General features: G+C 44.3%; 1 protein-coding gene across 4 annotated transcripts; it reads left to right on the top strand.

The window, feature by feature from the left end:
• Window positions 1-4,243: 4,243 nt before the first annotated feature.
• On the top strand, window positions 4,244-55,145 carry LOC103711967 (probable amino acid permease 7). 4 transcript variants are annotated; one of them, XM_039116884.1, is made up of 8 exons: window positions 49,412-49,606; window positions 50,112-50,348; window positions 51,728-51,821; window positions 52,384-52,598; window positions 53,418-53,551; window positions 53,688-53,915; window positions 54,079-54,492; window positions 54,610-55,145. In XM_039116884.1, the coding sequence occupies exons 1-7, from the start codon at window positions 49,507-49,509 to the stop codon at window positions 54,478-54,480; spliced, it is 1,410 nt and encodes a 469-aa protein (XP_038972812.1). In that variant the 5' UTR covers window positions 49,412-49,506; the 3' UTR covers window positions 54,481-54,492; window positions 54,610-55,145. The 4 variants fall into 4 exon arrangements, with proteins under 4 accessions (XP_038972813.1, XP_008796523.2, XP_038972812.1 ...); XM_039116885.1 differs by lacking the exon at window positions 49,412-49,606 and adding an exon at window positions 4,244-4,411 and having other exon boundaries at window positions 54,079-55,145; XM_008798301.4 differs by lacking the exons at window positions 49,412-49,606; window positions 50,112-50,348; window positions 51,728-51,821; ... (3 more) ...; window positions 54,079-54,492; window positions 54,610-55,145 and adding exons at window positions 4,264-4,411; window positions 4,928-5,164; window positions 7,060-7,153; ... (2 more) ...; window positions 8,963-9,190; window positions 9,354-10,455.
• The last annotated feature ends 8,269 nt before the right edge of the window (window positions 55,146-63,414 follow it).

The raw sequence follows: 63,414 nt of genomic DNA on the forward strand, positions 1-63,414 counted from the left end.
AAATACTTGGAAATGACTAAAAGATATAAAATAGCATAACATATGATATAATATAATCTAATATTATATCTATAGTATAATACAATAATAAAAATATAAAATATTATATTTATTATCTTTATATATTAATAATATTATTTTATGTAATTATAATATTTTATTATGGGTATTTTGGTTTAAAAAGAAAAAAATTTATAAATCAAAACAGATTTTCGATGCATGCTAAAAGTACTTTTCAAAAAAAACTTCATTTTGGAGCTTCTCTCGAGTTGTTTTAGCCAAGGGGTACCCCCACCCTTTGGTTATCTCAAAGTAAACTTCGACGGCAGTAGGTCAGTGGATGGTGTGACTAGAGGGATTGGATTTATGTTCAGGTACCACGATGGTAGGATGCTAGCTGCAGGAGGGCGGCGCACGCCAGGACTTACAGTGGTCGGGGCAGAGTTGCGGGCAGCCTGAGAGAGTTTATTCTATGCCAGGCAGGTACTTGGTATCGAGTGGGTGTTCCTCGAGGGGGACTCATCTATGGTGATCGAATAGATCCGGAGGGCGGACAGGTATGGTGATGGTCATCTCCTTATCCGGGAGACTCACAGGATGGCTCAGATGATGAGCAACTTTCAGGCAGCAGACTGGGTCGCCTCCTTTGTCGCCCGGCACTCCGAGGATTTTTTGTAGACGTTTGCATCAGACGCTCCTCCTCCTTTGTCTTTGTTACTGTCTCATGATCTAGCAAATTGTACTCACGTTAGACTTATATGAAATAAGTAGCTGTTTCTACCAAAAAAAAAAAAAGCTGAAAGGGTTTTCCAATTTTTTACCAAATACTTATATTCCATTTAAAAATACTTTTGGAAGGTCAGAAGGTGCTTTCTTACCCACCAAAAGCTCTGCCAAACGAGCCTAAGTGGAACCAACCCAGCCCAAAACAGTTCAAGTTAGATCAACTATATTATGAACTTGTAATTTCTATTACCATGACATGAATTGCATGCATCCAGGAAAGTCAAATTCATTTATTTTTGAGAAATATGATGAATCATAGACTGGCTTATAATAGACAACCCAATCCTGCTACATTGGATCAAAAAGGTTCGCATTGTTGTGTCCTGCCTATGGGAGCCAGAACTAAAACTTAAGTTGACCGAAGCCCACTTGATGGATGAGTCAGATTTGAGTCAAAGAAAGGCTGTCATGGTATCAATAGAAGAAGGGTAGAGGCAGAGAAAAAAAGAATTCTTTTCTTCTTCTAATTACAGTCCAAAACCTCTATAAATAAGAGGATTAGATGGTAAGTCTCCACTACAATGAACATATAACGTAGTTTTGGCAAATCCTAATAGGCTAAAAGTGAAGCATTTTAGCTTTTCACGTACGCGCACAATGGAGTTGCTGAAGCTTTCATTTAATCAGATCCTTAATAGGCTATGGATATCTGATCGGATCATGCAATTTGGAGGCTAGAGAAAAATGGCGTGTTCACTTCCATGTCAATGCATGCTCTCATCAGTGCCAACAATGGCAGTGTCCACTTTTGAGTCCTCCCTCGACCGTCTTGGGATCCACATACGGAGCAATGTTTCTGAGTGGATATCAATATTGAAGGAAACGGAGCTAGCTACAATGATGCAAATCTTGCAATACCAGCAGCTTCAGACATGTCTTTTGATGTTATCTCCACCTGACCTTCCATCCTAAGCTCATGTAGATGGGTTGCTAGGGTGCCTATATCATTCATCTTCCCCTCCCTCACACCATCCTCTTTTAGCTTTTAGATAGTGAGCCTGTACCAAGTGGTATCAGAGTCATGCGCATTATATGTTGCAACCTTCGGGTTGCCTTAACCACAACAATGACTTACTTGAGATTGATTGAGAGAGATTATCATAGTCCTATATTGACTAATAAAAGAGGTACCATAGATTTATTAACTTGCATCAGTCCTCATCGCAACAGCTTGAACTATGAGTCTATGACAAACCGGCAACATTTAGAGCTGTCTTATATTTCCATGCATTCACTTAATAATGGTTTTTTTTAGCAAAATGGCAGGACAAAACCGAAATTAATCGGCTTCAAAACTCTTGGACCATATTGATCTTTCTAATCTTCAACATATGCTTCGATTCATCGGCAGAGAAACAGAAGTAGGTTAAATAGTTAGTTTATCATTAATTAATTTTCATTATCACATATTTTATTTTTTAAATTTGTAAAGTATATTTTTGTGATATTTTCAAGCTATATTTTGCTTTACTTGTTTAGTAATATATATATTTGACGAGGCAAAACTTAAAACGGGTTGGAAGTTGGGTATAGGGCTTTACAAAATAAATGGGTTGGGTATTAATTTGCATTTCCCAAGCTCAATTATAAAATGATCGGTATGGATTGAATTTTTTTTGGATTTGAACCTATTTCAACTCAACTTGCCTTAACCCATTGCCACCCTAGTCAAGATGGGATGGGATCAATCAAAAAACATGTCCAAGTCAGCTGGATTAAATCATGAATACCAGGATACTTTGGTCATAGACTTATAGCCCAAAGGCCCCAAAGGCTCAAATTGTTGAGAGGAGACCTGCCCTAGCTAACGGAATCATAACTCAAAAATTTAAGCTGTTAGGAGGGAGACCGGCCCAAACTAATAAACCAATATGGGATTCTTTTATTGGTAGATGTGGAACTATGACACAACACACATGTAATTCAAGGTCCGGTAGCACCCCTTATATATTTAAAGGTGGATGATGAGGGCACCCTTTTAGGGAGAAAATATTGCCTACACTGCATGCATCACATAGTTGTGCGGGTAGCTAATAACGGTCGCTGATTCTTGTGAGCTCCATTTATCAAGCGCACATCTCGATACACTGCCATAGAAACTAGCAGGTGTGATTATTTGTGCAGCCTGCATACCGTGTACAATAATTTCTCCCTCTTAGTAGACTTCCATAATGCAAGTTTGATTTGGAATAATATCAAAACCCAGCCTAAGTGACATGACATTAGATGTAGCAGGCTCCTGTGAGCCGATGCTTTTTCTATGTCTAGTTTAGAATAGGGGTGCAAATGGGTCGGGTCGGATTCTGAGTGACTTCGATCAGATCCGATTTTTTTGTTCGGGTTTTAATTTTGGACCCAGACCGAGTTGGAGTCGGATCGAGTTTGGATCCTCGGGTCCGTTTTTTTTTTTTTTTTTTTTTGCGCTTTTGAGAGACAATTTGGGCAAATCTAATATGGTCATATCATAATTATGCGGCGCTGGGTGACCCATGACTTGAAAGACTTGCAATTGACCTCCAGTTAGAACAGATTGGACGGAATTTGGTGTCTCCCAGCTCCCCTCTCACGAGGACAAAAAAAATCCCAGACCTTCTTCCAAATCCAATTCCATTGCAGAAAACTGGCACATGACCCATATTCAGTTCAGTTTCCCCTCACTTTCTCCCTTCAAAAGTTAAAAGAAACAAAAACCAAAAAACACAAGGGAAAAAAAAAAAGCCAGCCACCGAGACACCAGACGTATCAACAGATTGAGAGTGAATCCTGACGGGCCGAGGTTCCTTTGGATTCTGTGAACCTATGCTTGTTGCTACCGTTCCACGCTTGAACCCTACTCCCCTTGGGGCCATGGGAGCAAGCTAACAAGCTCCTAAGAAACCATGTCTCCTTTCTGTCTGCCTTGAAAATCAGCCATAAATTTACCTAAAAACGACAAATAGTACCACGACCCATAAAAAAAAGAAAGGAGAAGAGACTCTCTTTTGCTTTTTCTCTCTATCTGTTTGGGTCCATTCGGGTCGGGTCGGATCGGGTCGGATCGGGTCGGGTCCGTTCGGTAAACTCAGATCTAATCTAAAAAATGATTCGGGTCTAATTTTAAGATCCGATCTAGATCCGTGGATCCTAAATTTTGAATCGGATCGGATCTACACGGATCGGGTCGGGTCATGGATCGATCCGACCTATTTGCAGCCTTGGTTTAAAACGAGAGGGTGGAACATGGATAATCTCTGCTGAGGAGAACGCCAAAGAAAGAAGCTTGCATGGATAGATCAACTACAAAGCGTTGTGCATCCACAACACATAAAACAGGCTTTTATTAATTACACGTACTCCCAACACCCCGGTGAAGTCGTTAGTCAGACGTGAGTTGCTGTTCTGTGTTCTAGGTGAACAGAGGATCGCTTTCAGTTAGGTAACAACAGCATTTCAAGGAGGCACGGCTTTGAAAAATCGGAGCCGGCTCACCCCATAAAACCAGCAGCAACCACACCTTCCATTGGGAATTAATTCCATCATCGGTTACGGGGGATCGGAGCAGCCATGGGGGGAGAAGGAGAAGCTGTGAACATCCCCTTGCTCACAGAGCTTCCAGATGCACCAGAAACGCACATCAAGAGAACTGGTGAGTTCCATATCTTTCCTCCTGAATTTCCCTCATGTTTCCTAAACTCTGGATGTCATCTTCTCACCACAATCTACTTTGTGGGTTTCAGATTTCGACCTTTTTTCTTTAAAACATGGATGGAATTAATTTTTCGTCACAACTCCTGAAAAATACCACCTTTTTTCTGGTTCACTGATACCTATAAACCACTTCAATCTCTCTTCAAATTTATTTTCTAATTTGAATCGATCAAGGAAACAAAAAAAAAAAAAAACTCCATCTCATATTATTTAAATCCTTACTTTCAAATTTTACAGATAAGGAGATTTTGGCTGCTTTATCTTTATCTCATCAGCCAAGCATGAATTAACTTTAGTTTGATTTATGTATTTCATTTTGTTTTCTCCAGAAATAATTTATTTCATATCTTGAGAAGTTTTTTAAACGATTTATTGCTGTCCTCTTTTACTTTGGAAATTATATTCATTTATTTGGAAACATTTAATATCCATTACTTCTGTCTTTTTTCTTCAGGGACTGTTTGGACTGCTGTTGCCCACATAATTACCGCCGTAATAGGCTCTGGAGTCCTCTCTCTAGCATGGAGCATAGCTCAATTGGGTTGGGTTGCTGGTCCTATGGCTATGGTGTTCTTTGCTGCAGTCACCATGTTCCAATCACACCTGCTTGCTGATTGCTATAGATCACCTGATCCTGAGCATGGGCACATCAGGAACCATTCATACATGGAAGCTGTAAAACTGAATTTAGGTAACTCAAATACTCTCATAAGATATTTCTACTCGGTTGAATGATAATTTCCATTCACCCTTATGTTAGGTCCCATGATTGTTCTTGTGTTATTTTGTGATCGCAATGGATGGAAACATCAGTATGTTTGGGTGGTCTTGATATCAACACGTTTTCTTTATGCTTGTCAAATATATTTCCACACATTAATTTTTCCGATTTTTAAGTTTTCATTAAATATATTTAGTAACACAATAGAAGGTATGATATAAATTAAGGCAGAGAATTCATCCTCTGAGGATTTTTGACATGATCAATGAATGATATGGCAGCTATTCAAGGCCATACAGCTTTTGGCGTTGCAAACAATCTTAACTTGAGAGAAGTAAAAGAACTTTCAAATGTTTCAGCGCCACCACTATTATCGGTTCTTGATGATCTGAGTTGTAAGAATATCTTGTTCAAGACATATGACAGATTTTAACATGTTATCTACACTTAAAATGTTGCGGCAAACATGCAAGCCTGCGATATTTTACATTTAATAATTTTATTAGCTCAACTAGTTGGTATGCTAATAAAAAAATAAAAAAAATATAGCTAAATATTATATATATCACAAAGTCTGTTCCTATATGATAGGTCCTTGGCACCTCCAAAATATTCTTCTACTTTAAAACAGATGTGGACTCTTCGATTGAGACAAATCGAAAGCAGGCTATGATCAATGGTCACATGTATCAATATAACTTTGGTGCTTATCATACTCTGAGTCTTAAAATAATAAATTTAAATAAATGACCTATAGATGTAAAAGATGTGGATTAGCAAAAAATTTAATAGAGCATCGATATGGCGAAATCTTATCCTTTTATATAGAAAGATTATTTTCATATTTACAACCGATGGCACATAAAATATAATAAAATAATTTAATTACTATATTAAGACTTATCATCTAAAGTTCTAAACTGGCTGCATATGGTATCATAAAATACTACATAGTAATATATATCCAATTATGCAGAAATTTATCCAAAAAAAGTAAAATTAGAGTACCATTTAAAGTTGATTTGGGACTGATCGCTTTCTCGATTGCGTAGAATCATCACGATCAACGGTTTTTTTTTTATTGTCGTTCTTTCCCGGTGGATCCGTTGGTGGGACCACTCATTTGGCCATGTTAACCAAACGTGTCGGCATCTGCAGCCTTCGTGTCCGAAAAGAAAGTGCCAGGTGCAGGCCGTGATTTCGACGGATTTGTCGTTTCAAAGCGATGGTCGGCCCACGCGGACGACTTATAGTTGCACCTGGTCAAGCATTTATGATGAATTATCAGTTATTAAATAGCTATTGCCCTGTTCACCTCCAGACCTACGTTTCCATCATTCGCTACGAGATTTGAAATCAAATTATATAAAGATTATTTTCTAAACTTCTATCGCTTTAGTTTTCACTCGTTTTAGTTAAATGTATAAACTAATCATCTACTCAAAGTTGAGGTACAAGTCAAGCACATCTCAGGTCGTTTTTTTTCCCTTTTTTTTTTTTTTTTTTTAAGATTCAGTACAAGTTGTTGCCTTTTTTTTTTTATTTTGCCTTTTACCACACCGGGACGAGGACCTTAGTTGCTCAAATAAAAATTTTGAAAAAAAATCTCGGACGTGGCAGTCCAAAAAAATAGTTCTCCTATGATTAGTTACAACGAGACAATTTTTCCTTAGCATTCGCATGATAGTTACGATTCATGGAAAAATAGTTTTATTTCTTTATTGGTAGAGGCCTGTCCGTAGGGGCCGGCCTTATCCGATTTTGGCTGACTCAGTCATTGAGATTGAGTCCCACCGGTGGAGGAAACTATCATTGCTGGTATTGGCTTCTTCAGATTTGAATAATTGTTCGGTGTATGCTTGCAGGGAAGAAGAGTTGGTGGGCTTGTGGGATATTTCAGCAACTAAATTTGTATGGCATTGGAATAGCATACACCATCACGTCTGCTAGTAGTATAAGGTATGCTTGGAAATAAATTTGCCTATTTATTTAAAACGCTCTCAATCCTCTCATATTTCTCAAAAAAGAAATAATGAGTCGGGTTTGCGGCCAGCTTGCACTATGCATGCCAGGATTCATGTCAATGATCATGTAGGAGTGATACTTGGATTGAGCTCAATTTGAATCTACCCAGCCCACCCAAGATACTCATTAGATAGGATTAGGTTGCGATTTTTATAGATATTGGTTTGACTTGGGATCAAAATTCTAGCCGGATCTCAATTAGGATTGGGTCAGGGTTGATCTCTAATCCAAACTCGATCTTAATCTAATCCGAACTAGACCCAACTTGACCCAACCCAATGAAAATTTATATTAATACCACTACTTGCACGGAAATGGCTTCTCCCCACACACACGGCCATGAGAACTGAAAAAACAACACGCACACACACACATACAGAGAGAGAGACAGAGAGCCGTTGAAGTACTACTTCAATCAATTTGGAAGTGATTAAAGTTATTTATGTTATTCAACATGCATGCAGAGCAATTCTGAAGTCAAACTGCTACCACAGAGAAGGCCACAATGCTCCATGCTCATATGGAGAGAATTATGAAATGCTGCTATTTGGAGCTGTTCAGATGGTTTTCTCACAGATACCAGATTTTCACGAGATGGCATGGCTCTCAATTCTCGCAGAAGTCATGTCCTTCGCCTACTCATCCATTGGATTTGGACTTGGTCTTACCAAAGTGATTGGTACTTTTTACCTTATGCTGATGTTAATAAATAGTTTTAGAGGAATTAGTAACTTTTAAATTTTAAATAAAATTTGGAATAAGAGGAAGGCATATGTCCTAAGATTACATGTTCTTCCAGTCCAATATCAATGTAGAACATCTGTGTGGTCATCTAATGAAAAGATGGGATGCCATCATACTTGATTAAATAACAATTGATGGGGACCTGCCAATACCGTAAGATAGCTAAAAGAGTTTGCTGTGCGTTAGCATCTTTCCTTTGTCGTTCGCACAACTTGGGGTCTATTTCTGTAGTAAATAATCAGAATGTGTAGATAAAATGCTTACACACAGAACACGTACTAAGTACATGCATCCTTGCATATGTATGTATGCACATATACTTGCATATACACAAGGACTGACCTTTACATATTGGCAGGGACCTTACCTTGATATATCTTATAATTAAGAAAGAAAATTTTTCATTCTCACATGGACATGCACATATATGTATTCCATGAAGATATCTACATCTGACATGTCTATTCCTATTTGTGTTTGCATGAAAAATTACATGCAGATATGTGTCTAATATACCACATTTTGTTCAAAAAACCGACAACATGATACAGAGCACATTGATGCATGAATTTAGGTGAAGGCATATTAGTAGGATGTTGATTGGATACTTGAACTCTACTCAGTTTAGTGAAAAAAAATCATACTGGAACTAACATGTCAAAGCTTCTTTTCTTGTGGATCAAATTTTCAAGCACTAGTGCTCTAATGCTGCCATACTTACACACAGCTTTTTCATCATACTTGTATGCCAGAGAATGGAAGAATCAAAGGTGGAGTTGGAGGCATTCCGATGTCCTCACCAACACAGAAGTTCTGGCTAGTTTCTCAAGCACTGGGAGACATTGCATTCGCCTATCCATTCTCTCTAGTTCTCTTAGAGATAGAGGTGATAAACATTTCACACTTTTGATTCATATGAATATGTAGCCTAAAAAAGTTTGTTGCTGATTGTCCAGTTATGACAATTGAAAGAAAATTATTGAGCTTCCACAAATGCAGGATACTCTCAAGTCACCACCACCTGAAAACCAGACCATGAAAATAGCGTCAAAGATCTCGATTCTCACCACCACATTCTTCTACCTCTGTTGTGGGTGTTTCGGCTATGCTGCCTTTGGGAATGATACACCTGGAAACCTCCTGACAGGGTTTGGTTTCTACGAGCCTTACTGGCTTGTCGACTTTGCCAATGCATGCGTTGTTCTTCACTTGGTGGGAGGGTATCAGGTAAGCCCTTCTACTATGATTGAGTATAAATCCTAATATACTTTGAACAAAATTAAAACCCAAAGCATGCCTTGTTACCAATCACTTTCCTTGATCTCTTGCCCAAGTACTGACTTGAAGAGTGAAATGAGGGAAGCTAAAGCTTCTGTTTATATTTTGATAGGTTTTCAGCCAGCCAGTATTCGCATTGGTGGACAGATGGTCTGCAGAGAAGTTCCCCGGCAGTGGATTTGTGAACAAATTCTACACCATCCAATTGCCATTCCTGCCTCCTTGCAGACTGAGTCTTCTCAGGTTATGCTATAGAACCATATATGTTGCATCCACCACAGGGATTGCAATGCTCTTTCCATACTTCAACCAGGTCTTAGGAGTGCTGGGTGCCTGGAACTTCTGGCCTATGGGTATCTATTTCCCTGTGGAGATGTACTTAGTGCAGAGAAAGATGAGGGCTTGGACAAAGAAATGGGTTGGCCTTCAGATCTTCCGAATTGTGTGCTTATTTATCAGTATATTTGCTTTTGTTGGATCAATTGAAGGACTTATTACTGAGAAGCTGAGTTAGGGATCCATCGAGATTTTCCTTTTTTTTCCTCATTTTTTTCTCTTTCTAAATTTGTGGTGCATTTTAAAGGCTGCTATTTTTCGGGACAAATACGATGGAAATAGCTTTTCTTTCCTTTTTTTGTGCTAGAATTATGTGCAGGGAATAGATGGCACTCTCATGGCGAGACTAATTGACTCAGGCTTGACCATGCATCTATTCAAGCCCAAAGTTTGGGACGTGTCTGGAACATGCCACACACGGGATTTACCCTGCATTGTATTTACGTGCATCATATGAAGCATGAGACTGGATCGCTGAAATCTATCACCATAGGGTGCACTTGTTGCCTAAAGAGTGGTCTGCCAGCCGATACAGGAGAGGGGCTGGGTATCCAGTCTCTTCTAAGGAGGTGAGATGCGTTGGTTGCCAAGCATGCTGTGAGGTTGGTTCTGGAGCCCCATAGCCCGTGGAGCCTGGTGATTAGGGCCAGGTACGGCACATGGACCGCTGACGGGGAGATCTGGAGTGGATGAGGAGCTTTTTCATGTAGAGGAAGATCTGTGCGCACACTCCAAGAGTCTCGGCTAACACCACATAGCTCATTGGGGACGGACGAAGTGTGGACTGTTAGATGTATGCCCTAAATAATTAATTTTGGAACATAGTATTGTACTTGACTTTATTATTATTTAATAATAATGGGCATCTCTTTCATTTATATTGTGTATGTGTCTATGAATCATCCAAGGAATTAATAAGATGATGATATATATATTCTCAAGAGTTCAGAATTTGAGCCCTGTGTCATTGGTGATTAATTCTTGAATCATCTCATCGATAGATCATCATGAGAACGGTGATTGATCCAATGAGATTAATGCACAGATCACTATCCTTTTTGATGGACGAGTCTCGAGTCCATAGTATAAGGATACTGGAGTGATAGTGCAGGTGCTTGTTAGAGAACAAAAGTACTGAGCGTGACCAAAGCAAAAAGTCACTTGGATGTCTATCCACTCGTCAGTAACTTACTTGATGTTGCAGTAGTATGACTCGTCCTTTAACCTACGGTGCTTCGGCTATTCACAGTGAGGTTGCTATAGTTTGACTGCATATATAAATGGTCGCTAGCCATATGAGTCCTTGTGGTGCAGATTGGCTGCAATAGGTTCACTATAGGAGTAGGGTGAGCACGTATATGAAATCTATCGATCTTGGTAGATAAGGAGTGGTCCTATATGATTTATGAGACTGAGTTCGAAAGACCTCGGCCGGGGCAGTATATATAGTGGAAAAGGAGTTTTCCACTCTTAAACTAAAGTCGAACAAATCTTGACAGATGACAGAATTTAACGAGTTATCCATGACCTCTGTCTTATAGAGATTTATGATAGAAGGAATATATCATATGATAACTGCACCTAGAGGTTCATCTATTCTATTCTGCTGGGTTGCCACTACATGCTGCTAGGTATCACTGGTGGATGATGAGACTCACAGGAATTATCTTGATGGTCAATGATCTCTGGTGAGATGAGTTGGATTTGTTCCAATCTATTGAATGAAGTTTTTAATGATGTTGTGATAGAGATCACAATATATCTCACTACCAGATTGAATGGAACCTATGGGGTCACACACATTAGAGATTTTTACCGATCCGATGGTTGGATTGTGATTTGCAATCACAATAGTTCATGATTATTAATTTGAATGATAGTTGGTTTAACCCACTAAGAGTTAGTGAGTTGAAGAAGAAATAATTGCAATTGGATTGCAATTTAATTAAATCAACTGGACTTCATTGAATTGGGCTTGATCTTATTAGGTAAGGTTTAGAAGTCCTAGAGTCCTAATTAGATTAGGACTGCAAATTATAAGAGTCCTACTTGGAGTAGGACTCCTAGAGTCCTAATTAGATTAGGACTGGAAATCTTAATTGAAGAATTCTAATTGCAATAAGACTCCTTATTAGATAAGGATGAAGAATTCTAACTGCAATAAGACTCCTTATTAGATAAGGATTAAGAGTTCTAGAGCCCATGATTGAGTCATAATTGGATTAGGCCACCTAATCCTCCTTGGAGGAGGATTCACACACAAAATAAAAGGAAGGGCGTGCGCCCCTCAATTTTTATTTATTTTTGGATTTTTTTGGGGGAGTGCGTGAGAGGAAGTCCTGGGGGTTTTGGGGGCAAATCTAGACTGTTGAAAGGAGAAAGAAAAAAAAGGGCCGTAGGCCTCATCTTTTTCTTCTCTGACGGCCGAACCCTCTCTCTCTCTATTCTTTTGGGTGTGGCCTTCTCTTCTTCCCTCCTCCTTCTTCCTCTTAAGAGCAATCAAGAGTTGATTGTTCAAGAGAGCTTCAACCATCAAAAGTAATTTCTGCAAGGGAGCTAGCATCCTGGTGAGATCTAGACGCTTGGATCGGTCCTCTTCCTCGTGTAGATACCCGTAAAGGCCGAATACGTGTGCGGCTTTAAGCGAGACTTTCAAGATAATTACGATCATCAGATTTGGTAAATATTTATCCGCACAAGGTGAAGATATGATCGTTTTCCTTAACGATTTAATCTTAATCTGTCTACGAACAGTTTTAAAATACGTTCATGCGATGAACGAACCGTGCATGCATATGCCGCTGCAGTTTTAATTTTCTCCGGCATGCATGGTATTTCCAACAGTGGTATCAGAGCCATGGTTATGTAGATTAAGATTAAGATTAAGATTAATGATTGAAAGCATGATAGATTTGAAAATTTAAAGATTATGCTTGCTAAATTTTTCTGCATGCAAAATTTTCAGTTTGCTGATTTTTTTGTATGTTAATTTTTCTGCTTATAGATTAATGATTCTAATACTGCATTAATGAGATTACAAGTAATTAGAATCATGTCTTGCAGATCGGCAACTCATATGATGACATAATCAGTTAAATATTCAGATTTGTAATTTTATTCATGCATGAGATGCATGTGGTGATGATCATGGATGGACCCCCTATGTGCTGAAATGTTCTGCAATGTTCTATGATATTATGTGATGACATGTAATTCAAAAAATCAAATGCCTGCGTGCATCTTATATTGATGTATTTAAAGATCTGTGTGTCTCATCAAAAAGGGAATGTAACTATTGTTTTAATTAGCATAGCTTTTTGGGTTGTAATCTGTGATGTGTTTGCACGTCAATGGCTGATCGATGCATGCCTCCACAGGCACGAATTGCGCAGATCAAGATCAAGAGTTGATTGGAGATAGGTCAAGAGGTTGATCGCAATTGGATCAAAGGTGTTCAAGATCGAATCAAGAGTTGAAGACGATCAAACCAATTGATGTGCATGTGCTTGAATTATAACCCTCATCCTAGATCCATGATCATCACCAGTTATTTTATGTTTATGTTTAGCGGATAGATTATTATTTGCATGAGATGTAAAAAATTAATATGATGGAAGATACCTAAATTAAATCTCATCGCATAAATATTAAGTCTAGCGGTCTTCCACCGTAGTAAAACTGCTAACGTCTTTTTGATGTTGACTTATCTCGGCTAGTTACAATGGTCAGTTGCATCAGAGGGCGGGACCAGTACTCTATTAGCATGAGATGTTGCGGGGTAAAGATGGGGTTGGTCCTTATAACTGTTAGGTGAGAGACCCAATAACGGCTTTACTTCTGCGGTTATACGGTGGGTCTGACTTAACTAAGGAATGTGGCCAATAACTATTAGGTGAGACCTTCATAACCTAGAGACTGGATATCATTGCAACTTGCTTGAGAAGCATTGTATTAAAGTTGTACACTCATCATTTTATGTGTCACCAACAACTATTAGGTGAGGTGGCATATAAATCGATGGGACCGGAGTACCCACTTGAAACTCTAGTCGCGAAGGATTTCCATTTCTTTACCTGAGGAGTGTGAGAGATTCGTGAAAATAGTGGGAGGCTTATTTGTTTTTAAAAGATTCTAAAACAAATTAAGATCAAGTACAAAATCTAACTAGAATCTTTAGTCTCTATAGATCATAATGTCAGCTTCTAATCCTTTGATCCGAATTCTTGACACCAACCGTCGGACTGGAACCAATTATAAAGACTGGGTAAGAAATTTGAAAATTATTTTGAGTTGCGAGAAAATAGGCTATGTACTTGACAATGATATCCCCTCGTTAGCAGCCCGTCCGACCACTGATCATCGTGCTACACATGATAAGTGGACGGATGATGACATCAGGGTCATGTGCTATATTATGACATCTATGTCCAATGAACTCCAATGCCAGCATGAGAACATGAAGACTGCTAAGGACATATTGACTCACCTGCAAGAGTTGTATGGTGAGCAAAATCGCACAGCATGTTTTGAAGTGTCCAAGAGGCTCTTCAAGGCAAAGATGCATGAAGAACGAGAAAAAGCCAAAGAAGGAAGTTCAAAAAAAAACTTGATGACCAAGAAAAATATTTCCACTGCAACATCGATGGCCATTGAAAAAGAAATTGTGATGCAGCACCGATCATGGGAGAGGCTGCTGCGGCGACTGAATAAGGAAATCAGGGAAAGAGGGATGAAGAAGAGGAAGAGAGGCAGAGAGGAAGAGAAGAGGGAGAAGAAGGGAGGAGGAAGAAAGAGAAGGAGAAAGGGGAAGAGAGAGAGGAGAAAGAACGTGGGGGAGAAATTCTTATTCACTTCATTGAAATCCTAATCATAATAAAAGTTCCCTATATATAGGGCCCAAATAAGAACAATTAACATAAACCCTGATGCAGGAGCAGCAGGGGTCGACTCATTGCTTTCATGAGTTGACTCACATGTAGCAGGGGTCGACTCATTGCTTTCATGGGTTGACTCATGTGTAGCGGGGGTCGACTCATTGCTTTCATGTGTCGACTCATGTCTTTAGTGAGTCATCCTTTGATCTTGGCAGCATGACAGAGTTAGCTTTGAATTAATTCTGGAAATAATATATAGTTAATCAGCCAGCATGCCGTAAACCATTGAAAGCTCTACGCCTCTAGTTTCCAACGCACCTAATCTCATGCCATTTGAAGATCCCTAAAGAAAGTTATGGCATTTTGACTACAACACATCTAGCAATACCCAGTGAAATGCATTTAATTTGGTCTTTTTCTAGCACATAGTTTCATTTCCCTAGGTGTCTTTTGGTATTTCTTAATATTGGAACATGTAACAAGACACCCATCAATGTGTTTCAGCACTGTTTTGTCTTACCTATGCTTGGAGGGATGTTCCAAGATAGGATATAAAACTGGTACATGAATGAAATGAAAAAAAAAGTTGTTATTTTTTAGAATTCCTTTCAAGCCTTTCTTGCTTTTGTGAGTTGAGTGGCATCCTCCTACCAATCAAGCGCGTGGCTTGGTCGCATCGAGTGGCATCTGTGATTAGTAGCGTCGAGTGGCATCCACTACCCCTGCTTGAGTGGCATCCCAGGATCATCTTTTCTTTTGGTTGAATTCTTTTGGTTTGGCCAAGACTTTCAGGTTTCAGCCTGCATCAATTTGGTATCAGAGCAGGTTTTCCTGCTGTAAAGTGTCCTTTATTTTGAAATTTTTCGATCTTCTTCGTATCTTCGGGTCCTCTACAATGCCTCCACGACATCAAAGGAATCCTCCACGATGTCAAAGGGATACGGAGCGTGATGAAGTGCAAGTTGAACTTGCTGTATTACAAGAATCAAATCAAGCACTGATAAACATGGTAAAAAAATTCTGTCAGCGGATTCAAGCTTCACCCACTCGAAGCCATAGAAGTCAAGAAAGTGAACACAATATTTTCTTCAACAACCACAGCCAAAATGATCATTCATCTTCTTCCAGTTCTGTTCCAGAACCTGCTGTCGCTGATCAATGGTCCATGGAACGCTTCACTCGTGCTTTGGAGAATACTGATCGAAACATCCAATTTCAAGTGCAAGACTTTGATGGCAAACTTGATGCTGGTGGCTATTGTGACTGGATGACATCTTTGGAAGCTTTCTTTGATTGAAAATTTCTTACAGATGAGAGAAAGGTGCAGTTAGTGGCTACGAAGCTGAAGGGTCATGCTCTAATCTGGTGGCAACAATATCAGCATAGCAGAGATCGAAGAGGAAAACCAAGAGTCAATACCTGGGCTGAGATGAAATTGAAGCTTGATGAGAAATTTCTTCCCTTGGATTATTCTCAAACTCTCTACCAAAAGTTCTATCAGTTACATAAGCTAGTGGAGCAATCTGTTGGTGATTATACAGAGCAATTCTACAAGCTTATGAGTCGTGTGAACTTACAAGAACTGATGATCAGTTGGTGGTCAGATATGTGAGTGGACTGAAATATAACCTCAAAGGCGAGTTGATGATTCATTCGCTTCATTCTCTGGAGGAAGCATATCAAAAGGTATTGAAGGCAGAAGAGAAAATAAAATAGAGTTCATACCGAAAGGGTGAAAGCTCAAAAGGGGTGAAAGAGAAGGGTAAGAAGTTGGCTCCTATCTCTGAAAAACAAACCCAACATCAGGGTGGAGGGAGTAAGGAGAGTGGGAAGTTTCATTCATCTTCCAACAAATATTTTCAGTGTGGTGAATCTGGACATAGATCCTATGAATGTCCAAAGAAGATAGCTAAATTGTATCTCGTGGAAGAAGAAGATGAAGAGCCAATTTATGATGAAGAACCAGAGGCTGATCTTAACGAAGAATATTGTGAAGGTGATTCTGATGCAGAAAGTTTTATAATTTGGCAAGTGCTGACTGTTCAAGAGACTGATAGATGGCTGAGGCATAACTTTTTTCGAACCTATTGTTTTTCTTATGGAAAGAAGTGCATATTGATGATTGATTCGGAAAGTTGTGCGAACATAGTGTCAAAAGTAATGATAGAAAAGCTGAAGCTTTTTTGTGAACATCATCCAAAGCCTTACAAGATTTTCTGGTTCAAAAAGGGTGGAGAAATCATGGTGACTCAGAGATGCAAAGAAAAGTTTGATGTTGGCAAGTATGAAGATGAAATTTATTTTGATGTGCTGCCCATGGATGCCTGTCATTTGCTTCTTGGAAGACCATGGTAGTTTGATAGGAATGCTTATCATGATGGGAGGAAGAACACTTATACTATTATCCACAACAAAGTGAAGTATGTTTTGACCCCTATGAAAGACATTCCAAATAGTGTACCTTCTTCGAACCAGATCAGTTTATTATCTTACAAGGAATTTGAAAAGTTCTACAAAAAGGATGGTATTGTTTATGCTCTGGTTGCTGTAGAAAAAAGTGAAGAACTTGAAACAGAAGTTCCGAACGAAGTTCGAGGCTTATTAGATAGATTTAAAGGCTTAGCTCATGCTGACTTTCCTGCTGGTTTGCCACCACTTCGAGACATTCAGCATCGAATTGATTTTATTCTAGGTGTTATTCTTCCTAATTTGTCTCATTATAAAATGTCTCCTAATGAGCATGCTGAATTACAAGGGCAAATCATTGATTTATTGCAAAAGGGATTGATTAGAGAATCACTTAGTCCTTGTGCTGTCCCTGCCCTTTTAACTCCTAAGAAAGATAAAACATGGAGAATGTATGTTGATGGTAGAGCTATAAACAAGATTACAATCAAGTATAGGTTTTCCATCCCTAGACTTGATGATATGCTGGATGAGTTGGCAGGAGCAAAGGTGTTTTCTAAGATTGATTTATGGAGTGCTTATCACCAAATCTGAATTAGAAAAGGTGATGAGTGGAAAACAACCTTTAAAACCAAAGATGGTTTGTATGAGAGGCTGGTTATGCCATTTGGATTATCAAATGCCCCCAACATTTTCATGAGGCTTATGACCCAAGTTTTGAAGAACTTTACGGGGAAGTATGTTGTGGTGTATTTTGATGACATCCTGGTTTATAGCAAGGACAGTGTATAGCATATGAATCACCTATCCAATGTTTTCAAAGTGCTCCATGAAAACCAGTTGTATGTGATTCTGAAGAAGTTGGGTCCAAATGCCTACCGAATTGAATTGCTTGAAGGATTTTCAATCAGTCTTACCTTCAATATATATGATCTTTATCCTTATTATGGAGATGAGGAGAAGATTGTGTTTCAACCAAAAGACTTCGAGTGCCGCCTCTCTAATCCTCCGCGTGAGTCTGTTGATGTTCTGGATGTAAGTTCTATCACGACTCGGCATGGCACTTATACACAATACTTGGTCCATTGGCAAGGAAAGCCACATTCTGAGGATGCATAGATTTCAAATCAGGAGCTCAAGAAACTCGATCATCTGCTTTGGGAAGACCTGAATTCCAACTCGAAGGCGAGTTCTTTTCAAGTTGGGATGAATGATGCAGGAGCAGCAGGGGTCGACTCATTGCTTTCATGAGTCGACTCATGTGTAGCGGGGGTCGACTCATTGCTTTCATGAGTCGACTCGTGTTTAGTGAGTCGTCCTTTGATCCTGGAAGCATGATAGAGTTAGCTTTGAATTAATTCTGGAAATAATATAGGTTAATCAGCCAGCATGCCATATACCATGGAAAGCTCTATGCCTCTAGTTTCCAACGCAACTGATCTCGTTCCATTTGAAGATTTCTAGAGAAAGTTATGACATTTTTACTACAACACGTCTGGACTAGCAACGCCTAGCGAAGTGCATTTAATTTGGTCTTTTTCCGGCACATAGTTTCATTTCTCTAAGTGTCTTTGGTATTTCTAAATATTGGAACATGTAACAAGACTCCCATCAATGTGTTTCAGTAATGTTTTGTCTTACCTATGCTTGGAGGGATGTTCCAAGATAGCATATAAAACTGGTACATGAATGAAATAAAAAAGAGAGTTGTTATTTTTCAGAATTCTTTTCCAGCAAGCCTTTCTTGCTTTTGTGAGTTGAGTGGCATCCTCCTACCAATCAAGCGTGTGGCTTGGTCGCATCGAGTGGCATCTGCGATTAGTAGCATCGAGTAAAATCTGCTACCCCTGGTTGAATGGCATCCCAGAATCATCTTTTTTCTTAGTTGAATCCTTTTGGTTTGGCCAAGACTTGCAGGTTTCAGCCTGCATCAAACCTCTTACACAAAATTAATTCTCAGTAAAGCCCTAAAATAACACAAATAAAGCCCTACAATAATAAAATGCAAAACAAGCCCAGCAATAAAATAAAATGCTAATGAAAATAGTGGACTAGACGAGCGGATGATCAGCTCTGATGTCCCCATCAACTTCTTCTGGGTGGAAAAAACTTGACTCCATCGAGTGCAGGTCTGGCCGGCTATTGTACTGCTCCAGAAGGTCAGGGTTAAGGCGCTGCAACTTGGCTCACGAAATCTACGTCACATCCGATTCGGATCAATATTTCCACCGAACAAGGTAATGCCGGTAACTTTCTCTCCTGGTAGATATAACCTGTTCATCTAATATATGTTCTATGTATTCTCTGCATGCATGAAAGTTTGGAGGTGGAGGCTCAATAGCAGGTGATGGGTCAAGGGGATCAACAAAGGCAGGTGTATCAACAAAAGGGTCAGAAGAAATGAATATTTTCTTTTTGTATGTGACTAAATCTTCAATATTAAATGTTATAATCTTCAATATCAAATGTCGTACTAATCCAATAGTTTTCAGAAAGATCTACAACATAAGCATTCGAACTGATTTTATTTAAAACTTTGAACAGTTCCGTACTACAAGCTTGCAACTTTTTGAACATTTCCGAAGAAAGTTGTTTAGGTCTAATTCTCACCATGACATAATCTTCTATATTCAACTTTTTACAACATCTGTGCAAATCAGCAAGAAATTTATATTTTAAGTTATTAGAGTGAATGCATTTGCTGATTTTCTGATGCAATGAATGCAGGTGTGATGCAAATGATTGTGCGACTCAAAGACTCTATGTTGATGAGACATGTAAATCAAGTCTATGGGCTGTCTAGGTTTATAACTGTTACGGGGAAACTTAGCCACCATGCCCCACGTGACCGGCACGCGCGCCCAGGAAGACTACGGCTGCCCCTTGATCCAGCAATCCGACCTCGGGTCGGATATCTTCGGCTCCGCAGCCCGACCCCGAGTCGGCTGCCCCTTGATCCAGCAATCCGACCTCGGGTCGGATATCTTCGGCTCCGCAGTCCGACCCCGAGTCGGCTGCCCCCTGGATCCAGCAATCCGACCTCGGGTCGGCAATCTCTTGACAACAACAGACTGTTCTCCTGAGGCACGCCGCGGCCCCCTGCTCCACTACTCCCTGCAACGGCCGAATCCGGCGCTGCCCCACGATCCCCTGTAACAACCGTACAAAGCGGAGCTCCACTACGCCCTGCCATGGCCGTACCCGGCGTTGCCCCACGACGCCCTGTAACGGCCACGTCAGTGGCAACCCCATCATGCCACACGATGACCAATCCCCAGAAAAACCCCCCAGCCTGATATATATGGGGCTGGGGGGGAAGGGGGAGGGCAAGCAAGATTCTCCATAGCATCATCTTACCTGCTACCTCTCCTTCTCCTTCGATTCCCTCTAACTTGATCGTCGGAGGGACCCCACTACCCAGTGGTGGTGCGAGGCTTGCTTGCAGGTTTTCCGGCGGAAGGTGGAGCGCAACCAAAGCAATTCAAAGGGAACCCCGTTCACACCACTGTGCCAATCGTTCTCGGTTTGGACCCTCAGCAACAGTTGGCGCTAGAGGAAGGGACCGGATCTCAGAGCGATCGTAATGGCACGGCGAGGTGGTCGTGGAGCTTCCAATGCTTCCGGTCGCGGGGCCTCTCGCGCCACTGGCCGGGAGGCCGCTGCATCTCCAACACGCTCTCAGCAACACTCCACCGCCCCACCGCCCATTCAGATGGTCGAAGCCGCCCAGTTCGACCAGCTAACCCAGCAGGTTCGCACCCTCGCGGAAGCGGTGCAGAATCTGCAGGGTGCGATGTCCCGGGCGCCGCAGCGGGCTCAGGAGCCGCCGCTGCCTGAGCGTTCGCCTGTCCTCCTCAACCCGCGCTCCTTCCTCTCCCATGGGGAGGAGCGCCGGCGCGAGGAGGATTCTCGAGCACGCTCCATTCTGCCGGGACCTTCCCACCGGAGCTGCGCGGGGTACGAGAGGCGGGCCCGGGCGCGTTCCCGGACCCCCCAGTCCTCGAGGAACCCGCGCTCCAGTCGGTCCCCCTCTCGCCGCTCCTTGTCTCCCACCCACCGGTCGCGCTCCCTGGACCGGCGGGTGGACGATCTCCACCGACAACTCCAGGTCCTGAAGGGCCATTCCAAAGATCCCTTCGCCGACTTAGAGATCTCCTCCCAGCCGGCGCTCGCCTCGAGGATCCTGCGGACCCCGAATCCGCCGGGGTTCAAAATGCCGGCGATCGAGCCCTATGACGGGGCGGCGGATCCGCGGGATCACGTCGAGAGTTTCAGGACCCTTATGCTCCTCCACGGAGCATCAGATCCCCTTCTCTGCAAGGCTTTCCCGGCAACCCTCCGTGGCCCGGCGAGGGCATGGTTCGCCGGGCTGGAGGCTGACTCAATCCGGTCCTTCGACCAGTTCACTCGCCTCTTCATCACTCATTTCGCCGTCAGTAGCCGGCGGCGACTGGTCTCCGACTCCCTCTTTGATGTCCGGCAAAATGAGGAAGAAAGCCTGTGGGATTATCTTACCCGCTTCAACAGGGCTACGCTGGAGGTCCGGAACCTGAGTTAGGAGGTAGCTCTTTCAGCCCTGAAGCGTGGCTTCCGAAAGGGCAGACTCACCTTCTCCCTGGACAAACGCCTGCCGCGGAGCTTCCCAGAGCTGTTGTCCCGGGCGAACCAGTATGCGGACGCCGAGGAGGCGGCCGCCCACCGGAGCAAGGAGGCCGCCGAGATCCCTCAAAAGCTTGGGAAGAAAAGGCGGAAAGAGGCACGCCAGAGGAGGAGCCCGATGCCTCAGCGTCGGCGCAGAAGCCCGTCGCCGGCGAAGAACCACGGTGCCCCACGCCCTCGTTCTCCGCCCCGACGTTTTCACCGGTACACCCCTCTCCTGACTCCCCGGGCCCAGATCCTTATGGAGATCAAGGGGCGGGAGGACCTTCCGGCCCCGAGACGGATGCGGAGGATCCCTGGGAAGAGGCCCTCCCGGGCGTACTGTGAGTACCACCGAGACCACGGCCACGACACGGAGGACTGCTTCCAGCTTCGGGACGAGATCGAGGCTCTCATCCGCCAGGGCGTCTCGGTCGATATGTGAGCGACCGACGTCCCCCCGCAGACCCGCGTCCGGCCGACCCGGCCCCTCCGGAGCCTCGGGAGCAGAATCGACCCGTTGCGGGCGTAATCCACACTATCACTGGGGGCTGCCCCCGGCCCGTGAGGAAAGCAGGGGGCTCGACGGAAGCATTAGGGGCGGCCGTCGCAAAGAGGCAGAGGGTCGGCAATGTAATCACCTTTTGTGATGAGGATGTAAAGGGGGTTCAGACCCCCCACGATGACGCCATGGTGATCTCCCTCACTATGGCAAACTATGATGTAAGGCGTGTTCTTGTGGATAGTGGAAGCTCAGCTGATATCTTGTTTTACGAGGCCTTCCAAAAAATGGGCTTGTCCAGACAATTGTTGCACAAAATATCCACCCCCCTCATAGGATTCACCGGTGACGCTGTCCCGGCGGAAGGTGTCGTTGAGCTGCCTGTGACTGCGGGCGTCGCACCTGCAGAAGCCACGGTGCGACTCGGGTTCTTGGTCGTCCGTGTTCCCTCGGCCTACAACGCTATCCTCGGACGACCCGGACTGAACGCCCTTCGCGCGGTGGTCTCTACGTACCACTTGCTCATGCGGTTCCCCACGGCGGTCGGGATCGGGGAGGTCTGAGGCGACCAACCGACCGCACGGCAATGTTTCCTAGCGACCCTCAAAGGGAAGAAGCCCGCAGAAGCCCTAAGCGTCGAGTCCCTTGATACCAGAGACGAGGTGGCCTTGCGGCAGGGGGAGCCGGCTGAGGGTGTGGTCGAAGTTCCCCTCGAGGAAGGCCGCCGGGACCGGGTGGTCCGGGTCGGCGCCAATCTCGACCCGGGAGCTCGGGCCCGGTTGGTGGAATTCCTCCGAGCCAATGCCGATGTATTTGCCTGGTCGGCGGCCGATGTACCTGGGATCGACCCGGAGGTCATTTCTCACGCCCTCAACGTCGACCCGACCCACCGGCCAGTGAAGCAGAAGAAGAGACACTGTGCCCCGGATCGGATCCGGGTGGTCGACCAGGAGGTAGACAAACTCTTGGAGGCAGGATTCATAAGGGAGGTGAGTTACCCCGAGTGGCTGGCAAATGTTGTACTTGTCCGGAAGGCGAGCTGGAAGTGGAGGATGTGCGTCGACTATACCGACCTGAACAAGGCGTGCCCTAAGGATAGCTTTCCGCTTCCGCGGATAGACCAACTGGTCGACGCGACTTCCGGATATCAGCTGCTGTCTTTCATGGATGCCTTCTCCGGTTACAACCAGATAATGATGGCCCCACAGGATGAGGAGAAAACTGCCTTTATAACGGACCGGGGGCTGTACTGCTACAAGGTAATGCCCTTCGGTCTGAAGAACGCTGGCGCCACTTACCAGCGCCTCGTCAACAAAATCTTCAAAGAGCAAATCGGCCGGAACATGGAGGTGTACGTGGACGATATGCTGGTGAAGAGCCGCCAGGCAGACCAGCACATCGTGGATCTGGAGGAGACTTTCACCACCTTACGGAAGTTTCGCATGAAGCTGAACCCAGCGAAGTGCGCCTTTGGCGCTTCGGCCGGGAGGTTCCTTGGTTTCATTGTCAACCAGCGGGGTATCGAAGCCAACCCGGACAAAATCAAGGCCATCCAAGGTATGTCCCCTCCGACCAAAGTAAAGGAAGTTCAGGAGCTCGCTGGAAGGGTCGCCGCGCTCGGACGATTTGTGGCAAAATCGGCCGAACGCTGCCAACCATTCTTCAAGGTGTTAAAACGCCCAAAAGACTTCCTCTGGACTGCCGAATGTCAAGCAGCATTCGACCAGCTCAAGGAATACCTGGCGTCTCCTCCCCTACTGTCCAAGCCGCAAGAAGGGGAGATGCTCTACCTCTATCTGGCGGTCTCCCCAACCGCGGTCAGTGCGGTGCTGGTTCGGGAAGAGGCAAAGCTCCAGAAGCCTGTGTACTACATCAGCCGGGTCCTACGGGATGCCGAGACGCGGTATACGAAGGCTGAAAAGATCGCCTTCGCGCTGCTGACCGCGACCAGGAGGCTCCGCCCCTATTTCCAGGCCCATTCTGTCACCCTCTTAACTGATCAACCGTTACGACAGATCCTCAGCAACCCCGAGAATGCGGGACGGCTGGTGAAGTGGGCAGTAGAACTTGGAGAATTCGACATCCGCTACCAGCCTCGACCCGCCATCAAGGCCCAGGTGCTCGCGGACTTCTTCGCTGAGTGCACGGTGCAGGAGGCGGAACCTAGACCGCCGGAAACGCCCAGCCTCGACCTCCTGACCTGGACGCTTCACATCGATGGGTCGTCGAACCCCGAGGGTGGAGGGGCCGGGCTGGTCCTTACCAGTCCTGATGGAGTGATAGCCGAGTATGCCTTGAGGTTTGGATTTTCAGTTACCAACAACGAGGCGGAATACGAGGCCCTAGTCGCAGGACTCAAACTCACTGGGGAGCTCGGCATCCGGCGTTTGAAGGTCTTCACCGACTCCCAGCTGGTGGTCGGGCAGGTCCGTGGGGAGTTCGAGGCCCGGAGCCCGACCATGCAGAACTACGTCCGGAAGGTGCAAGCACTCATTCCCGACCTCGGCAGTGTCGACATCCAGCAGGTCCCCAGAAGCGAAAATGCCAGGGCCGACAGGTTGTCCCGCTTGGTGGGCGCAGAGGCGCACAACTTGTCGAGGGCAGTCTACCTGGAGACCCTGGATGCCCCGAGCATCGGCGAGGCTGGAGCGGTGATGGCAATTGATCCGGAGCCGTCTTGGATGGACCCGCTCGTCACCTACCTCGCCGAAGGGATCCTCCCTGAAGACGAAGATCAAGCTCGGCGACTTGTCAGGAAGTCCGCCCACTACGTACTCTATGAAGGGAGGTTGTATCGGACCTCGTTTACCGCCCCCCTCTTAAGGTGCCTCCGCCCCTCGGAGGCGGCCTACGTCCTCGGCGAAGTCCATGAGGGCGTCTGCGGATCGCACTCGGGGGCTAGGTCCTTGGCGCACAAGATCATGAGGCAAGGCTATTATTGGCCTACCTTGTTGGAGGACTCAAAGGATCACGTACGGAAATGCGACGCCTGCCAGCGCCACGCCAACGTCCAGAGAGCCCCTTCTGTCCCCTTGGCACCAATCACCGCACCCTGGCCCTTCGCACAGTGGGGAATGGATATCCTCGGACCATTCCCCGTCGCTTCCGCCCAGCGGAAATTCTTGATTGTTGCAATCGACTACTTCACCAAGTGGGTGGAGGCAGAGCCGCTGGCCACTATCACGGAGGCGCAAGTCCGGAAGTTCGTGAAGAAAAACATCATTGTCCGATTTGGGGTACCCCGGGTCCTCATCTCGGATAATGGTCGACAGTTCGACAACAAGCATTTCCGTGACTTCTGCGAGGAATTCGGGATCGAGCATCGGTTCACATCTGTGTCGCATCCCCAAACCAACGGTGAGGCCGAGGTGACAAACCGGACAATCCTCCAAGGAATTAAGGCGCGAATCGGTCGGACGGGGCAAGCTTGGGTCGAAGAACTCGAGAACGTCCTTTGGGCGTATCGGACCACGCATCGGACCCCTACCGGAGAGACGCCTTTCAGCCTAACCTATGGCACGGAAGCGGTTGTCCCCGTGGAGCTCGGACTCCCCTCGCCCCGGGTGGCTACGCACCGACCCGAGGCCAATTCGGAGCAACTCCGAGGAAACTTGGACCTCTTGGAAGAAGCGAGGGAAATGGCGCAGGTTCGGATGGCGATGTATCAGCGGAGGGTGGCCCGATATTATAACTCCAAGGTCCGACCAAAACTTTTCAGAATCGGAGATCTGGTGCTAAGGCGAGCCAAAGCATCTCAACCCGCGGAATGTGGGAAGCTGGCGCCAAATTGGGAAGGCCCGTATAGGGTTCGCTGGGTAAACCGACCTGGCTCCTACCAGTTGGAGGCCCTAGATGGTCGAGAAATTTCAAGGAGCTGGAATTCCGCTAACCTACGGGTGTATTACCAGTAGAAAGACAAAGCAAGAAAGACAGTTCAAAAAATGTATAGTCCTTTTCATTTTAATAATTCCTGGTCACAATGGCGTGTTCGTGTGATTACAAAGAATTCCCAGAGGGGGATTGGGGAGTAAAGAAAGTAAGGAAGAGGTGGGGACTCCGTAGAGTTGAAGATTCGGGATCCCGAACCCTCCACCCGAAGCAGCTGCAATCCCACCGGGCGTGGGTGCTTCTCCCCGGAGGCGCCATCGACGCCTCACGCAAAAGACGAAGAGCCGGCGCGGACGAAGAAGAAGTGGACGAAGAAGGAGTTCACACTGCTCCTAGAGGAACGCCACCTCCAAAGGATATTTCGGCCCTCCCCAAGAGAAGGGGAGGGAAGGAATACAAGGGAGAAGAGCGCGAGGAGGCGCGATCCCGGATGAAGCGTCTGGCGCAGAGCTCAATCGGGAGGTGGGACGGAAAAGAGGGGGGATGTGATCCCGGATGAAATGCCTAGAGCGGAGTTCCACCGGGGAGAATCTCCCCGTTGATCCCAGATGAAACGGCTAGTTGGCGGAAGTCGCGAGGGGCGCACCTCCCGTTCTTCCGGCAGGGGCTTCCCAGCCACGCACCGGAGAGGAGGTCCACGATCCATGGCAACCTGAACAGCTCCGGCTTGACAGGCTCCACCGCACCTGCACTTATATTTATAGCCAAACTGTGGCCCCCCGGTCGTTCCGATGCGGGTGGCTCCAATAAATGCGGGCGCATCGAATCCGGAGCCGTTCCGGCTCTCGAGGCGTATCCTCCCACGATCTCCTAAGCGTCGTTCTCCTTAATTGCATTCTTCATGCAGGACACTCCGGGCGGCATGTATCCCACGGCACACGTATCTCCGCACGCGCCCAGGCCGCATCCGCCTCGAAGAACGCGCGTATCGCGGCCGCTTAACTGGCACTCCTCGCAAGCAGCAACTGGCCGATCCGATTTCTCAGGTAACGCCTCAATTAGCATTTAATAGCCTTCTGGTGTTCCCCAGGCGACGCGTCGAGAGGAGGAGAAATACGATCGCAGCTGGCCACGGAGAAACCCCGTCGAGCGGCAAGTGATAGGCGCGCGACCAACGAGTGGAATTTCCCGAAGCTCGGCCTTCGGATGCCAGGCTAACCCGATGATCATCCCGGGAGCAGACTAGCCTGAAGCCCCGACCGGTCGCCTCGGCTTGCGCCAGCCTTGGCCGACCAACGAGCGGAATTCTCCGAAGCTCGGCCTTCGGATGCCAGGCTAACCCGATGATCATCCCGGGAGCAGACTAGCCTGAAGCCCCGACCGGTCGCCTCGGCTTGCGCCAGCCTTGGCCGACCAACGAGCGGAATTCCCCGAAGCTCGGCCTTCGGATGCCAGGCTAACCCGATGATCATCCCGGGAGCAGACTAGCCTGAAGCCCCGAACGGTCGCCTCGGCTTGCGCCAGCCTTGGCCGACCAACGAGCGGAATTCCCCGAAGCTCGGCCTTCGGATGCCAGGCTAACCCGATGATCATCCCGGGAGCAGACTAGCCTGAAGCCCCGACCGGTCGCCTCGGCTTGCGCCAGCCTTGGCCGACCAACGAGCGGAATTCCCCGAAGCTCGGCCTTCGGATGCCAGGCTAACCCGATGATCATCCCGGGAGCAGACTAGCCTGAAGCCCCGACCGGCCGCCTCGGCTTGCGCCAGCCTTGGCCGACCAACGAGCGGAATTCCCCGAAGCTCGGCCTTCGGATGCCAGGCTAACCCGATGATCATCCCGGGAGCAGACTAGCCTGAAGCCCCGACCGGTCGCCTCGGCTTGCGCCAGCCTTGGCCGACCAACGAGCGGAATTCCCCGAAGCTCGGCCTTCGGATGCCAGGCTAACCTGATGATCATCCCGGGAGCAGACTAGCCTGAAGCCCCGACCGGTCGCCTCGGCTTGCGCCAGCCTTGGCCGACCAACGAGCGGAATTCCCCGAAGCTCGGCCTTCGGATGCCAGGCTAACCCGATGATCATCCCGGGAGCAGACTAGCCTGAAGCCCCGACCGGTCGCCTCGGCTTGCGCCAGCCTTGGCCGACCAACGAGCGGAATTCCCCGAAGTTCGGCCTTCGGATGCCAGGCTAACCCGATGATCATCTCGGGAGCAGACTAGCCTGAAGCCCCGACCGGTCGCCTCGGCTTGCGCCAGCCTTGGCCGACCAACGAGCGGAATTCCCCGAGGCTCGGCCTTCGGATGCCAGGCTAACCCGATGATCATCCTGGGAGCAGACTAGCCTGAAGCCCCGACCGGTCACCTCGGCTTGCGCCAGCCTTGGCCGACCAACGAGCGGAATTCCCCGAGGCTCGGCCTTCGGATGCCAGGCTAACCCGATGATCATCCCGGGAGCAGACTAGCCTGAAGCCCCGACCGGTCGCCTCGGCTTGCGCCAGCCTTGGCCGACCAACGAGCGGAATTCCCCGAGGCTCAGTCCTCGGATGCCAGGCTAACCCGATGATCATCCCGGGAGCAGACTAGCCTGAAGCCCCGACCGGTCGCCTCGGCTTGCGCCAGCCTTGGCCGACCAATGAGCGGAATTTCCTGAGGCCTAACCCTCGGATGCCTGGCCTAGCGCCGGAAGAATTTCCTGAGGCCTAACCCTCGGATGCCTGGCCTAGCGCCGGAAGAATTTCCTGAGGCCTAACCCTCGGATGCCTGGCCTAGCGCCGGAAGGATTTCCTGAGGCCTAACCCTCGGATGCCTGGCCTAGTGCCGGAGGAACTTCAAGAGTCAGGAGTCGGCGAGACGCTACCAAGAGTTAAAAAGAGGAAGGACGAAAGTGAAATGAGGAAACACTTTGTTTGCATTAACTTTCGTTGCATCAGGGCCGAGACCCATACAACATGGCAAAACGCCAACATACAAAGAAAAGAACAAAGAAAAAGTACAGAGGGTCAGCTTGGAGGAACCCCCGGATCGGGAACGGCGAGCACGTCCGCGAAGGGTAGGGAGACGGTTGGAGAACCGGCAGGCAATGGCATCGGAGGGGAGTCGAGGAGGGAGACCCCACTCAGGTCAATTCTGGGGTATTTAGTGGACACCCTTGCCAGACCTTCATCGAAGCCTAAGGCAAAGGAGTCGGACCCCGCATCCGACATGTCACGGATGAACTCGGCGGACTGACGATAGGCCTGTACCGCCTGACGCCCGATTTCTGCGCTCTTCTCGGCCAGCGCCGCCTCCGCTCGCTCCGTAATCTGAGCTTTCGCTTCCATGACCTTCGCCACAATCCGCTCGTCCGCCTCGGAGGAGACCCTCAGCAGATCGGCCCGAGCCTCCATGTGCTTCGCCTCGGCAGCGACGCGAGCAGCCTCAGCCTCCTCCAGGCGCGAATGAAGCTCCTGGTTGCTCGCACGAGTCCCCTCCAAGGCCGACTCCAATTCGGCCATCTTGGCTTCAAGAGATCGGGTTCGGTTGCGGGCGTTGTCGGCCGACTGCTGGGCCTTCTCCCACCTCTCCCGGAAGTCGGCAGCCTTCCGGGACTGCTTTTCGGCTCGCTCCTCCGCCTTCCTGATCTCGCTTTCGAGACCCGAGGCAACCTTGAGTTGCTCCTGAGCCTCCAACAGTTGCCTCTCGAGGGCGGCGAAGCCGAGTGCCCGCTCTTCGGCCACCTGGAGCCTCGTCTCGAGGTCCCTGGTCGTTCTCCCCGCCGCAGCCTGGCCTCCCTCCTCTACAGCTTTCAGTCGGCTCTCGGCCTTCGCCAGGAGCCTCGCCTGTTCCTCGTGGCTCTCCTCCAGACGGATCATGTACTGGGCGAGCTAAGAGACAGAAAAAATGAGAGCGTCAGACGGGGATCAATAGAGCCTATAAATGACGAAAGCGACCAAAAGAACACTCACCGACATGAGGCAGACGCAGCTGGCAGCTCCGACTTCAGGGATCCTCATCTGCCGGACCTGCCTACGGTCACCCTCCAGCAGCACCGTCTCGATGAGGTTTCGGGCGCCGGCGAAAGTGAAGGCCGACCCCGACTTCGCCCCGGAGCCGGACGGTGGTTCTGCGGCCTTACCCTTACCCATTGCTTGAGGGAGAGTCATGCCGACCGTGCTCGAGGCGGGGGCCGCGCCAGAAATCGACAGGGTCCCGCTCGGCCGAGGCCTCGGCGCGCCCCTCCTCGTATCATCCGAGGCCGACCAAGTCGAAGGCCGGGCTGGGGACCGACCGCGTCCGACCCGGCCGTCTCGGGCGCGCCCGGATGACACCTCCAGAAAAGCGGTAGTCTCATCACCGGAGGGCTGATACGGCGTCAACTGTCGGTCCGAGCCCGCGGCGTCCCCCTGATCGGTGGGCCCGGACCCGTCTGTCGGCGTCGGAGTCGCCTGCTGGCGGGGCTTCTTCGCCGGTGGGACCCCGCTCGGAGGAGTCCGTTTCTTCCTCCGGACCGCTTCCAGTAGGGACGCCCTACTAACAGCCATTGCCCTGTCCGACTGCATGACGTCGTCGATTTCTGCAAAAAGAACGAGATGGTTAGAAACTGAGAAGCTGATGGAAAGAAGAAACGAAAGAGGAGAAAAGAGCTAAAAAAGAAGAAGTGATGGCGGGCTCACGGTCGGCGGGGACCGAGCTCAGACCGACGTTCACCAAGGCATCCTCGGAAATAAGGCGAGCCACCGGGGGGAGCCGGCCCTCGGCAACCAACCCCCTCAAAACGGCGACGCCATCGGACTCCTCCCTTGACAACCTCGATAGGCCGATCGGGGACTTCATCGGCGTCTCCCAGGTTGTCCCGATTCCCCAAGAGGGATCTACGTCGATGAAAAAGAAACGCTCCTTCCAGCCATGAATGGAGGAAGGAGCCTCCTTGACGAGGCCGCACCCTCGCCGCGCCGCAAAGCACCACCACCCTCTGTCCCGGGGGTGGCCGTTCAGGCCGTAGCATTCCCAAAAGACATTCAGGGTGGCGGGAACCTCGTGCATGCGGCAGAGAACCTGAAAGGCCGTCAGGGTACGCCATGAGTTCGGCACCAGTTGCGTCGGCGCCACTCTTAAACCTCGAAGCACCTGCACGACTAAGTCCGAGGGGGGAAAGCGGAACCCAGCCCGAAGGATGTCCTCATTAATGGCGACCTTCCCTGGAGGAGGATGGGACATCCTCTCCTCAGGCCCCGGGAGCGTAACGTTGCAGGCTTCGGGAAGGTGGTACCGGGCCACGAACCTATCTAGGTCTTCGGGTACCAGCTCCGACTGAATGCGGTCCGCTCTTACTTCGTCCATCCCTAACGGCCAGAGAATCTACGGTCAGGACGGGGTCAAGAGGGGAGAAGGGACCGGAACGACTGGGGTACACTAATACGAAAGGAGAAAGTACGGAGAGCCCTAAATTGAAGAGTGGGGCAACTCACCGGAAGGGAAGGAAGAACGGCTCCGAGAGCGTCAAAGGAGGAGCGAACAAACAGTCCGACGGCAACGGCAACAGCACAAGGGAGAAACTCGAGGATGCCTGTGAAGAGAAAGGCGGACGGGGGAGGGCCCCCGGTTAAATAGGCAGAAAGGCGGGTGACGCCTCGGTGACGCCAGAGGACGCCTGGCTACCGAAGGATCGTTCTCGCCCCAAAGGCGAATCGACGCCATTAAGAAAGGATGTCCGCCGAAATCCGCAGACCGCCAGATCAGCGACAACCGCCATACGCCATAAAAAAAGAGCGGGGAGCTCGGAGCGCGCGCGCCTTTCCGAGGGATGGCGGCAATCTCGAAGCATCACTCCCTTCACCCGTTCCCCTCCTGGTTCCAGGCTCGAAAGTGGGGGGCTACTGTTACGGGGGAACTTAGCCACCATGCCCCACGTGACCGGCACGCGCGCCCAGGAAGACTACGGCTGCCCCTTGATCCAGCAATCCGACCTCGGGTCGGATATCTTCGGCTCCGCAGCCCGACCCCGAGTCGGCTGCCCCTTGATCCAGCAATCCGACCTCGGGTCGGATATCTTCGGCTCCGCAGTCCGACCCCGAGTCGGCTGCCCCCTGGATCCAGCAATCCGACCTCGGGTCGGCAATCTCTTGACAACAACAGACTGTTCTCCTGAGGCACGCCGCGGCCCCCTGCTCCACTACTCCCTGCAACGGCCGAATCCGGCGCTGCCCCACGATCCCCTGTAATAACCGTACAAAGCGGAGCTCCACTACGCCCTGCCATGGCCGTACCCGGCGCTGCCCCACGACGCCCTGTAACGGCCACGTCAGTGGCAACCCCATTGTGCCACACGATGACCAATCCCCAGAAAAACCCCCCAGCCTGATATATATGGGGCTGGGGGGAAAGGGGGAGGGCAAGCAAGATTCTCCATAGCATCATCTTACCTGCTACCTCTCCTTCTCCTTCGATTCCCTCTAATTTGATCGTCGGAGGGCCCCCACTACCCCAGTGGTGGTGCGAGGCTTGCTTGCAGGTTTTCCAGCGGAAGGTGGAGCGCAACCAAAGCAATTCAAAGGGAACCCCGTTCACACCGCTGTGCCAATCGTTCTCGGTTTGGACCCTCAGCAACAATAACCATTTACCACTTCGAAAGGACTCATGCCTAAGAACCTATTGACTGAACTATTATATGCAAACTCGGCGGTCGGTAATACTAAATCCCATATCCTAGCATGCTCACCTATCAGACATCTTAAAAGATTTTCTAGGCTACGATTAGCAACTTCTGTCTGGCCGTCAGTTTGTGGATGATAGGCAGACGAAAATTTCAATTTGGTGCCTATTATATACCAAGGAGTTTTTCTAAGGTAGCTCATGAATCTAACATCCCTATCAGGCATAATAGATTTTGGAGGATCAGGTGGCTAACGACTTCATAGAAATAAAGTTTGGCAATTCTAGAAGCATCCGAGGTCTTAGAACAGAAAAGAAAGTGAGCCATCTTTAAAAATCGGTTCACAACCACAAAAATAAAATCGTGCTTATTAGAAGTACGTGGAAGCCCCAATACAAAATCCATAATGACATCTGGCCATGGGCACTCGGGACGAATCCAAATCTGGTGGTGCCAACTCTTCAAATCAATTTTAGAAAGGATAGTGGCAGCAGACATAGAATCTAAAAGGTCGTTTAGCCTAGAAATGGAAAAGCGATACTTAACCGTGAGTTTGTTGATGACACGACTATCAACACACATCCTTCAAGAATCATCTTTCTTGGGGGTGAGGAGTGCGGTACAGTACAGAGGCTCAGACTCTTTCGAACATACTCGTGTGAGGAGTTCATCAACTTAACGTTTTAGTTCAGAATGCTCGTTTGGGTTGAGCCTATGATGGGGAAGATTAGGTGAAGATGCTCCTGAAATGAGATCAATTGCGTGCTGGATATCACGCATCAGAGGAAGGATGTCTGAAAGATCCTTAGGGAAAACATGATGAAACTCCTCCAGCAGGGGAACTACTACCGGTGGATGCTCAGGGTTCGACTCCATTGATGACTCTAGCCACAAGGGCAAACACAGGTGATTGGCTTTCAGTATCCTTCATTACCTCTTTTGGAGTAATGATGCGAAGTGATTCATTCTTTTGCAGAGTGACACTCTTCTTTTCAGGGGTGGGCTCTCTAGGAGGCAATGAGTTCAGTATAATTTTTAAATCCTGAAACATAAAGCTACATGAATTTGATCGTCCATGAAGTGTGACGTCCATATCGTATAGCCAAGGTCTCCTTAGGATGACTTGACCTACGTCCATCGGAATGCAGTTACACCAGATTTCGTCTTTATAAAATAGAAATTGAATCGGAACGAGGCATCTTTCCGACACCGAAATGGATGTCTTATCTACCCAAGCTACCTTATATGGGTTGGGATGAGGGGTAGATTTCAGGCCGAGGCGGGAGACAACTCCGGAAGCAATGGTGTTGATGCAACTCCTGCTATCAAATAGGATTTTACACGTTTTACTATTGATCTTAACGAGAAGTAAAATAGGGAGGTCCTACGCCAATCTTGTTCTGTCTTAGTCTGAGCTAGAGTACTCCTAACCACATGAAGCCTAGGGTTTTGGTTATTCGGATCAGTGGGCTCCTTTTGGGGTTCAGCCTGGATAAACTCTAACCCGATTTGTTCTTCTCCAAAGTCTTCTACAAAATTCTCTATGTTTGGTTCGTAGACTTCTTCGACACATTCATTCTCTTGGGTCCCAACTTCGAGTTCAATCATTAGATAAGTCTTGGCATTACATTGGGATGCTATATGGCCAAATTTTTGATACCTGAAATATTGGGTTTGGCTTCTAGAAGAAGGGTTGGAACCTAGTATGCCTTTTCTTTATCATTTGAAGGGTTCTGGACAGGCATCGGGGATGTCCTAGTCGGTGCTTGGCTAGGACCGGGCTGGTTAGGAGGGTTGTAAAGTGGTCTGGATTGCAGGAGATAATTTTGATTAGGTCGGACTCCTAGGGCCATGGGTCAAGGGTCAGTACGCCTCACTACAGGGGCCTGTAAGAAACTATCCATATCTTGAGCCAATTGGTATGCTTGGCCAAGGGTGGTAATCTCTCGGAGGATTAATTCTTTTTGGATCTCCTCACGGAGTCCTGCTCGAAACCTAAAGAGAGTAACAATCTCCTCTTCGATTACACCGCACTTCATATGAAACTCCTCAAATTGTGCAATGTAATCAGCAACGGTTGATGTCCCTTGAGTTAGTTTCTGCCACCTATCCATAAGGCATTGTTGGTAAGAGAATGGCAAATACTTCTTATTCAGCTTTTTCTTCATATCCTCCTATGTGGTAATACGAGGAAGCCTATGGATTTCATGCATATGTTCAACATTATGTCAGTACAAGTGAGCTTGTCCAATAAGCTTCGTTTTGGCAAATCGTACTTTTCTATCGTCAATCATTTTGTACGACTCAAAATAATTATCTATGGCTACTCTCCAATCAAGATACACACTTAGCTCTAGTTGACCGGCAAAGGTGGGGGCATCTGCTCTTACGGTATGCAGTAGCCGTTCGTTAAGATCATGCTGGTAATCAGGAGGATGTTGGTACCTAGAGGGATGGGGAAGACCTATAGGTGGTGCGGCCAAACAGAACTCCGGATAGGCTGCAATTGGGGTTAGCGGTTCAGGAGTCCTAATGTGTTGCACTAGTGCACGGACCTCTCGCTTGAATTCCTCATGGTCAGCTTGCAAGGCAACAAACCGTTCCATGAGATCTTGTAGAGCCTTGGAATCCATGGTAGCTAAAGGGGTTTTAGGTTGACCGAGGTGGTACTCCCTACCGCTACAGATTGGCATGCAATAATAACACTAGTTGATGATGTGAAATGTAATGTTACTAATGAACCTTAACTGACCTAATGTGATGTAAAACAACTTACTAATGCAACCTACTATGAATTCGAAAATTAGCAAATTTTTGCAAAAGTAACTTAAAATTAAATGTTACCGATTTGTACTTCGGTTACTTCAGAATTAAAGTATGAAATTAATCACTATAAGAAGTTAGGTTACAAGCACGTATTATAGTCGTTCTAATCCTAAAGTAACTTGATCGACAGATGTGGAGAAATATCCTGTCGCTAGGGTATTCTAATTTAATATCTAGATTTAAATGGTGAATAGGATGGGTTTGGTAGTAGATGTTCTAAGTTTTGGAGTTTGATAACAATATAAGTTTTCAAAATGTGGCTATCATGCAAGAGAATTAGAATACAATTAGTTAAACAAGCCCAAAAGAAGTGAAAACCTATCACCTGTCGGGAAGCAAACGACCAAAATGGTGCGCTCGAGGGCTGGGGCGATGATCAGGAGCGAGGTGCAGCTGATGGGCTTAAAAGGGATGAGGGAGGGGTGGTGTGGGCCCCTGGAGAAGAAAAGGCCCATTGAAAGGGGCTCTGCAGTGGTGGCACGGGCTGCTGATTTGGGCTCGTGAGAGAGAGTCGGGGTGGGCTCTTGCTGTGTGGGCCTGTGGTGCGGCCTGTGGAGTCAAGAAGGAAAAAGGGAGGTGGCGAGCTGTGTGTGAGGGATCAGTGGTGACGGCAGAGGGGTGCAGCGGCGGTGCGACGTGGCAACGACATGAAGGAAGTGGAGCTGTGCTGTGTCGGGCAGAGCGGGTGGTGGCGAGGATGGCGGAAACGGCGGCGTCGGTGGACGAGGCTTGGTGGAGAAGGAGCCCGGCAGAGGCGACGCAAAAGCGGTGGAGTGGCAGCAGCAGCGACAGCTCGAAAAAGGAGGTGGAGCTCAGCTTCGGTGACGGTGCGGCGAGGCGTGCGCAGGAAGCGCAGATCGTCGAGGAGGGCATCGTCAGGGCTCGGTAGCGGTTGGCTTCGATCGTCTACGGTCAACCGCGGGAAGGAGGCGCCCGAAGGAGGTGTCGCACAGCGGCGGGCGGGGTTGCGCAGCTCGGCGGAGACGCAGTGAGGGGCGGCCGATCGGGGAAGATGAACATGTAAGGGTTGTTTTTTTTTTGGCACGCACGTGCAGTCACGTGCAAAGCTTTTCTTTTCTTTTCTTTTTCATTCTTTTCTCTTTTTTTTTTCTTTTTTTTCTTTTTTTTCTTCTTTTTTGGATCTGGGCTACCGGATTCGGGTTAATGGATTTTGTGATTTACCCGTTAATCCTTTCTTCAACCTTCCGATGATTTCGGAAGGAGGGCTTTCGATCCTTGCGGCTGCGGCTGCGACCGCGGGGGAGGGTTGTGGTGGCTGTACCAGCGACGGGCGACTCTGGTAGGCAGCAGCGTCCGGTGGCGAGCCAACGGCAAGGTGGTCACGGCTCCGGCAAGCAGCTTCCGATGGCGGCCCTCTGCGGGTCCAACGATGGAGAAAAAGAGGATGATGCAGAATTTTTGGAGGTGAAGGGAGAAGAGGGAAGGGCTCAACGGTGGTGGTGGTTGGTGGTGGGTTTGATGAACAGATTTGACAGAGAGAAGGGCTCTGTTTTTTATGTTGGTGGGAATCGAGGGAGAGAAGAGAATCTGGATTGTGGCTTTGGCAGCAGGGGCAAAGCTGGCCTGCTCTAATACCAAGTTGATGCAGGACTGATCACTGGAGAGGCTGCTGCGGTGACTGAACAAGGAAATCAGGGAAGAGGGATGAAGAAGAGGAAGAGAGGCAGAGAGGAAGAGAAGAGGGAGAAGGGAGGAGGAAGAAAGAGAAGGAGGAGGGGGAAGAGAGAGGGGAGAAAGAACGTGGGGGGAGAAATTCTTATTCACTTCATTGAAACTTTAATAATGATAAAAGTCTCCCATATATAGGGCCCAAACAAGAACAATTAACATAAACCCCTTACACAAAAATAATTCCCAATAAAGACCTAAAATAACACAAATAAAGCCCTACAACAATAAAATGCAAACAAGCCTAGAAATAAAATAAAATACTAATGAAAATGGTGGAGAAGATGGGCGGATGATCAGATCTGATGTCCCCATTAAATTGTCCTTTATATCTGGAGAGCCTGAAGAACAAAAGGGGAGACACATCTTTGGAAGATATATTAGACCTGCTTGTTATTGAAACTAATCTAATGGTTTATTCTACTTTCAGTTGGGTTATTGATTCTGATTCTACTTCTCACTTGTGCACTACTATGCAGAGTCTATAGAAAAATAGAAAGCTGACGAACGGTGCAGTAATCCTTCGGATTGGCAACGAGGCAAGAGTTGCTGCTGTGGCTGTGGGCACCTATCCTCTATGACTATCATTTGGATTTAGTTTGATACTTAAAGATTATTATTATGTACCTGCTGCTAGCAAGAATTTGATTTTGTTTTATGTTTAGCACAGGATGATCATAGTTTTACTTTCGAAAAGGACTACTGTTCTATTTATTTTAGAAATAAATTGGTTGCACGTGGTTTTATGATTGATAGTCTTTATCAATTACATATGGATGTATCTGTGAATGCATCTGAACAAGTAATAAGTGTCATAGGATCTAAAAGATCCATAGATGAGATAAACAAGAAGTATTTGTGGCACCTCAGGCTTGGTCATATTGGAGAGGACATATTAAACAAATTGGAGAAAGATAGGCTTCTCGGCTCATTGACTTTCGAGTCATATTCAGTTTGTGAATTCCGCCTTTAAGAAAAATGGCCAAATTACCCTTTGTAGGACATGGGGATAGAACTACTAAGATACTTTTCTTGGTACACACTGATGTGTGTAGCCCATTCGATGTGCAAGCCAGGGATCGTTATTTTTACTTCATTACCTTTACCAATGATTTTTCACGATATAGGTATGCGTATTTTATGAGACAAAAATTTGAAGCTTTTGAAAAGTTTAAAGAGTTCAGATATGAAGTAGAAAAACAAACTGAAAAACTCCTTAAGGCTCTTTGATCAGATTGAGGAGGGAAATACCTTAGTGAAAAATTCTATGACTATCTCAAGGAGAATGGCATAGTCTCACAATGGACCCCTTCTGGTACACCTCAACTCTATGGGGTGATGGAGAGGAGAAATCGGACCCTATTGAATACGGTCCGGTCTATGATGAGCTTCACTAATTTACCCTTATTTTTTTGGGGAGATGCCTTACTTTCTACAATTTATTTATTGAATAGAGTTTCCTCTAAATCCGTTCCTACTACACCGCATGAGATATGATATGGTAAAAAATCGAGTCTTGGTCATCTCAAGATTTGGGAATGTCCGGCCCACGTCAAGAGACTACAGGCGAACAAGTTAGAGGCTAGGACCATAAGTGCTCGTTTTATTGGATATCCTAAAGAGTCATTAGAATACTATTTTTACGTCCTAGAGGATCGCAATATTTTTGTGATCTGACATGCTATCTTCTTGGAAAAACAATTTATCTATGATAGAGGCAGTGGGCGGAAAATTGAACTTGAAGAGAAAGTTTTTGAAAAGCAACAAGCCATGAAACCTACAGAACTTGTTCATACTAAGCCAGTATATGTAGTACCTCCTCCACCTCGTAGATCTAGCAGGATCCCTCATCCTCCTGAAAAATACTTAGGTATGCTTACAGAAGATACTGAGTAAATATTCCTCATGGAGGATAGAAAACATATACAGGATCCCAATACCTACAACGAGGCGATTTTGGACATCGATTCTGAGAAATGACTGGAAGCTATGAAGTCAGAAATTGACTCCATGCGTTCCAACCAAGTTTGGAACTTAGCGGATCCACCAGAAGGTATAGTACCTATTGGCTGTAAATGAATCTACAAAAGGAAGATAGGTTCGAATAGAAAGGTAGAGACCTATAAGGCAAGGCAAGTGGTGAAAGGATATAGTCAATGCGAAAGCATTGACTATCAGGAGACCTTTTCACCTGTAGCCATGCTAAAGTTCATTCGAACATTGCTTGCTATTGCAGCATATCATGATTATGAGATCTGGCAAATGGATATGAAAACTGCTTTTCTAAATGGATATCTTGATGAAGATATCTATATGAAGCAGCCTTTGGATTTCACTTTTAGTGATGGAGATCACAAAGTCTGCAAGCTGCAAAAATCCATTTATAGACTAAAGTAAGTATCTCGGAGTTGGAACACTCGTTTCAATGATGCGATCAAATCGTTTGATTTTATCAAGAACGAAGAGGAACCATGTGTTTATAAGAAAGTTAGTGGGAGCGATGTCGTATTTTTCGTATTGTACGTGGATGACATCCTCCTGATTGGAAACGATATTTCTATGCTGACTTCGGTCAAGATCTGGTTGTCTAAAGAATTCTCCATGAAGACCTTGGAGAAGCATCCTATATTTTAAGGATTAAGATTTATAGAGATAGATTTAAGAGGATACTTGGCCTATCACAAAAAATGTACATAGAGGAGGTGCTAAAAAGATTTATCATGCAAAACTTTAAAAGGGGACTTTCACCCCTTAGGCATGGGATTCATCTCTCCAAGAAGATGTGCCCCAACACATCTGAAAAGATTCAACGCATGAGCAAGATCTCTTATGCTTCGGCCATAGAGAGCCTCATGTATGCCATGCTATGTACACGACCTAATATAGCCCTTGCCGTGAATGTCACGAGCAGATATCAGTCGAATCCAGGCGAGGAGCACTGGATAGATGTGAAGAACATTCTTAAGTACTTAATAAGAACTAAGGATATGTTCTTGATTTTTGGAGGAGGATCAGAGTTAAAGGTAGAAGGATAAATAGATTCAGACTTAATGACTGATATTGATGATAGAAAGTCTACATTAGGATATATGTGCTTGTGCAATGGTGGTTCGGTAAATTGAAAGTGTTCCAAACAACCGAACATTGCTGATTCTATTATGGAAGCTAAGTATATCGCTGCATCCGAAGCTGCAAAGGAAGCCTTCTGGTTCAAGAAGTTTATTGTAGAGTTAGATGTAATGTCTTCAGATACTATAACACTCTACTGCGATAACAATGACACCATAGCTCTAGCTAAGAAGCCAAAGTCTCATCAGAAGTCTAAACATATAGAGCGGCGGTTTCACCTCATACACGACTACCTCGAAAAGAAATATGTCGAGGTGCATAGGGTAGACTCCACGGACAATGTGGCGGATCCATTCACTAAGCAGCTTAGTCAGTAGAAGATTGAAGCCCACCTTGAGAAGATGGGGCTTAGATATATGGCTGATTGGCTTTTGTGCAAGTGGGATATTGTTAGATGTATGCCCTAGAAGCCAATATGACTAACACATAATTAATTCTGGAACATAGAATTGTACTTGATTTTATTATTATTTAATAATAATAAGCATTCTTTTCATTCATATTGTGTATGTGTCTGTGAATCGTTCAAGAAATTAATAATATAATTTTCATATTCTCAAGAGTTGAGAATTTGAGCCATGTATCATTGGTGCTTAATTCTTGAATGCTCCTAATCGATGGATCATCACGAGGACGGTGCTTGATCCGATGAGATTAGTGCACAGATCACTCACTATTCTTTTCAATGGATGAGTCTCGAGTCCACAGTATAGAAACACTGGAGTGATAGTGCAGGTGCTTGTTAGAGAACCAGGGTACTAAGCGTGACCAAAGTAAGAAGCCACTTGGATGTCTATCCATTCGTCAGTGACTTACTTGATGTTGCAGTAGTATGACTGGTCCTTTGATCTGCAGTGCTTCGGCTATTCACAGTGAGGTTGCTGTAGTTTGACTGCACATATACATGGTTGCTAGTCATATGGGTCCTTGTGATGTAGATTGGCTACAGTAGGTTCACTGTAGGAGTAGGATGAGCACCTACATGAAATCTATCAACCTTGTTAGATAAGGAGTGGTCCTATATGATTTATGAGACTGAGTTCGAAAGATCTCGGTAGGTGCAGTATGTACAGTGGAAAAGAAGTTTTTTACTCTCGAACTAAAGTCGAATAAATCTTGACATATGACAGACGATAGGGTTTGACGGGTTATCCATGACTTCCATCTTGTAGGGATCTACAATAGAAGGACTGTATCGTATGATAACTGCACTTAGAGATTCTTCTATTCCATTCTGCTGGGTTGTCACTACATGCTGCTAGGTATCATTGGTGGATGGTGAGACTCACAGGGATTATCTTGATGGTCAATGATCTTTGGTGATTATCATAATAGTTCATGATTATCAATTTGATTGATAGTTGGTTTAACCCACTAAGAGTTAGTGAGTTGAAGAAGGAATAATTGCAATTGGACTGCAATTTAATTGAATCAATTGGACATCACTGAATTGGACTTGATCTTATTAGATAAGGTTTAAGAGTCCAATTTGGAGTAGGACTCTTACAGTCCTAATTAGATTAGGACTGCAAATTATAAGAGTCCTACTTGGAGTAGGACTCCTAGAGTCTTAATTAAATTAGGACTAAAAATCTTAATTGAAGAATCTTAATTGCAATAGGACTCCTTATTAGATAAAGATAAAGAATTCTAATTGCAATAGGACTCCTTACTAGATAAGGATTAAGAGCACTAAAGCCCATGATTGAGTTATGATTGGATTAGGCCACCTAATCCTCCTTGGAGGGGGATTCACGTGCAAAATAAAAGGAGGGGCGTGCGCCCCTCATTTTTTTATTTATTTTCGGATTTTTTTGGGAGAGTGCGTGAGAGGAAGCCCTAGGGGGCTTTGGAGGCAAATCTAGACCGTTGAAAGGAGAAAGAAAAAAAAAAGGGCCGTAGGCCTCATCTTTTTCTTCTTTAATGGCCGAACCCTCTCTCTCTCTATTCTTTTGGGCGTGGCCTCCTCTTCTTCCGTCTCTGCTTCTTCTTCCTCTTCCATCAAGAGTTGATTGTTCAAGAGAGCTTCAACCATCAAAAGTAATTTCTGCAACGAAGCTAGCACTCCGATGAGATCTAGACGCTTAGATCGGTCCTCTTCCTTGTGTGGATACCTGTAGAGGCCGAATACGTGTGCGGCTTCAAGTGAGCCTTTCAAGATAACCACTATCATCAGATTGCAGTGAACATCTACTCGCACAAAGTAAAGATATGATCTTTCTCCAACGATTTAATCTTAATCTATCTACGAATGGTTTTAAAATACGTTCATGCGATGAACGAACTATGAATGCATCTTCCGCTGCAGTTTTAATTTTCTGCGGCATGCATGGTATCCCAACATGGATGTGATGGGTGATCCCTAGATGGACGCCCTCCCGTTGAGGCTTTGGCCGATCATGATTTATATTGAGGCCTTGGAAGGATTTTGAGTCTGCAATCTTCTCTACCTCGATGGGAGAGGGTGGGACTCTAGACGGATTGGCCATCTCTTTGCTGAGCACCTGGTAGAGAGAGTGCTGTCGGTGGCGGTTCCAGAGTGTGACGTTCCAGATGTGACGGTCTAGAGCACTTCCTATAGCCCGAGGGTCGGAGTGAGGGATCTCTATAACCTCTTTAGAAGTGAGCAGATTCAGAGTCTGGACTGTGTCTGAATCTGAAAGTTTGGTCTTCACCCGAGAGTTGCTTTGTTCCTATGAAAGGTGACATGGGGACATTCATGCAGGTTTGTCTGGAGGGCCTTCGATAGCTCGGGGGCACCTGGGACTCCACCTCTACTCTTGTAGCATCTCGGACAGTATATATCACCTGGGAGCCCTCACCCCTGAGCTTCCTCAAGGTTAACTTTGATGGATGTGTATTAGATGGTGGCATGATAGGTGGGCCAGATTTGTGATTAGAGGCCCATACTCTAGAGTGGTGGCAGTTGGAGAAAGCCCAATTTTTGACATTTTAGTCTCTAGGGCGGACCTGAGGGCAGCCTGGGCTGGAATTAGTCGTGCTCAATGTGTGTTGAAAGCCAACGCCATCTTGCTAGAGGGTTGATAAGTGCGAAATAATACCTAAATTAACCTCTTTCTCATAGCACTTATCATTATTGTAATACACATATTTTGTAAATTTAACCATAAAAAATGTGTTACCTTCACCATTGCATTTGAATAAATTATCAGAGGTAATTCGAGTTAGATTAATATTTTGTCATAATGGTCGAGTCCTATGTGTGCAGGTCGAGTCAAACCAATTGGGATGATGTCTAAACCCGAACCTCATGCACCTCCTGTATCTAGGGATCAAGCTTCCATCCTAGCGGTACAACGTCAAGATCATGTATCCTTTCTTCCACGATTCAGTTCAATGCAAATTTCCTTCGCGTTTGCAGCGGTGCCCATGTCCACGTCATCTTCTAAGTGCTTAGCGATTAATGCTCCAAGTTTGATCCCGGCCATCCCATGTTGATCTCCCAATATCCCAGCTCACAGATCTATTTCGTCCTCCTATTACTCTCACACATTACAGCCTTCCGGATTGATCCCAGCCAAATTAAATTCACATCATCTCATCCTTCCGAATCCCCTCTCAGCTGTAGCCACAACCACTCGCAGTCAGCCACATCTGTTTTCTTCCTCAACTTTCCTTCATCCCGTGTGCGTACCATTCGGACCCAAGGAACAGAGCCGCGTCCAGCTTCTCCTCCGCGTTGAAATATGATCTTATCTTCTGGCTTGATCCCAAGGAATCTCCCAACGTCCCAGCTCATCTTCCCACGCATCCGGCTCAGCTCCTCTTCCATCCGAATCCCCTGCATCGTGGATCCTCTTCTTCTTCCGCGATAAGATCCAGCTCCTCCCAGCCGAGATCCTCTCAGCTTCATGGATCGTATTCCATCTCTCAACCATGCGCATCCATTCCGGGATACAATCGAGTTCAACTCTATCCACGGATGAATTCATAGCCCTTCCCTGCTTCAAAACAGAATCTGGATAGGCTCTAATCTCAGCGTCCGGATTAGCTTCATCTCTCTTTTTCCAGCCATTCCCTCCTTTCACGGACATCTCCCAGCAAATCCCAATGTCGATGTGTGCCTTCCTCTCATTCTTGATCAACTCCATCGTTATCCTGCATCATCCAGCATCCTCATCTTCTTCCGCTAACTTCCAGCCTTCCTGTTCTTATCCACGGATGAGTTCACACATTTTTTTTCCTTGCAGAGCAGATATCCTTATCTTCCCGATTCTTCCGGCATCTCCTCTCAGCCGTGAACACCATCCCGCTTTGTCCACGTCTCTGCTTCTTCCGGATTACTTCGCATTAGTGATGGGCATCGGGCCATGCCGGGCCGGCCCGGCCCAGGCCCACCGAGCCACGGACTAAACGGGTCGTGCCCGACCCGGCCCGCTCAGCAAAAAATGCAAGCCCGGCCCGGCCCCAGGCCCGTGGATTGGCGGGCCGGGCCGGGCCGGGCACGGCACGAGCACGGCCCGTCTCGGGCGCAAAAGGGCCGTGCTAGGCACCGCCCGTCTGGAGGGGGGAGAAAATAGCCGTTTCCAACGGCTATTTTTGGTTTTTTCCCAAAATACCCCTCCCAACAGTCCAAAAACGGCTAATTTGAGGGGTATTTTGGGAAAAAAATTTTCTGGCTCGCGGGCCGTGCCGGGCCCAGGCCCTTATGGGCCGTGCCGGGCTCGGCCCGCGGGCCAGAAAATGGTAACCCAGCCCGGCCTCCTTTCATGGGCCGTGCCAGGCACGGCCCGTTACTGTAGCAAGCGGGCCGTGCCGGGCCATGGGCGGCCCGGCCCAGCGCCCATCTCTACTTCGCATCCAGCCGTCTATAGATCACACATCCCGTCTCCTCCACGTGGAAGCAACATCGACTCCTTCTACCGCATCTCTTCTCTGCGATCAGCTCCCAGGTCATATTCTCCCCAACGTCCGGATGAGATACGACAATATCTCCCATTATCGGCGGATCAGATCAAGCCTCTTCATCATTATCCTCCCACTCGAAACAACCATGTGAAGAAACAGAGGAGGAGGGAGGGGGAGTTTGCAGCCTATAAAAAGGAGAGTTGATGTTGAACAGGGGGCAGCTGGGAATGATCCAATTCTCACTGAGTTTCGGGGAGGGGGAGTTCTCAGAGACGTCCGAGAAGGGAGAAGATGACGGGAGAAAGGAGGTAGCTGTGATGGGAGTCCTCTGCGCTGCCACTGTCTAATTCCCCATGGAAGGCTGAGTTCTTCATTAGGGCTGGATGCAGCCCTAACAAAGGACTGGATGCAGCCCTAACAAAGGGCCAAGGATTTTGTATCTTTAATTTTATGTTCTTAGAGTTGTATGAACTCAATGCTTTTAATGAATATCTTCCTTTATCTCATATTTAATTTCTGTGATGTTAAATGTGACATTCATACAACTGGTTTTCATGGTCACTAAGTAAATATAAAGATCATCTATGCTTAAGAAAGATGCAGTGTCCTGCCACATTAGTTTAGGGTAGACATTTCATGCCAACTGAAGATGGATGTTCCTAAATTGCTTTTGAAACATTTTATTTGAATGCTTATTCGGCTTGTAGCTAATTTGCATGTTAATCCAAGAATAAATTAAAATACAATCAATCCTTGTTGCCATGTTAGTGGTGAATTCCTTGCCCTAAGTTCTCTCAACTGCTATCATTCTAATTGCATTTCCTATTAAATAATTTAGTTCAATAGTCTTCTCAAATTCTCTTTTTCAAATATTTTTAAGAAAACAACTGTACCCCAATCCCTGTGGATCGATACCCGTAATCACTATCCTACCAGATACGTGCTATTGCGTGGTTTTTAAAGTTGACTATCAAGGGTGACTTGGCTACTGTGGTTGGTTGGATTCGGGGGCGCCCTACAGAGGTAGGGGCCACCACCCCCTACTTCGGGACATCTAGGGTATGGCTGGCGGTGGCATTATCTTCAAGTTGGGTTGGGTTGTATTTTGACTTTTTGAATGTATTCATATCAAAATTGTGTGAGTCATCAGCTGGAGCAAAAAAAAAAGACTTCATTGATATAATGAGCATTTCTCTTAATGGAGGAATAGTCATGTAGATATTTTTGATTTTTTTTTTCAACATTCTAGTTTTGTAGCTTATGTCGCATGGTGTCTGGCAAACATGCCACAACCTTCTATTATTTCTTGAAATTACCAATTTTTTATTCAATAATAGATGAGTACATATGACTTGGTGTACTTAATTATTTCCTTTAGGCATTTGGTAACTTAAATGAGATCATCATGATGATCTAAGATCATTGTTGATTCTCATCATGAGGCAATCTGATCCCCATCATCGTTTTTGGTATGTCATGGACCAATGATTAGAGATTTCTGAGGATTTGCGAGTAGTTTATTTGGTATGTCATGAGAATCCAAGTTCACTAGTCATATATTACCAAAAATATCTCTGATATATGTGAGGAGAATTTTTTTATGTACTCTTGATTCTCATGAATTAAGAATATAAGCAAATATACCGATTTTTATAGTGGCCCTATTATTTTGTCACAGACTTTATTGTTAGTAGCCACTATCTCTAGAAAATTATACTATGTTTGATGTATCTAAGATATAGTGAAGTGCAAATGACAACATCTCATTTGACCCCAATATCGATAAACAAAAAGATAATCTCAACCCATATGGGATAGGAGTGGATAGTTCAAAAATACTCTCCTTAATATCAAGTTTGGATAAATTGAATCATAATTAAATTTACATAGCATCAACCATTTGCAACATGTTCTTTTTATTCTATTTTTTCTCCATATAAATTTAGAGCTACCACGGCAACCAACTTCAAAATCTTTGTTGCAATGTTCTACCTTTTGCTAATTGTTCCATCTTCAGGAGGGTTCACCATATTGGAGCATGGGTGTTCATTCTTAATACATTCATGATCTTCAGCAAATTGTATGGCAATAACAAGCATATCATATACATATATGCATACATGCATACACACACACACACACATATATATATATATATATATATACACACATACATGTACATATATATATATATATATACACCCACACACACAAGAGAGGCAATATGCCATCCAGCTTTTATTATTAAATGAAGCTTATATACAAGTGATCATATACACAAGGCGGCAAGGATGTAAGGAAACGAGGCATGTGCGTAGATTGAGCTAAGGCACTGTTGCTCTTTCTTTTCCGTGAAGTTATTCTCTGTTGTATTCTGCTCTAAGCCAACATCCAGCACACAAACATAGCTCAAAAAATTTGTGCTCAAAGAATTCTGATCAAACATCTTAGAAAATAGATAGATCTATAGAAAAAAGTTTATATATCTCAAAACCAAAAAAAAATATTGATCTCAGATATAAAGACAAATTTACCAGGCAAAAAAAGATTTTTTGCATAGATATCAATGTGCAAGAAAACAAGATGGACTCAATCAAATATAAAAAATCAAAAGATCAAAATATCAAGAAATCAAAAAATAAAAGAATCAATAATCCCAAAATCAAGAAATCGGTATGGCCAAAAAATAGAAAGAGGAAAATATCAAGATAGGAATCCAAATCCTTTGCGGATGGTGCTTCTTCATGGGCACTCTTTCTGAGACGACACTTTTTTGAAGTCTCTCGTACCCAGCATGCGGAGACTTGGCCAATACTAAATTACTTGATCAAGGGGCAAGATTATCCCAAGATCACTGTGTTGGAGTTATATTAGATACCCGTCCTCAAGGATGGGTTTCCCATCATCCGGTTGGCCAGTGATTTGAGAAGTAAAGGTGATCTGGGATCACTGCTATATAAGATCACTAAGGTGCAACCAAATACGATGATCTCATTATTTTCACTCAAATCACTCTTGATCCTAGGTGGCTCACCCCATACCAAACACCCCGTTAGATGATTTCTACCAAACTCTTCATACTCTCAGCATTTTAGATGGTAGTCTCAACTTTTGTTCAACTAAGATTTTCTTGTAGCTAAAAACTTTATCTACATAGTTGTGGCCATATTTTTTCAGTGGGCTCTACAAACCTCCAATAGCTGGTTGTTCCTCGACAACATGGCAACCAATGGCTACATCAATTGATCTTTTTAAGGTAGGATTCTAGGAGGGATTCAGACAACAACCTAAGACATCACCTAAAAAAGCTAGCCATACGATGTTATTTGGGTTCCTTGGCTTTGTATAAATATCCAAGATTTTTCTAATGAATAACGAATGTGGAACTAGACACATGCTTGCATGGGTCTTCACACACTCCCCCTCTTTCAAGCCTAAGCATCCTCGTCACCCTAAGAGTCCAAATCCATTCAAAGCTAATCACAAGTACCATAAATCTAATCACAAATACCATGATAAATCTATGGTCAATCCAAATAGACCATGTTGCAGTATTTCTTTTAGTCCACATGACTATAGGCTGGGTCCTCTCTGATACCATTTATAATAATCCATGATCTCACCAAAAGGCTAGCTAGAAGATGTTATTTGGGTTTTTTGGTCCTGTATAGGTATCCAAGATCTACCCATTGCATAGGTAATGTGGGACTAAATACTCGTCCACATCGCCTTCGCATACTCTTCCCCCATTTAAGTTCTGACGTCCTTGTCAGGCTAAGGATCTAAATCTATTCAAATCCATTCTCAAGTACCATAAATCCAATTACGAACACTATGATCAGTCCATGGTCGACTGACTAAGGTTCATGCTGCAATGTCCCTTAGTCTACATGGGCCATGGATTGGGTCCACTTTGATGCATATCGGCTATGCACTGTATAGATATTGGGTACTTATACACGACTAAAAAATCTAAATCATACCTATACATGATATATTTATCAAGCACTATAGAAAGTAGCAGGTGCGATTAGCTGCATGTGCAGCCTGCATGCAGTGTACAATAATTTCTCCCTCTTATAAGACTTCCACAATGCAAGTTTGATTTGGAATAATCTCAAAACCCAGCCTAAGTACCATGACATCAGATGGTTGCCCATAGCAGGCTCCCGTGAGCCCATGCTTTTTCTATATGTGGTTTAGAACGAGAGGGTGGAACATGGATAATCTCTTGAGGAGAACGCCAAAGAAAGAAGCTTGCATGAAGAGATCAACTACAAAGTGTTTTGCATCCACAACACATAAAAGAGGCTTTTATTAAATACACGTACTCCCAGGACCCAGGTGAAGTCGTTAGTCAGACGTGAGTTGCCGTTCTGTGTTCTAGGTGAAACAGAGGATCGTTTTCATGTTAGGTAACAGCAGCATTTCAAGGAGGCAGGCCTTTGAAAAATCCGAGTTGGCTCACCGCATAAAACCAGCAGAAACCACAGCTTCCATTGGGAATTAATTCCATCATCGGTTGCAGGGGACCGGAGCAGCCATGGGGGGAGAGGGAGAAGGAGAAGCTGAGAACATCCCCATGCTCACAGAGCTTCCAGATGCACCATCAGATGAATCAGAATCGCACATCAAGAGAACTGGTGAGTTCCATATCTTTCCTCCTGAATTTCTCTCATGTTTCCTAAACTTTGGATGTCATCTTCTCACCATAATCTACTTTGTGGGTTTAAGATTTCGACCTTTTTTATTTAAAACATGGATGGAATTAATTTTTGGTCACAAAACTCCTGAAAAATACCACCTTTTCTCTGGTTCACTGATACCTATAAACCACTTCAATCTCTCTTCAAATTTATTTTCTAATTTAAATCGATAATGGAAAAAAAAAACTCCATCTCATATTATTTAAATCCTTACTTTCAAATTTTACAACTAGGGAGATTTTGGCTGCTTTATCTTTATCTCATCAGCCAAGCATGAATTAACTTTAGTTTGATTTATGTATTCCATTTTTTTTCAGAAATAATTTATTTCATATCTTGAGAAGTTTTTTAAATGGTTTATTGCTGTCCTCTTTTACTTTGGAAATTATATTCATTTATTTGGAAAAATGCAATATCCATTTCTTCTTTCTTTCTTCTTCAGGGACTGTTTGGACTGCTGTTGCCCACATAATTACGGCTGTAATAGGCTCTGGAGTCCTCTCTCTAGCATGGAGCATAGCTCAATTGGGTTGGGTTGCTGGTCCTATATGTATGGTGTTCTTTGCTTCAGTCACCATGTTCCAATCACACCTGCTTGCTGATTGCTATAGATCACCTGATCCTGAGCATGGGCATATCAGGAACCATTCATACATGGAAGCTGTAAAACTGAATTTAGGTAACTCAAATACTCTCATAAAATATTCTTACTCAGTTGGATGATAATTTCCATTCATGGAACCATTCATCCTTCTAAGGATTTTGGCATGATCGATGAATGATATGGCGTCTATTGAAAGCTACACAGCTCTTGGTAGTGCCAAATATGTACTGCAAACAATCTTAATTTGAGAGCAGTAAAAAAAACTTTTAAATGTTCCGGCGCCACCACTATAATCGGTCCTTGATGACCTAAGTTGCGTCTTGTTCAAGATATACGACAGATTTTAATAAGTTATCTACCCTGTGATATTTAATATTTAATAATTTAATTAATTCAATTAGTTGGTACGCGGATAAAAATTAAAAAATTATAGCGAAATATTGCATGGATCACAAAATCTTAGGTGGATCCTATGTGATAATTTAATCTGTTCCTATGTGATAGGTGGATCCCTGGCACCCCCAAAATATTCTTCTTACTTTAAAACAGACGCGGACTCTTCAATCGAGACAAACCGACATGATCAATGGTCACATGCATCAATATAACTTTGGTGCTTAAAATACTCTTGAGTCTTAAAACAATAAATTTAATTAAATGATGTGGGACCATTCATTACGTCATTTTAGCCAAACATGTCGGCATCTGCAGCCTTCGTGTCCGAAAAGAAAGTGCCATGTGCGGGCCGTGACTTCGACGGATTTGTCGTTTCAAAGCTACGGTTCGTCCCACCCAGACGACTTATAGTTGCACCTGGACTTCACTTATAAATTTAGTTGGTCAAACAATTTATAGTGAATTTTAGCAAAAAAAAAAAATTTATAATGAAACATCAGTTATTAAATAGCTATCGCCCTGATCACCTCCAGACCTACGTTTCCATCATTCACTGCGAGATTTGAAATCAATTATATAAAGATTGTTTTCTAAACTTCTATCCTTTTAGTTTTCACTCGTTTTTGCATATTTTAAACAACAATAATATAATATAATTTATTTTACTTAAAAAAGTAACTGTCAGTAAAAAAATCCCGTTGTTTTTTTTTTACATTCACTATAAATGTTTCTTCCTGGTCTTATTTTTATGGATTCAGCTGGCTGTAGTCGGAAGATTAATGTGAAAAAATAGTTGCTTAAATAAAAATTTTGAAAAAAAATCTCGGACGGGGCAGTCCAAAAAAATGGTTCTCCAATTTTCTTAGCATTCCCATGATAGTTACGTTTCAATGGAAAAATCGTTTTATTTCTTTATTGGTAGTGGCTTGTTGGTAGGGTTGGCCTTATCCGATTTTGGCTAATTCGGTCATTGAGATTGAGACCGACCGGTGGGGCAAACTATTATTGCTGGTATTGGTTTCTTCAGATTTGAATATTTGTTCGGTGTCTGCTTGCAGGGAAGAAGAGTTGGTGGGCTTGTGGGATATTTCAGCAAATAAATTTGTATGGCATTGGAATAGCATACACCATCACGTCAGCTAGTAGTATGAGGTATCCTTGGAAATAAATTTGCCTATTTATTTAAACCGCTCGCAATCCTCTCATATTTCTCAAAAAAGAAATAATGAGTCGGGTTTGTGGCCAGCTTGCACTATGCATGCCAGGATTCATGTCAATGATCATGTGGGAGTGATACTTGGATTGAGCTCAATTTGAATCTACCCAGCCCACCCAAGTTGCTCATTAGATAGGATTAGGTTGCGATTTTATAGATATTGGTTTGACTTGGGATCAAAAATTCTAGCCGGATCTCAATTAGGATTGGGTCAGGGTTGATCTCTAATCCAAACTCGATCTTAATCTAATCCAAACCTAACCCAAACAGACCCAACTTGATTTGACCCAATGAAACTTTATATTAATATCGCTACTTGCACGGAAATGGCTTCTCCCCACACACACAGCCATGAGAACTGAAAAAACAACATGCACGCACAAACACACACACACACACATATATACATATATATAGAGAGAGAGAGAGACGTTGAAGTACTACTTCAATCAATTTGGAACTGATTAAAGTTATTTATGTTATTCAACATGCATGCAGAGCAATTCTGAAGTCAAACTGCTACCACAGAGAAGGCCACAGTGCTCCATGCTCATATGGAGAGACTTCTGAAATGCTGCTATTTGGAGCTGTTCAGATGGTTTTCTCACAGATACCAGATTTTCACGAGATGGCATGGCTCTCAATTCTCGCAGCAGTCATGTCCTTCGCCTACTCATCCATTGGATTTGGACTTGGGCTTGCCAAAGTGATAGGTACTTTTTACCTTACGCTGATGTTAATAAATAGTTTTAGAGGAATTTGTAACTTTTAAATTTTAAATAAAATTTGGAATAAGAGGAAGGCATATGTCCTAAGATTACATGTTCTTCCAGTCCAATATCAATGTAGAACATCTGTGTGGTCATCTAATGAAAAGATGGGATGCCATCATACTTGATTAAATAACAATTGATGGGGACTTGCCAATACCGTAAAATAGCTAAAAGAGTTTGCTGTGCGTAAGCATCTTTCCTTTGTCGTTCGCACAACTTGGGGTCTATTTCTGTAGTAAATAATCAGAATGTGTAGATAAAATGCTTACACACAGAACACGTACTAAGTGCATGCATCCTTGCATATGTATGTATGCACATATACTTGCATATACACAAGGACTGACCTTTACATATTGGCAGGGACCTTACCTTGATATATCTTATGATTAAGAAAAGAAAAATTTGCATTTTCACATGGACATGCACATATGTGTATTCCATGAAGATATCTACATCTGACATGTCTATTCTTATTTGTGTTTGCATGAAAAATTATATGCAGATATGTGTCTAATATACCACATTTTGTTCAAAAAGCCGACAACATGATACAGAGCACATTGATGCATGAATTTAGGTGAAGGCATAATAGTAGGATGTTGATTGGACTATAGAACTCTACTCAGTCTAGTGAAAAAAAATCATACTGGAACTAACATGTTATAAAGCTTCTTTTCTTGTGGATCAAATTTTCAAGCACTAGTGCTCTAATGCTGCCATACTTCACACAGCTTTTCCATCATACTTGTATGCCAGAGAACGGAAGAATCAAAGGTGGAGTTGGAGGCATTCCAGTATCCTCAACAACACAGAAGTTCTGGCTAGTTTCTCAAGCACTGGGAGATATTGCATTCGCCTATCCGTTCGCTATAGTTCTCTTAGAGATAGAGGTGATAAACATTTCACACCTTTAATTAATATGAATATGTAGCCTAAAAAAGTTTGTTGCTGATAGTCCAGTTATGACATCAAGGTTTTTAAGTTCAGAAGAATTGAAGGAAAATTATTGAGCTTCCACAAATGCAGGATACTCTCAAGTCACCACCACCTGAAAACCAAACCATGAAGAAAGCAACAAAGATCTCGATTCTCACCACCACATTCTTCTACCTCTGTTGTGGGTGTTTCGGCTATGCTGCCTTTGGGAATGATACACCTGGAAACCTCCTGACAGGGTTTGGTTTCTACGAGCCTTACTGGCTTGTCGACTTTGCCAATGCATGCGTTGTTCTTCACTTGGTCGGAGGGTATCAGGTAAGCCCTTCTACTATGATTGAGTATAAATACTAATGTACTTTGAACAAAATTAAAACCTTTAGCATGCCTTGTTACCAATCACTTTGCTTGATCTCTTGCCCAAGTACTGACTTGAAGAGTGAAATGAGGGAAGCTAAAGCTTCTGTTTATATTTTGATAGGTTTTCAGCCAGCCAGTATTCGCATTGGTGGACACATGGTCTGCAGAGGAGTTCCCCGGCAGTGGATTTGTGAACAAATTCTACACCATCCAATTGCCATTCCTGCCTCCTTGCAGACTGAATCTTCTCAGGTTATGCTATAGAACCATATATGTTGCATCCACCACAGGGATTGCAATGCTCTTTCCATACTTCAACCAGGTCTTAGGAGTGCTGGGTTCCTGGAACTTCTGGCCTATGGCTATCTATTTCCCTGTGGAGATGTACTTAGTGCAGAGAAAGATAAGGGCTTGGACAAAGAAATGGGTTGGCCTTCAGATCTTCCGAATTGTGTGCTTATTTATCAGTATGTTTGCTTTTGTTGGATCAATTGAAGGAATTATTAGTGAGAAGCTGAGTTAGGGATCCATCGAGGTTTTCCTTTTTTTTCCTTATTTTTTTCTCTTTCTAAATTTGTGGTGCATTTTAAAGGCTGCTATTTTTCAGGACAAATACGATTGAAATAGCTTTTCTTTCCTTTTTTTGTGCTAGAATAATGTGCAGGGAATAGATGGCACTCTCATGACCGGACTAATTGACTCAGGCTTGGCCATGCATCTAGCCAAGCCCAAAGTTGGGACGTGTATGGAACTTGCCACACACGGGATTTACCCGACATTGTATTTACGTGCATCATATGAAGCATGAGATTGGATCGCTCTAATCTATTACCATGGTGTGCACTTGTTGCCTGGAGAGTGGTCTGCCAGCCGGCACAGGAGTGGGGGCTGAGTGTCCAGTCTCCTCTAAGGGGGCGAGGTGTGTTGGTTGCCAAGCATACTGCGAGGTTGGTGAAAAAAAAAAGCTCCTGTTAAGAGAGGCAATATGCCATCTAGCTTTTTTTATTAAATGAAGCTTATATACAAATGATCATATACACAAGGCAGCAAGGATTTAAGGAAAGGAGACATGATATGTGCGTAGATTGAGCTAAGGTACTGTTGCTCTTTTTTTTCCATGAAGTTATTCTCTGTTGTATTTTGCTCTAAACAGCGCACAAACATAGCTCCATAAATTTGTGCTCAAAAGAATTCTGATCAAATATATTAGAAAATAGATAGATCTATAGAAAAAAGGTTTATGTATCTCAAATCCAAAAAAAATTATTGATCTTAGATATAAAGACTGATTTACAAGGCCAAAAAAAGACTTGTTGCGTGGATATCAATGTTCAAGAAAACAAGATGGACTCAATCAAATATAAGAAATCAAAATATCAAAATATTAAGAAATCAAAAAATAAAAGAATCAATAATCCCAAAATCAAAAAATCGCTCCTAACAGCACTTATTCCTCCAACAGGTGATTCGTCGAAAAGACTAGCAGCATTTGTCCACTTCTCTGACTCATGGCCAAAAAGGGAAAGAGAAAAATAACAACATAGGAATCCAAATCCTTTGCGGATGGTGGTGCTTCATGGGCACTCTTTCTCAGACGACACTTTCTTGTAGTCTCTTGCATCCAGCATGCAGGAACTTGGCCAATACTAAACTACTTGATCGAGTAGCAAGATTATCCCAAGATCACTGTGTTGGAGTTATATTGGATACCCATCCTCAAGAATAGGTTTCCCATCACCCGGTTAGCCAGTGATTTGAGAAGTAAAGGTGATTTGGGATCACTGCCATATAGGATTACTAAGATGCAACCAAATACGATGATCTCATTACTTTCACTCAAATCATTCTTGATCCTAGGTGGACTATACCAAACACCCCCTTAGATGATTTCTACTAAACTCTTTATATTCTCAGCATTTTAGATGGTGGTCTCAGCTTTTGTTCAACTAAGATTTTCTTATAGCTAAAAACTCTATCTATATACCTATGGCCATATTTTTTCAGTGGGCTCTACAAACCTCCTATATAGGGGTGGCAAAATATGACCCGACCCGCCAACCCGACCCGTGTTCGACCCGCCATAAACAGGTTTGGGTTTGGCCTAAACAGGTTCGGGTCGTAAACAGGTCGACCCGTTTAACCTGTTTATTAATTGGGTCGGATACGGGTTTTAGATATCTGACCCGTTTAAACCGTTTAACCCATTTAACTGTTGGGCAGGTTAAACAGGTCTAAACAGGTTAAATGGGTTAAACAGGTTAAACAGGTTAAACAGGTCTAAACAGGTTAAACGGGTCTAAACAGGTCTAAACAGGTCGGGTTGGGCAGGTTAAACAGGTTGGGTTGGACAGATTAAACAGGTTAAACGGATCAAGTTGGGCAAACAGGTTAAACAGGTCGGGTCGGGTTGGGTAAACAGGTTACCTGTTTATTAAACAGGTTACCTGTTTATTAAACAGGTTACCTGTTTATTAAACAGGTTAAACGGGTCGGGTCGGGTTATCTGTTTAATAAACAGGTCAGGTTCAGGTTTGCAATTCCTGACCCGTTTAATAAACAGGTCGGGTTCAGATTTATAGTTTTCTGACCCGACCTGTATTTGACCCGACCTGTTTATGCCTAACCCGACCCAATTGCCACCCCTACTCCTATAGTTGGTTGTTCCTTGACAACATGGCCACCGATGGCTACATCAATTGATCTTTTTAAGATGGGATTCTAGGAGGGATTCAGGCAACAACCTAAGATCTCACCCAAAAAGACTAGCCATAAGGTATTATTTAGGTTCATTGGCTTTGTATAAATATTCAAGATTTTTCTGATGAATAACTAATGTGGAACTAAACACATGCTTGCATGAGTCTTCACACACTTCCCCTCTTTCAAGCTCAATCATCCTCGTCAGGCTAAGAGTCCAAATCCATTCAAAGCCAATCATAAGTACCATAAATTTAATCACAAACACCACGATAAATCTGTGGTTAATCCAAATAGACCTATGCTGTAGTGTTCCTCCTAGTCCACATGACTATGGGCTGGGTCCACTCTGATACCATTTGTAATAATCTATAATCTCACCAAAAGGTTAGTTAGAAGATGTTATTTGGCTTTTTTGGTCCTGTATAGGTATCCAGGATCTACCCATTGCATAGGTGATGTGGGACTAAATACTCGTCCACATCGCCTTCACATACTCTTCCCCCATTTAAGTTCTGATGTCCTCGCCAGGCTAAGGCTCTAATTTATTCAAATCCATTCTCAAGTACCATAAATTCAATCACGAACACTCTGATCAGCCTGTGGTTGACTTAATGAGGCTCATGCTGCAGTGTCCCTTAGTCCATATGGGTCATGAGTTGGCTCCACTTTGATGCACATTAGCTATGCATTGAATACATATTAGATACTTATATAGGACCAAGAAATCTAAATCATACCTTTCAGCTAGCTTTTTTGGATGAAGTTCTGGATTTGTACAAATGGCATCAAAGCAGATTGGCCTATGTCCCATATCTACTTAAGGGACACTGCAGCACGAGTCTAAATTGGATTTATGGTATTTGTGATTAATTTTGAATTGATTTGGACCTAAAGCCTGGTGAGGATGCTAGAGCTTAAATTTGAGGAATATAAGGATGGTGTGGGTGAGTGTTTAGTTCCATATTGGTTATGAAATGGATAGATTCTAAATACTTAAACAGGATCAAAAAATTCAAATAATATTTTTTGGCTAATTAGATAAGGTAGTATCAGAGCGGATTCGGCATATGGCTCGTGTAGACTAGGGGCTTTGCAGCACGGTTATTTGGATTGACCACAAGCTAATCGTGGTATTTGTCATGAGATTTGAATGGATTTTGGACGTTAGTCTGGTGAGGATGCCGAGGCTTAAATGGAGGGTGTATGTTAAGATTTGTTCAAGCATGTATTTAGTCTCACATCAGCTATGCACTAAGTACATCTTGAGTACTTATATATGGTCAAAGAATCCAAATAATATTTTCTGACTAGCCTTCTTGTTGTTATAAATCATTTACTCAACTCTTGCAGGATTGAATTAAAAACTCAGGCTTCATTAGCAAATCAATTTACTAAGTTGTTCTATGACCCACCTAGCAAGATGTCCAAATTCCTTGTTGAATACGTTTGTGTGGAGTGATTGATCATAACCCTATTTGATTTTGATGAGCTCAAAGCATTTGAGTATATCTTATGTTTACTAATGAATTCAATCTAGTGTTTCAGTGAAAATCTTATAAATTTATGGTTAAGTGCATCTAGATTTGGTTCAAGATATTTTGGATAAGTTAAGAAGTTAAGTTGAACCAAAGTCTGAGACTCGAGTCGACTCCGGGATATTACGAGTCGACTCCAGGCGTATCAGAAGCATTGGCACAGGCTCGAGTCGACTCCGGAACATTATGAGTCGACTCCGACTGAGAACTGACAGACGAACAGAAAGACTCAACTCAAAACCTGTCAGTGAGTCGACTCCTGAAGTGCGCGAGTCGACTCCGATGCTTACCGAGTCGACTCCGGAGTAGTATAAGTCGACTCCAGGGAGTTACAGACAAAAAGTCAGAGAGCAATTTTCGACCCTGAGAGCCGAGTCGACTCCTGAGGAACGCGAGTCGACTCCGATGGTTGGCAGGTCGACTCCAAAGAAAGCAAGAGTAGACTCTCAGTGTTATACAAGGCAAAAGTCAGAGAGCAGTTTTCGGACACTGTGAGCCGAGTCGACTCCCGCAAAGCCCGAGTCGACTCCGTGACAGCGCAACCCCAAAAAGATAGAAGACAGTATTGTTGTCTCTGAGACGCGAGTCGACTCCAAGACAGTTCGAGTCGACTCCAAGGCAGCGCTACTCCAAAAAGACAGAAAGCTGTTTTTCGGATACTGAGAGCCGAGTCGACTCCGGAACAGTTCGAGTCGACTCCAAGACTGCACGAGCCAAACGACAGAAAATCGGGAGTTCGGGGTCTGAGCGCCGAGTCGACTCTCAGAATTTCCGAGTCGACTCGAGTGAGCTAAGTTGAAGAATAGCTCTATGGATTCCATGGGATGAGCCGACTCCAAAAATGCCAGGTCAGTTCCAGATTTTGGCGAGTCGACTCCGGGTTAAGTCGAGTCGACTCCCAGTCAAGAAGCTCACTTTAATTCAAATCCGGAACAGTTGCCGAGCCGACTCCAGAAAAGCATGAGTCGACTCCTGCTACAGCCGAGTCGACTCCAGATCGCGCGAGTCGACTCCGATCCCAACGGACACATTGTCAGGATGTGCAGAATATGCAGAACGGCTAGTAAAGTGAGTCTAACGGCTAGTTTCCGTAGGGAATGGCTTAAATAGCCACAGAGGACTGTAGCAAAGTAGAGAAGTAACATTCCACTCAAAGAAAACAAGAATCCTTCATCTGCAAACTGATTTGAACGGAAAAGAAGGAAGAGAGCCATTAACTCCATTCAACCAACTCTTCCCAGCATTAAAGAAGTCTCCTCCTGCCTTCAAGTCTTCCAGACATTCAAGAGGAGACCCAAAGTTCAAGAAGCCTTCCTCTACTTCATCACAAACGTGTTTGAGGGCTCTTAACTTTTCTCTTATCTATATCGCTGTATATCTGCTTTTTAGAAGCTCTATTTTTCTGTTTGTCTTTGTTCTTTCCATTTGGTCTTTACTTGATTCAATCAGGGGATTGAATCAAGGGTGTATAGGTTTGTTGGTGAGCCTAGGTTGAAACCAACGGTGTAAGGGTTCGATTGTGATCCCGGAAAAACAATCGGGGTGGTTCTAGTCGGTGAGCCTGGAAAAACCGACCGAGTTCGTTGTAACCTCGTAAAACAACAAGTTGGGTTGTGAGCTTGTAAAACAACCGGCTGTAATCCGAGGGGTTATAGTGAATTCCCAAGTGAGGCTTGGGGAGTGGACGTAGGAGCAAGGGTTAGCTCCGAACCACTATAAAATCATTGTGTTTATGATTGCATTTGTCTCTCTTACTTTCATTTCATTCACTGCACATAGCATCTAATTAATCAACTTGTGAAAAGGATTAATTAGTATCTCACAAACCATTTAATTGTAATAATTATTTTAAAACCCAATTTACCCCCCTCTTGGGTTGTCTATCTGGGCAACAAGTGGTATCAGAGCCTGAACTCTTTTACCCAAAGAGTAAAAGATCAAAATGACAACCCCATTTGGATCTTCCCACATTGAGGGCCAGTCCACCCAAAGACCCCCATTCTTTAATGGATCCGACTACTCGTATTGGAAGGCTAGGATGAGAATATTTATCCAAGCCCAAGACTATGAGATGTGGACCATTATACTAAATGGACCATACATCCCGTCCATCTATGTAGAGGGTGTCACTGTACCCAAACTTGAAAAGAATTGGGATGACAATGACTTTAGGAAGGCACAACTCAATGCCAAAGCAATGAATGTGCTTTACTGTGCATTAGATAGAAATGAATTCAATAGAGTCTCTACTTGCAATTCTGCAAAAGAGATTTGGAATAGACTTGAAGTGACCCATGAGGGCACGAATCAAGTCAAAGAATCCAAAATAAATATATTAGTTCATAAGTATGAACTATTTAAGATGGATTCTAATGAAACAATCACTTGCATGTTCACTAGGTTTACTGACATTGTCAATGGCCTAAAAAGCCTTGGCAAAAATTATACTAACAGTAAGCTTGTCAGGAAGATTCTTCGCTATCTACCAAGGTCATGGAAAGCCAAAGTGACAGCAATCCAAGAAGCGAAGGACTTGAACAAACTTCCACTTGAGGAGCTTCTTGGATCCCTGATGACGCACGAGCTCACCATGAAACAACACAATGAAGAAGAGTCCTCTCACAAGAAAAAGGTAATAGCATTAAAATCTGTTTCAACTAACAAAGATTTATCGTGCAGCAGTTGCAGTGAAGAGGAAGATAATGAGGGAGATGATGATGAGGCTCTCCTTGTAAGAAAATTCAGAAGATTCATCAACCGGAAGAAGTCCTCACATCAAAGGAGAGGCCCCTCAAGTTCCTATCACAATGATAAAGGTAAGGAAAGAGAAAATGAGGGGATCGATTGTTATGAGTGTAAGAAGCCGGGGCACTTCAGAGCTGAGTGTCCTTTGCTGAAGAAGGGGAGCAAGTACAAGAAAAAGAAAGTTCTTGTCTCCACCCTATCGGACTCCGACACATCATCATCATCATCGGATGAGGAACAAGAAGAAAAGGCCAACCTTTGTTTTATGGCCAACGATAATGAGGTAACATCCGGAACACATTTAGATTTCACTTTCGATGAATTATATGATGCCTTCAATGAATTAATGGACGAGTACAAGACAATAAACCTTAAAAACAAAGAATTAAAACTAACTAACCAAACTCACCTCCGTAAGTATGATACATTAGTTAAGGATAAAAGTGTTTTTATTAAAGAAAATGCAGAACTTAAGACTAGCAACCAAATCTTGATTCAAAAGAATAATACCTTAACTAAAGATAACAAAAGGCTGAACAAAGAAATATTAGAACTTAAAAATAATAAACATATCTTAAAAGAAAGTCTCACAAAAGAACTAAATAATCTGAAAACAGAAAAACAAAAATTGACACTCGAACTTGAAAAATACAAGCCTATTGTAGAAAAATTTACATATAGCTCAGAAAAATTAGAGATGATACTTAATAGTCAACGAGCTGTATTCAATAGAGCGGGTTTAGGATATAAACCTAAAAATAAGCAAAAACTCCTTAGTAATTTCTTTGTTAAAGCAGAAAAAAGTAAAACTAAGAAAATAACCTGTTTTTGTTGTGGAACATTAGGACATAAAGCAAATGTATGTGATTATAGGAAAGAAAAAACTAAAAGAAAAATTAAAAGAATTTGGGTTCCAAAAGGAACCAACATTACTAACCATGAAGGACCCAAGAAAACTTGGGTACCTAAAATTATATGATTTGCTTGTGTAGGAGTGTCTTGCAGCCAAGGTCAACAAAAATTGTTGGTACTTGGATAGTGGCTGCTCAAGACACATGACGGGTTACAAGGATCAATTCTTCACCCTTGAAGCTAAGAAGGGAGGTGCTGTGACTTTTGGAGACAATAACCAAAGTCACATCATTGGTATAGATAAAGTACAAATTACCCCTTCAACCTTTATTGATAATGTTCGATATGTTGATGGTCTTAAGCATAATCTACTAAGCATTAGTCAATTGTGTGATAGAGGTTATGATGTTATGTTCAAACCATCACTATGCATCATAACAAACTCAAATGACAATAGTTTAGTTTTTAAAGGAATAAGACGTGGGAATGTGTATATTGTAGACCTTGAGGATCTTGCCAAACATAACCCATGTTTAGTTGTTAACGAAACTAAGGATAATGATGCTAGTTGGTTATGGCACCGTAAGTTAGGTCATGCAAGCATAGACACAATATCAAAACTAGTTAAAAGAGATTCCGTGATAGGTTTGCCAAAACTAAAGTTTGAAAAGAATAAAATATGTGAAGCATGTCAATTTGGCAAACAATCTAGGAACTCCTTTAAATCTATAAATTGTGTCTCTACCTCTAGACCTTTAAAACTACTACACATGGATCTATTCGGACCAACTAGAACCACAAGTCTAGGTGGAAATAAATATGGTCTAGTTATTGTAGATGATTATTCTAGATACACTTGGGTCATGTTCTTAGCTCATAAGGATCAAGCATTTTCAGTTTTCAAGAAATTTCATAAAGAAGTAACAAATGCTAGAGATACTTCAGTCATAGCTATTAGAAGTGACCATGGAATCGAATTTGAAAATCATTTATTTGATGAGTTTTGTGGTAAAAAGGGGATAACTCATAATTTTTCTGCACCTAGGACACCACAACAAAATGGAGTTGTGGAAAGAAAAAATAGAACTCTAGAGGAAATGGCTAGAACCATGTTATGTGAAAGTAACCTCCCTAAGTACTTTTGGGGAGAAGCCATCAATATCTCATGTCATATACTAAATAGAGTTTTATTGAGACCCATTATAAAGAAAACACCTTATGAACTTTGGAAAAAACAGAAAACCAAAAGTGAACTATTTTCATGTCTTTGGAAGTAGGTGTTTTGTTCATAATAATGGAAAAGATAATCTAGAAAAATTTGACTCTAAATCTGATGAGGGTATATTCTTGGGGTACTCTACAACTAGTAAAGCCTATAGAATCTTTAATAAAAGAACCCTAGTTATAGAAGAATCCATACATGTTGTTTTTGATGATTCTAGTGATATCGCTTCTAGCAAGAGAGTTAATCTTGATGATGATGCTGAAATTCTTGAAGAAAAGATTGATGAGATGACATTACAAGATGATGAACAAAAATTAATTGAAAATACATCATCAAACCAAGAGGCTATGGTGGATCATGGGCTGACTAAGGCTTGGAGGTTTGCTCACGGGCATCCTAA

This window comes from Phoenix dactylifera, unplaced genomic scaffold (genome assembly GCF_009389715.1).
Source record: "Phoenix dactylifera cultivar Barhee BC4 unplaced genomic scaffold, palm_55x_up_171113_PBpolish2nd_filt_p 000143F, whole genome shotgun sequence".
Lineage (NCBI taxonomy): Eukaryota > Viridiplantae > Streptophyta > Magnoliopsida > Arecales > Arecaceae > Phoenix > Phoenix dactylifera.

Coding starts and splice junctions, on each gene's coding strand:
- LOC103711967 (XM_039116883.1), top strand. CDS start 49,507: ATGGGGGGAGAGGGAGAAGGAGAAGCTGAGAACATCCCCATGCTCACA. Junction 49,607..50,111: donor ATCGCACATCAAGAGAACTG/GTGAGTTCCATA, acceptor TTTCTTCTTCAG/GGACTGTTTGGACTGCTGTT. Junction 51,822..52,383: donor ACGTCAGCTAGTAGTATGAG/GTATCCTTGGAA, acceptor ACATGCATGCAG/AGCAATTCTGAAGTCAAACT.